Source organism: Homo sapiens, chromosome 17 (genome assembly GCF_000001405.40).
Source record: "Homo sapiens chromosome 17, GRCh38.p14 Primary Assembly".
In the NCBI taxonomy this organism is placed as follows: domain Eukaryota; kingdom Metazoa; phylum Chordata; class Mammalia; order Primates; family Hominidae; genus Homo; species Homo sapiens.
This window is the reverse complement of record NC_000017.11, coordinates 52,860,560-52,932,648: the sequence shown is the minus strand read 5'-3', so window position 1 is coordinate 52,932,648 and position 72,089 is coordinate 52,860,560. Positions and strand designations below refer to the sequence as shown.

The following is a 72,089-nucleotide window of genomic DNA, read 5'->3' as shown; positions in this document are numbered from 1 at the left end:
CAATTTGTAGAAATGTGTAACCCAGGACCCAGTTTCATTTCATATAATATTCAAAAAGCAGGATCCGGAACTATAGTGAGCTCTTTAAACATATGGCAATCAATAAGACTTGAATGATGGTATTATCTCAGTAGGAGACTCTAAGGCTCTAATGTAAAAAAAAAAAAAAAAATGCCACACTGTTATCAACCACACAATTAGCAAACCTTTACAAACCTGTCATCAGAACACTTGTCTTTTCCAGCTTTTTGAGCAAAAAACCGTTTAAAAGCAAACAAAGAAGAAAAATGTTATTAATGCCACACTCTAGGCAGTTTCAAATATATTCAATGTTCATTTCTCCTTATGTGAAACTGACAGCTGCTATGTTTAATCAGGCCAAGAACTTAACAAATGTCAGCCTAACTAAGTTTTTATCCAATACATTTGAAACATTCCTTTACCTCCTCAAATGAAAAATTAGTTATACATCTCTTCTAATATAATTATTGATTATTGAAAATAATATGACACTAGAAAAGTGCAACTAAAATGTAATTTGCTGACCTGTAATATTCCCATAAAATGAGATGAATATAGGTGCAATAAACTTAAATTTTAAAAAGTGCTTCATTTTCTGAGCACTCTTTAGGGACAGAAGCTAAATTAAATAAAAATATTAATGTTCTCAACCCAGAAAAACAGGATCATAAATTTCATTGCATAGCCTAGCCAAGTATTACAAGTGATATCCTGAAAGCCAACCTACTTAAACAAGACAGCAAGAATTAATCTATGGAATAATATGCACATTGGAAACATGCAATAGTGAAAATGTCAAATTAATTTGGAAATTAAAACCTTAGTAAATTTGAACATGGCTTAATGCACATTTAACTCAGGCTTTATCTAAGAATCAAGTAACACCATTTTCATTTTTTCTTATACGTTAAGTTAGAAGTGACAGACTAATAATGAGACTCAGTATTGATGATAGAGATATTTCAATTTCTGGAATCTCTAAAAAGTGTCCTTTTTCCTCGTACTCTTTTTTCTCTTTTCCTTTTCTTCCTTGTTTAATTGCTTAGTATGTTTTGTGCACCTTCTTTTCTCCTTGTACAGGTTGAAAAGCTATGAGATATAGCCTACTCTCAAGGAAATACCAAGGTATAGATATAGTTAATAAGTAAATAGGCATATTATAAAATATAAATGTAAGTATGAGAAGAAATCAGAGAAAATAAATCAAGTGAGGGTAGAATCAAGAGAATATTTAGCGGAGGAAGTGGATAGTTCAGGCCCTGTAGCCTAAATGAGTAACACAGAAGAACCAGAGGAGAAAACGTATCAGTTGGATTCTGAAGCAGTGGAGAGGGAGAATTAAGAGGCATTACTTAGAAAACAATCAAGCTCCATGCAAAGAGACTTCATGGAAGACATGAGACTTGAGTGGGACCTTAAATGACAGATATGCAATTAATTAGCAAAGAGAAAGCCATACTCAAATTTTACGGAATGTCCATTCAAAATGTTTGTTGCACTGAAATTTGATTGGATTAGGGAAAGAAGATATTGTAAGGATGAAAATATGAGCAACATTCCCAAAGACAGTGGGGTGAGAGGACTGAGAAACTCAGTCAGCCAGCCTGGGAAAGAATACAAGAAACTTGACAGTCACACCAAAATATGTGCAGTTGAGGTAGCTGATAATGAGGAGACATTATTGACATGCACAGGTATCAATATGATTTCTGTGTGATGGGTATTTCTTAATCTCAAAGACAGAAAAATGACAGAAAAAAAATGGTGATTCCTTAAATAGAGCTTCTCCCCAGAGCCACCTCACCCATTTGGATCATCATGTTGAGACATGTGTGAGGTATCAGGGAGCTGGCATCAGATCCTACAAGACGTGGTACAAGTATGCTCACTAGCGATGCCATTTCTCTTATCATGAAGTACAGAGAAGGTGTCAGCTAGGAATTAAATGATGTATTCCCAAAGGGAAACATTTTTTAAGAGCAACGTTGTTCATGGGTTAAATGCTAATGTCCTGTGAGATCTGACTGGTAATTAAAATGAAAGCTTTGTTACAATATGTCAACCTCTTGGCTATGCAAGAGTAGGAATCTTACAAGGAAGTTACCCAAGCTATTTTATTTGACAGTATCCCAAGTATGCCATCCTTTGAAATATCAACTGTCCTCTATTACTCAAAGTAGATGTATTTCTTAGCTTTTATATAGTAGCTAGATGCTTTCTCAGCACTGTTCTAGTTTGTAGGTGAAACATGAAGCTGTGACATACCATTTTAGCTTTGTCAGAACAGCTCAGGTGGCACTTAGCTGACATCTATTGGAACAGTCATGAAACTATTCATGCCTTTATGGCCTATGGAGCAGTTTGCTAAAGATTTGGCACCAATTCTATTCCATTTGTTTCCCCTAGCAGGACTTACTTTTTTTTTTCTTTAATAATCTTTCACAGTCCTATGTCTGTAAGCATTACGATGGGCCATGGATTTGTATTGGTTGGCCTATAATCAATAGGTTAACCTATGTTGAATTACACAGAGTAGCCAGGTGTGTTAGGGAAAAAAACACGTTTATGTAAGAGATAAACTTACTCTGGCAGGTAAATTTACCCCTTTGCACCTGCTGAGACTTTTAGTTACACTTTAAAAGTTCACCCTAAGGTATGAACATTTCAGGAGGATTTGGTCAGCATTTCTGTGGAGATAAGCAATCAAGGCTATCAAAACAATATAATTCATTCATTCATTCATTCATTCTATCATTTGCTTAATAAGCATGTAGATCAGAGTTCAAAAACTAGTGGCACTGAGATACGTTCAGGTCCCAAACATATTATTGTTTACCTATGTGAACCCTGAATATCTGGGACAGGTCACAGTCAATTTAGGAAGTTCATTTTTCCAAAGTTAAGGATGTGCACCTATGATACTGTCTGAGCAGGTCCTGACGACTTGTGCCCAAGGTGGTCGATGCAAAGCTTAGTTTTATACTTTTTTTTTTTTTTTTTTGAGACGGAGTCTCACTCTGTCACCTTGGCTGGAGTGCAGTGGTGTGATCTCGGCTCACTGCAACCTCCACCTTCTAGGTTCAAGTGATTCTCCTGCCACAGCCTCCCAAGTAGCTGAGACTACAGGCGCCCGCCGCCACACCTGGCTAATTTTTGTATTTTTAGTAGAGACGGGGTTTTCCCATGTTGGCCAGGCTGGTCTCAAACTTCTGACCTCAGGTGATCCACTCACCTTGGTCTCCCGAAGTGCTGGGATTACCGGCGTGAGCCACTGTGCACGTCCCAGTTTTATACATTTTAGGGAGACAAGAGACATCAATCAATATATGTAAGATGACAATTGGCTTGTTTCAGAAGGGGGCCTCCAGATTCTAGGTAGGTAAGAGACAAATGGTTGCATTCTTTTGAGTTTCTGATTAACCTTTCCAAAGGAGGCAATCAGATACGCATTTATCTCAGTGAGCAGAGGGATGACTTTGAATAGAATAGGAGGCAGGTTTGCCCCTAGGCAGTTCCCAGCTTGACTTTCATTTTAGCTTAGTGTTTGGGGGCTTTAATATTTATTTTCCTTTCACACCTAATAACTTTTATTTGAATGATTTCCTATCATTTTTAAATAGAAAAATTTAATGTAAGGATCTGAATCCAGGAGTCTCCAGAAAAATCGGAAGGTCTGGTGACACAGCTTGCATTCCTGGAGGGCAATAGTTGGCTAGAGCTCAGGACAGGCTATCTCCTACCTGCAGGCCCCTTTGAGCTCCCATGTATACACCATCCTCCTTCTCCTCCTAATTGCCCATATGATTGATATCAGGCATTCTTCAACTAGGTCCTCAACTACATTATGTGTCTGACCTTTGAGTGTGTAGGCTTCAGAGCTTTGCTGGAAAAGGATACATCTTTTAATACGGGAAAATTAATCCTCTTTGTTGTGGAAGGAGTAGTGTTTTACTCTATGTGCCCAGGGTGCGGGTGATAGTTAATGAGTACACTAGGTTTCTGCCAAAGGTTCCAATTTATTTTTGATGTGGAGGAGGGAAGCGTTTGCCCAGTTTCTGTTAAACACTTTTAATGGATTTCTGATTCACAGGGCTAGCTCCTGGTAGCCAGAATTATACTTTGTCACTCAGTTTTCATTGAATACCCAAGGAAACAGACACCAACTCAAGATAGGCCAACAATATTCTCTCTTCCAGACATTTGTACGTGGATTTTATAGCTCTTCAGTGTCTGCATGTTGACACGGACAGGAGAGAGGAAATACTGTGTAAAAGAGGGCAGTTCCTCAGAAAAGGCACCACCCTCAAGCCTGAAAACCCGTGGCCTGAAGTGAGAAGAGGCATTTCTGTTTTTGCATCCAAAAGTTGCCTTCTGACCCAACACACCCCCCTATCCTGTACCCATATAAACCCCAGACCCCAGGCTCCAGAAGCAGATGAGGAGATGAACAGAAAATCGAAGAATTGCAGAACAGCATGGCAGAGAAGGAAAGAAGAGAAGGAGTGGCTGAATACCAAGAGGAGTTTCGCTGGGGATGATCAGAGAGGAGATTGGCGGCTCCATGGCCAAACTCCAGGTGAAGATCATCTTTCCACTCCAACCCCCTTCCATCTCCCCATCCATCCTGCTGAGAGTCACCTCCAGCACTGAGTAAAACCACCACATTCATCCTTTAAGTCCATTTGTAACCCAATTCTTCTTGGATGCTGGACAAGGACCTGGGTACCAAGAAGGCACTGAGCTGTTTAACACTTAAGCTGTCCACAGAAAGTAAGGCTAAAAAAACACCCTGTAACACATGCCCACGTGGGCTTTGGGGGTCATGGGCTCCCACTCCTGGATGCTGCCACAGGGCTGGAACCCAGGAGCACTGGGGCACTTTCCCCAGCTCCTGCACCTTACCCATGTCTGTGCTCCCCTTCTTGTAAAGGGTTTGAGTGCACACGGAGGCTGAACAGGTGAACCATATCCCTGTCACATGTTCTGCAAGAGGGGTAGTCAGGAAAACCTCTCATCTCAATATGAAAAGAAGTATATTAGGAAGCCATATTTTTACAAAATAAATAGCAAGACAGTCAGTCTTCAGAGAACAGTGATGGCAATGACAGTGACAAATGACACAAATTCTCAGAGGAATATATAATTGAAGAATAAAATTCTGAAGACTTTTCAGTTGCTGTTTTCTTGTCTTCCCTTCTCTTTGGGGTTAATATTATATTCATGTATATTTAAAATAAATGCTCTCCTTTGGCTTACTTAGTTTAATCCCCATTACTTGAAACCAATGTGATCTAAATCAGCAGCCCCCAGACTTTTTGGCACCAGGGACTGGTTTCATGGAAGACAATTTTTCCACAGACTGGGCGCAGTGGGGGTAATGGTTTTGGGATAATTCGAGTGCATTATATTTATTGTGCACTTTATTTCTATTATTATTACATTGCAATATATAATGAAATAATTATACAACTCACCATAATGTAGAATCAGCAGGAGCCCTGAGCTTGTTTTCCTGCAACTGCACAGTTCCATCTGGAGATGATGGGAGACTGTGACAGATCATTAGGCATTAGATTCTCAAAAGGTGCATGCAACCCTTGCAAGTGCAGTTCACTATAGGGTTTACATTCCTATGAGAATCTAATGCAGCTGATGTGACAGAAGGTGGAGCTCAGGTGGTAACAAGAGCAATGCGGAGTGACTTTAAATAAAGTTGAAGCTTCCCTCACTCACCTGGCATTCACCTCCTACTGCAACTGAGTTCCTAACAGGCCACAAATCAGTACTGGTCCATGGCTGGGGGTTGTGGACCCCTGATCTAAACTGTTACAATGGAAAAATGAAAAAATCTGTTAAGCTGAGGCTCTAACAGATAACAGACAATAATGATATTCTTCACCACCCATCAAACTTAAAGAGTAAGGAGAATAATACAAATTCATCATCTCAGTTTAATTCTGTTGTCTAAAATCTCCTTGGTTTTCTAAAATCAAGCCACATCCTGTTCTATGCATATTTCCAATTTTAAGCATGTACAATTGTAAATCATTATATTTTTATTATCACTATGTTATTCTGTTTTATTGTTTGTTTCTCCTAGTTTGAATGCTATCTCTTCTAAATTTAAATGCAGCAAGTTGGTTCCATAAATTAATATTTATTTTATTGGAATTCTAGCAGTAAATACAATGACACTGAATATTTCCAAGTTGGTTTTTAAAACCTCCTTCTGAGCAAGTAGCTTGAGATAGTCTCTTTTCATAATAAAGAAGAAAAATAAAACACCTTCTCATTAATGAATTATTTTGCATATGAAATCCATACAGTCCTGGTATGGGAACCATAAAGATTATTGAGATAGGAATAATGCAGTAAGCCAAAGTGATATTCAGCTCCAGTGACTATTTATTTAAACAAACCTTGAAATGCTTTAGTATAATGTAACAAGTGGGACCATGCCTTAAACTTCATGCTGTCTTTTTTTTTATCTCAGACATATCTTACTTTTAGCAACTCATTGTATAAACAGAAAAAGTAGAGGATCAACTTAATACGACAGCAAATTCACATGTGTTTCAAAAATGCAATGTATGTACCATAGCAAAAGTATTTTATTTCACAATGTTTTACTGAAAGATGTTTTTATACCAGGCCAGTACTCACTATGCATAGAGACAGGTAACCTACCTACTTTGGACCACAGGCTGCTAGGTCATATTAAAATGAGGATAATAGTTGAATCATTGTTCTTTTTATGCAGGAACCACTAATGTTTTTAACCTGCTTTTTTTCATAGTGAGAAAAGGTATTATCTTTATCTCTGTTCAATCAGTATCTCTAAGGATGATAACAATTGCAGCTAATAATTAGTAAGTCCTTTTTTATGGCACTATATACTTTACATTTGTTGTTCCCTATTCCTCACAAGATCCTTATTAACTATATTTCACAAAAAGGGACTGTATCTTAGGGAAGTTAAGCAATTTATTTAAAGTCAGACAGCTAAGAAGTGATAGAGCAAAAATTCAGACTACCCTCCAGAATGTGGAGGTAGATGAATCTACCTCCACTGTGTCTGTAGATGAATCACTACACTACAGTTTGTACATGTTTAATGGTTTAAAATTGGTAAACTCCTTTGACCATCACAAAAACAAGATGATAAAAACAGATGTTATTATTAGAACAACTTCATAGTTGAGGATCTCAAGGAAGTTTATCTTATAGAAGCAATCAGTATTCCAGTCATAACCTGAATCAGACATTCCAATTCTGTGCTCATTGGGTTGGCACTATCTAAGTGAGAATTCTTGGCACAGAAATCCATTTCAAACTAGCTTAAGCACATAAAGGAAATTTATTTAAGTTATTCATGTGTTCTCATTGAACATAAGGGCAGATGTGTGTTCAGACTAATGAGCAAATGGGACCAAGTTTTCAATACCTGAGTAACTTTGTCTTCAAACTTTGTGCACATCAGTTGCATTCTTCTTGCTCTCTCCATAGCCAAGTTGTCCCATTTTCCTCACCTCTTTTTAAAATTGGATCTTTCTGCTTGCTTTACTCAGTCTAGTCCAGAGGTTGGCAAAGTGTTTCTGAGAGAGAGATAGTAATTATTCAGGGTTTTGCTAGCCAAGGGGTCTCTGTAGCAGCTACTCAACTCTGCCCTGCAATGTGGAAAAAGTTACAGACAATACTTAAGTAAATAAATTAGACAATGTTCCCAATAAGCTTGATTCACAATAACAGGCAGTGGGTTGGATTTTGCCCATGAGGAGAGCTATAGTGTGCAGACCCCTAATCTAGTCCATAAAAATTGATGACAATTCTAAAATCAGTCCAGGCACAGTGGCTCAAGCCTGTAATCCCAGCATTTTGGGATGCCGAGGCTGGTGGATCACCTGAGATAAGGAGTTCAAGACCAGCCTGATTAACATGGTGAAACCCCATCTCTACTAAAAATACAAAAATTAGCTGGGCGTGGTGGTGGGTGTGTACTTATATATGTGCTGTGTGTGATGCCTATAAAAAGAGCTCTAATTAATTGGCCTAAAGGAAGATAAGTGCTTGGATCAAATATTTTTTAAAGGGAAGATAAATGGTATGGTACCTTTCATATGACTTTAATCTTTGAGAAATAAAAACAGCCTAAAAATTATTGGTAAAAAGCAGATGTTGTCAATATAAATAGGTGGACTAAATTATGCAGGTCAGATGCTAGGTTTGCTAAATGTTTTAAGGTTATATATTGCTTTCTGGGTTTTGAGAACTATTTGACTTGCCTGCTCCACAATTGGTAAGGCTTGGGGACATATAGAACTAACCATGCCCCAATTTTGCTGAAAGGGGTCAAATCTTGGCTGCACCTAGCACATAATTAAAACAACTTACCAGGTTTTACATTAAAGTTAAAAATTGCTAGGCATTACCATTGTAACATGTAATTGAAACTACTAGAAACAGATTTACATGCAAGGTGTATAAGAATAATAAAATGTGTTTTTGGTAAAATATTACAAAAAGGTGTAAATTCTCATCTAGGGTTAAAATTTTTTTAAAAATTATATAAGATACAGCTAAAAGATCAAACAAGAGGTGGAAGGATTATAAAGATTAGTCTTGCAAAAATTCTGTGTGTGAACATACTGACTTCATTCAAAGGGTATTATATGGTTTTCCTGCAAAGTGAATATTAAAATAAAAGCACAACAAGGTACTCGTAAGGCACTAATATGCTCAGGATTATAAAGGGTTTTTTTGCATTTTAAATATCTGAGTCATCATTTTGGCAAAATAAACAACTTATGGTAATGTGGAATTCTGTTTCATAACATCAAGTGTTTTAAACCTCTAAAATATTTAAAAGGGTTCCCAAAATCAAACTTCAGTTTCAAAATTGTCTTTCCTGATACCTGGCTGTTGGATGCTTCAGAGGGCCCTTGGAGTTTCCAAAAGGGAAATAAACAGGATTATTAGACATCTTCAATTACATGAGATTGCCAAAATGGTGTTCAGTCTTCTTCAGGTTATATTTTGGTCAATAATATTTTGGTCAACTAATGTATGTTCCAAAATTGTATCGGATTTCTAAAATTCTAATGTCTGAGTATATGCTATCAATCATAATTAAGGATGTTAAGTTATTGTAAACCACACTGACAACCAAACTTCTTTGTCAATTGTGTTTCTAACTGTAACTACCCTGGACATTTTATTATTCACAGACAATTATTGTCTTGTTTTAATCATTTTCAAAAGATGGTTTATAATAAACTATAGAATTTTGACACAAGACATCCTTTTCTCTCCCTTGTTGGAGGAGGACTCAATTCTACAGCTTCATCTTAGCACCTGGCTTATGATAAGGAGTCTGTGCAACCCCGCAGACATTCTTTTTCCCAAACTCAATTCCAAGCTTCGGGTCAAAGCCCTAGGAAAATAAACTGTATTTGAGGGATCCAAAGGTAAATAATAATGGAAGTTAAAAGGCACAACGCAGGTGAGTATGACTGATTCCTGCCGATTAAGCCAAGCTTACCCCTTTCGAATGCATCCTGAATCCCTAGGACTCCTTTGTAAAAATGGCTTATTTTTTCTTTTTCTTCCTCTGTCCTTTCTTCACTGACAGGTAATTGTGTCTCTGTAATATGGGATGCTCCACTCACATGCATCCTCCAAACTGGGAAGAGTTAATTTACCAAACCTTAAACTGGCTGGCTTAGGACTTGGCTCAGGGGAAGGGAACCCAGAAGCCTAACATGCAGGCAAAAGGGTAAACATTTTTCTCCTAGTCAGGCTTTTGGCCCCCCTCTCCCTGTACTAAACTGGTAAAAGTTTTCAGGATTCTTGAGCTGTCCTCCTCCCACCTTGTGTTGTTTTGATACACGTTTTCTAATAACCTGGTTTGTTTCTTCTTACCTTCAGGCCATCAAACTCCAAACGGTCACAGCTGGAGCCTCATGATGGCTCCTTCAGCTGGGAAACCTTAAATAGGCCTCTGAGGGAGCTCTGACTACCATTTTCCCAAAAGAGCATCCCCTGTTAGCAATAAGCAGTTAACATCAGTCTTCAACCTGTGCTTATCCTTATTCTAACAGCAGTCAGATGTACTTCTTTAAAGGGGTGAATGGTAAAGACAGGAGGCAGTCAAGGGTGCCCCGACAAAACCCCACCTTCAGTCTTAAAACAGCCTGGGCCGGGCGCGGTGGCTCACGCCTGTAATCCCAGCACTTTGGGAGGCCAAGGCGGACGGATCATGAGGTCAGGAGATCGAGACCATCCTGGCTAACACGGGGAAACGCCGTCTCTACTAAAAAATTGAAAAAATTAGCCGGGCATGGTGGCGGGCGCCTGTAGTCCCAGCTACTCGGGAGGCTGAGGCAGGAGAATGGTGTGAATCTGGGAGGCAGAGCTTGCAGTGAGCTGAGATCGTGCCACTGCACTCCAGCCTGGGAGACAGAGCCAGACTCCATCTCAAAAAAACAGAACAAAAAAACAGCCTGGAGGCTGAAAAACCAGTCTGACAGTCCTGGATGAAGCCCACCCTTTCCCAACAGATTGTTTCTGAATAATGCCCACCTGTGCATTGGGGGGATGGGGTGAGGCCTCGGGAAGTTTGTGCCATCTGCAGGGGGTAGGAGCCTGGCCTCTCCTGTTCCTCGGTGGTGACCTGGGATTCAACCTGTGAGATGAGGGCCTGTTAACAGGAACCTCTCTTGCTTTACAGAGATTTTTTCCCCCTTTTTTTCCCAATAAATTCCATTCCCCCTCACCCTTCAATATATCTGTGTGCCTAACTTTTCCTGGTTGTGTGACAAGAACCTGCTTTTTCCTACAACAGTATCATGTCTTGAATTGACAAATTGTACGTTTTTGGTCTATCATTCATAGCACTCTGCTTTTGGTTACAATTTCCATTCTAGTTAGGCTGTTTTGGATCACAAAAGCCAAAAAGCTTAAATTAAAATTATATAGACACAGGAAGACATTGTAAAAATAGTAGTATGTTTTGTGGAATCTAAATGCACAGAAGCTTTTAGGTGAAAGGCATAACTGGAAACTGGCATTCCCATGATGTGAGGACTACCTCTTTTTCCTTTCTTTCATCTGCTTCATAGGCCTCTTTACAAAGATTCCTTCCCCAAATTTCTAGCTCACTTAGCATCAAATTTACCCTTTAATTGTTTTGGGGCTTTATATCCAGTCATCCAAAGGGGTCTAGGATTTTCTTTCTCAATTCCAGCTCTAAAATGCCTGAGGAAGAAACCTGACTGGGCTAGTTTGGAATAGAGGTTCACGCTCGAGTCACTCAGGTGTGCTCAGAGGATTGGGTTGGATCGGAAAATGACTGAGTCTGCTGTAAGATGTTGATGAGGAGGCAGAGGGTAATTCTAGAGAGCCAAGCTGAGCAAAAAAATATATATTATTTATATTATATTATATTATATATATTAATTATATATATTATATTATATTATATCATATATATTACATTATATATATTATATATATTATATTATATATATTATATTATATATATTATATATATTATATATATTATATATATATATATATCAATGTCTACAGTGGGTACACTCACGATTTAAATAATGAAACATAAATATCTCATATTTGACATGCCATAAATGCTAGAATGTTCTTATACAAACATTTTTAAATGCCCATACATATTTCTAATTTCATCTGTCAAAGGAAGAGTTACTGAGCTCTTAAAAAGCACTGGGTGAACCCCATAAATGAATCCCAGAAAACTCAGGCTAGACTATTTTATAATTTAAGGAACAAGTAAATATATGAGTGCAATTGACCCTTGAACACCGCAGGTTTAAACTGCATGGACCCACTTATATGCTGATTTTCTTTTGCCTCTGCCACCCTTGCAACAGTAAAACAAACACGTCCTCTTTCTCCTCCTTCTGAGCCAACTCAATGTAAAGATGACGAGGATGAAGACTTTTATGACGATTCATTTCAATTTAGGTATATTTATATATATTTTAAATATGTTATCTCATTATTTTCTTAATAACATTGTCTTTTCTCTGGTTTACTTCATTGTAAAAATACAGTACATGATACACATACAAAATGTGTGTTCATGGACTGTTTTAAGTTATTGATAAGGCTTCCAGTCAACAGCAGGCTATTCATAATTAAGTTTTGTGGAAGTCAAAAGTTATATGTGGATTTTTAACTGTGCTGTGGGTTTGAACCCCTCACTTTTGTGTTGCTCAAGGATCAACTATAAAAGTTATCCTCCACTGGGAAAAAAAACAAAGGCAACCCCACAGTATCTTAAAAATAGAAGAGAATTTTATTTATTTATTTTTATAAAAAGTTCCGAAGGTAAGCTGTTAGGGAGTCCAGAACAATTCCACAATGTCAACTGGGACCAAGGCTCCTCCTGTTTTACCTCTCAGTCATCCTTACTTAACATGTGCTTATCACGTCCTGGTCGCAAGTGAGATGACTCACATGAAGCACTGAATTGGTATTTCAGGAAGACAAAGAACGAAAGGCTCACACCAGCTGATACTACACGTGATCTTAGCCAAAACCCCGAGAAGCAATTGACCAACTGTAACAATTCACTTCTTAGGGTGCATTCCTAGAAGTCCCACCCAATAATGTCTACATAAATCTTATATGTCAGAAATTAGTTATATGGGAAGCAAAAAATATATTTTATGGAAGCATATTGTAGATTTTAATAAGGAAGAAGGAGAACAATGTAAATTAATTAAGCAATTAGCCATCTCTGCATTCTTAGATATTCACATAAATAAATATAATTTTAGAGAAACTTACAGATATTCAGAAGATACAGTATTTCTGTAGTGTATGATTATGGAACATTTTATTGTATCAGGATAGATTTTAAACTGTTAAAGGTATAATAGGAACATATGTTAATAGAGGGGAGGTGAAGAGAAATTGATGCTAGTTAATAGAAATAAGAGGAAAACTGTAGGGCAGGCACCAAGAAAACCAACTGTGTGGTTATGGCACAGAGACTATGAAAGGAGGAAGAGGATGCAATATTAGAAAATCTTGGCTGGGTGTGGTGGCTCATGCCTGTAAGCCCAGCACTTTGGGAGGCCGAGGCAGGTGGATCACCTGAGATTGGGAGTTTGAGACCAGCCTGACCAATATGATGAAATGCCACCTTCTACTAAACATACAAAATTAGCCAGATGTGGTGGTGCATGCCTGCAATCCCAGCTACCTGGGAGGTTGAAGCAGGAGAATCACTTGAACCCAGGAGGCGGAGGTTGCGGTGAGCTGAGATTGTGCCATTGCACTCTAGCCTGGGCAACAACAGTGAAGCTCCATCTCTACAAGAAAAAAAAAATCTCGAATCCTAGTTAGAGGAAAGATTTAGAAAGGCCATTTGAAAGCTAAAGAGTTAGTTCTAACTAAATATGAGACATTTTTCCTTGGAAGGATTTGAAGGAGGGAAATGTCTTGAATAAACCTCCATTTCAACATTGCTTCACTATGGGGCAATATACGTATGGCCCCAGGGGCAAATTATGAAATAATTGGCCACAGGCACATTTTTCTTCAAGGTGCATTCCACTATTTAAAAAAGTATAAAAATATTTTACAACTACATTGACTTAAAATAAATCAGCAGTATATGTGGAAATGCTTTCTCAGACTTAATCATTTTATAAATTCTAATTTCAAAGGAAATGAAAATATTTTCATGATGCCCTAAGAGGATCATGGGTCCTAAGCATGGTTACTATTTTGCTAAATAGATTAGTTGTCCCTGACTTGCCCATAGAGAAACTATATCATTTATAAGACTGTGTATTTAGTAGATAAAGATGAATGTTAATCCCCAAGACAATGGGGAAAATGTCTCCAGGGCATGTCAGAGGTCTTCAGGGTAGCCTCTCCCAAAACAGGCTTGGAGGCCTAGGAGGAAAAAGTGGTTTCTTGGACTGGATCCAGGGTCCCTGTGCTGTGTGCAGCCTAGGAATTTGGTGCCCTGCATCCCAGCCACTCCAGCCATGGCTGAAAGGGCCATGTGACAGAGGGCAATGAGGCAAAGGGAAGAGATTTAAAAGCCAATGTTCATTAGAAATTAACATTTTAAGGGGATTAGTTGGAAATAAAAGTGGAAGAGCCAGAGATAATGTTTTGGGTTTCCTCAACCAATCCTAAGGAGCACTGTTGAATAGATGAGGTTCCCTGTTCCTTTTGTTGTTCTTCCCTATGTCCTGGAAACAAACTTTCAATATCTAATGTTATTAGGCTGATCCTTCTGCTCTTCTCCCATATCATCATCTCTACTGAGCTATCATTATACTCGATATAGATTATTATTCTTTCTGCCTTGATATATCCTTTCCTTGGTGCATCCAGAGCAACCACTTGCCTGGCTTTTAACAGTATTTCTGGTAAATCCTCTGACTTTTATGCTGATTGTCCCTCATGTCCCTGACTTTTAATATTGAACCTCTTTTCTTTTCTACATGTATACTTGTTATCTGTGGTTATTTCTTTGTATACGATTCTATGCCATGGCTTTAAATTTTATACATGACATATTTATATATCCAGACTGGATTACTGCCTTGAACTTTACACCTATATACCCAGCTTCTCACTTGACATATGACATATGTATTTGGAAATCGAATAGGTGTCTCAAGCTTACCTTGTCCAGGACTTAACTCAGCATATTTGTATTAGTCCATTTTCATGCTGCTGATAAGGACATACCCAAGCCTAGGAAGAAAAACAGGTTTAATGGACTTACACTTCCACATGGCTGGGGTGGCCTCACAATCTAACAGAAGGCAAGGAAGAGCAAGTCACATCTTACATGGATGGTGGCTGGCAAAGAGAGAGAGCTTGTGCAGGAAAACTCTCCCTTTTAAAATCATCAGATCTCATGAGATTTATTTACTATCATGAGAACAGCATAAGAAAATCTTGTTCCCATGAATCACATCACTTCTCAAAACTTCTGCAACAGTCATGGATGACCAACATGGATGAAACTGGTGGTCATTATGTTAAGTGAAATATGCCAGGCACAGAAAAACAAACTTTACATGTTTTTTCTTATTTGTGGGCACTAAAAATTAAAACAATTTAAGCCATGGAAATAGAGAATAGGATGGTTACCAGAGGCTTGGAAGGTTAGTGGGCAGGTGGGTAGAAGTGGAGATGATTAATGGATACCAAAAAATAGTTAGAAAGAATAAATAAGACCTGGTATTTGACACCACAACAGGATTACTATAATCACTATTAATTTATTGTACATATTAAAATAACCAAGAGTCTAATTGAATTGTGTGTAAAGCAAAGGATAAATATTTGGGTTGATGTATACCCCATTTACTCTGATGTGATTATTATGCATTGTATGCCTGTTTCAAAATCTCTTATGTACCCCATAAATATATGCACCTCTTATGTACCCAGATTAAAAAAAAATAGAAAGGAAGGTCAATATTTGCTATGACTAAAACACTCACAAATAGAATCCTAACAATTCTTATAAATCAATCACACAAATGAGGAAGAGAAAGGAATCAAATGTCAACACAACAGAATTTTATCAAACCACAAAGAAAACAGAGAAAGGAACAAACAATATCTAAAACAACTTGAAAGCAATGACGTGACAGTAACAAAACTTCACACATCAATATTAACACTCAATGTAAATAGATTAAATGTTCCACCTAAAAGACTGAAGAATGGATAAAAAGACATAATCCAACTCTATACTACCTACAATAAATTCACCTTTCCTGTAGACACATATAGACTGTAAATCAAGAGGTGGAAAAAATATTCCATGCAAATGGAAACCAAAAATGGGCAGCAGTAGCTATACTTACATCAGATAAAATAGTATTGAAATCAAATAAAGTAAAAAAGACAGAAAAATGTCATTATATAATGATAAAAGGATCAAGCATAGTGGAGGACAATCTTAAAATTTCAGAATTGAAAAAAAATACTTAAAAACCTTATGGAGACAAAAATAGTTTGAATAGCCAAAGCAATCCTAGCAAAACGAACAAAGCAGTAGGCATCACGTTACCTGACTTCAAATACTACTACATGGCTATAGTCACCAAACAGCATTGTACTGGTACAAAAATAGGAACGTAGATTAATGGAATAGAATGGAGAACCCAGAAACAAATCCACATACCAAAAACCAACTTATCTTTGACAAAGTCAACAAAAATATACACCAGAGAAGACACCATTTTCAATACATGGTGCTGGGAATATTTGAGAGTCATATGTAGAAGAATGAAACTAGACCCATACATCTCACCATATACAAAAATTAACTCAAGGAATAAAGACCTATATGTAAGATATGAACCTATAAACATTCTATGAGAAAACCTAGGAATAATTATTCTGGACATCTAGGTAGAGAATTTACAACCAAGTCCTTAATTAATGGGTGCAGCACACCAACATGGCGCATGTATACATATGTAACAAACCTGCACATTGTGCACATGTACCCTAGAACTTAAAGTATAATAATAATTTTAAAAAAAGAAAAAAAAAGCTAATGCAACAGAAACAAAAATGAAAAAACACAGATGGACTTAAACTAAAAAGCTTCTGCACAGCCAAAGGAATAATCAAAAGAGGGAACAGACAACCTATACCCTGGGAGAAAATATTTACAAACTATACATCTGACAAAGGGCTAATATCCAGAATCTACAAGAAACTCAACTCAACAGGAGGAAAAACAAAGAAACCCATTAAAAAGTGGGCAAAGGACATAGACATTTTTCAAAAGAAGATATGCAAGCAGCCAACAAACATATAAACAAAATGCTAAATGTCATCAGAGAAGTGTGAATGGAAACCACAAAGAGATACCACCTTATAGCAGTCAGACTATTATTAAAAATTCAAAAAACAACAGATTTTGGCAAGGATGCAGAGAAAAGGGAATGCTGTTCCCTTTACAGATGGTTTCCCAATCCTGTTAGTGGGAATGTAAATTAGTACAACCACCATGCAAAAAAATACAGAGGTTTCTTAAAGAACTAAAAATAGAATACCATGCAATCTGACAATCCTACTACTTCTACCCAAAGGGAAATAAATAATTTTTATCAAAAAGATACCAGCACTCATATGTTTATTGCTGCACTAGTCATAATAATAAAGACACGGAATCAACTTACGTGTCCATCATGGGGCACTGATTAAAAAAACAGGATACACACACACATACACACACACACACACACACACACACACACACCTTGGAATATTACTCGGCTATAAAAATGATTTAAATTACGTATTTTGCAGCAATAAGGATGGAACTGGAGGCCATTAAGTGAAATAAATTAGAAATAGAAAGTAAAATATAGCACGTTTCTCATTATAAGAGGGAGCTAAACAGTGGGTACACATGGACATACAGAGTGAAATAGTAGACATTAGTGACTACAAAAGGTGGGAGGGTAGTGAGGGTTGGAAAATTACCTATTGGGTACAATGTTCACTGTTCAGGTGATGAAGCCCAAACTTCATACCTGTGCAATGTGTGCATGTAAGAAATATGCACTCATACCCCCTAAATACATAAAAACTACAAAAAATATTAAGAAAGTCTTTCTTTCTGTATTTTTGTATATTTTATGTGCAGTGTACAGTAAGTACAAGATTTTAGCATGACATTATCTCATTCACTTAATATTTACATTATATTTATAAAATATAATTGTCTAATATGTGCAAGGTTCTGCGCTAGACTCTGGTGATAAGGTGTTTTAAAAGTTAAAAACTGACACTTCCCTCATTGAGATAGAATCTAATGGAGAAGGCAGACATTGAATAGGTGATCACAAGCTGAAGGGTAACTCACAATATGGAGGCTTAATGCCTTTCATTGTACAGCCTAAATTCTTCATAGATACAAATTTCTTTCTACATCTCTTCTTAATTCATATGAGCCACGATAGATGATTTACCTTTCCCTGAAAACGCTTAATAATTTCTTTGCCTAAACTTTTACCATCATCAGAAATGCTGTTCCTCTATTTCATCCATTTCAGATCCCCTTATCTTTCAAGACCGAATTCAAAAGTCTTCCTTTATCCACTAAGTCAGAATTGATTGCTCCATCTTCTATACTCCTACAGCATATCGGATTTCAATTTGTATAGTGACTTACTTATCAGTCACTCCCACTAATGTATCCTATGGGAGAGCAGAAACTGTGCCTGCTATTACCAGCACAGCATCTTGTGCCAAGCATAAATTTAAATCATGTTTGTTGAGTAGATGAAAAACGTAATTTAAACTTATTTGTTTTGCCTTGCAGACAAAATAGCAGTTGGTAATTTTTGTTTTTTTGCTTATTAACCCATTGCTATTGTGGCTTACAAACAAAAGTGAATCTTCTTCCCAAATCAAAGTGAAAAGTAAAGTCTCAAAATATATTTTGTCTACATTCTACATTAATCAAAATTCATCAGAGTCACAAGTGATAGCTACCTCTGATTTTTGGGTAATTGTAGGTATGGCACTTCTTTAATGAATTTGAATTAAATTTAAATTTATCTATTAATAGATCATGTCTGTAACTGAACTGGGTTTTGTTATTCTGTAATACTTCAGTCACATAGGCTCAAACTTTCAGGATCTTAACTATCATTCTATCATTTTACAAGAAACCCAAGAGCTTTGTCAATCAAACTTCTGTACTTAAAAATCAATGGAAGGGAATTGCAAATTGCGAAGAAGAATGCTAATAGAAAAAGCCTTATGGTTTTACAATATGACAACAAATTACCTAAATCAGCAGCTTAATCTATTTTATTAAAGGAAATAGTGCAACTTGAAAATCCATTAATGTACAGAACATGTTAATTCTAGTTCCTGCCACAACCATAGTGGTTTCCAAGTAAAATGATCTTCTTCATAGCCCTTCATTAAGAAGCAGTGCTGGACATTTATGTTATGTATTTTTAACCCAATTTAATTGCAGCTGATTGGGGCAGAAAACATATCTACACACTACTGTGAAGCAAAATCATCTAAAAAAATAGGAAAAAACAGTTATTTACGGAACCAGTCAGGAGTCTGAAGTGTCAAAAGTTAACCTGAAAGTTATCTTCAAGACACAGAAAATAGTCGACAAAAAGGAAATCCTTGAGGCACATTAATAGTAAAACAGAAGAACAAAAATCAAAGAACTCCTGCTGCTGGATTTTTTTTTTTTTTTGTAGCACAGTCGACTTTGATTTAACAAAGTTAAAACACATAGTACAACAATTGTATATCAAATAGAATTCTTCACACCACATTTTATCACATTTTCCATTCTATTATACACTTGAAATCCTTCAAGTATTGCCTCTGTGTTTTCTCTTCCCTACCTCTCTTCTAAACTTCCAGACTTAAAGTTTCTAGTACTGGATAAATGTGTCCACAGAGATATTTCTCCAGCACCCCCAAACCCAAAGGTCCCAAAACAAGCAAATGCTTTCCCCATAAATTTATTTTTCTTCCCATATTTAGCAGCTGCTGGATTTTTTTAAGATTTTTTTTTTAATTAAAAACTGTCAAGTCTAATGTGCAATTTACTTTTCATTTTCTATTTTTAAACGTTTTTTGTCTCAACATTTTTTTTTTTTTGAGACACAGTCTCGCTCTGTCACCCAGGCTGGAGTGCTGTGGCACGATCTCAGCTAACAAGCAGCTCTGCCTCCCAGGTTCAAGCCATTCTCCTGCCTCAGCCTCCTGAGTAGCTGGGACCACAGGCACCTGCCATCACGCCTGGCTAATGTTTTGTATTTTTTATTTTTATTTTTTTTTAGTAGAGGCGGGGTTTCACCATGTTAGCCAGGATGGCCTCAATCTCCCGACCTCGTGATCCGCCCGCCTCGGCCTCCCAAAGTACTGGGATTACAGGCGTGAGCCAACGTGTCCAGCCTCAACATTTTTTTAACTTTTATTTTAGGCTGGGGAGTACATGAAAAAGTTTGTTACATAGGTAAACACATGTCACAGGGGTTTGTTGTGCATATTATTTCATCACCCGGGTATCAAGTCCAGTACCCAATAGTTATCTTTTCTGCTCCTCTCCCTCTTCCCACCCTCCCAACTCAAGTAGACCCCAGTGCCTATTGTTTCCTTCTTTGTGTTGACAAGTTCTTACCATTTAGCTCCCACTAAGAAGTTAGAACATGCAGCATTTGGTTGTTTTAAAAAACAAGCCTGTTGAGGTATAACTTATATGTGGTAAAATTCATTCTTCTTATGTGTACAGCTCTAAGAGTTTTGACAGATGTATATTATAGCATTTCCACCATCACAATTGGGGCATAGAATATTTCCATCACCACCAGAATTTTCCTTGTTCAGTTCCTAGCTCTATTATCTTCCTGAGAATCCTTGATTCCCATGAAGTCTGGATGAAATGAGTCAGTCAGAACCAAAAGAGTACTGATACTGTCTTTGTGTCCCCACCCAAATCTCACCTTGAATTGTAATAATTTCCATGTGTTAAGGGCAGGCCAGGTGGAAATAATTGAATCAAGGGGCTGTTTCCACCATACTGTTCTCGTAATAGGAGAGTGAGTACTCAACAGGTCCTTCTCAAGAGATAAGGGGTTTCCCTCTTCGCTTGGCTCTCATTCTGTCTTGCCTGCTGCCATGTAGGACATGCCTTTGCTCCTCTTTGTCTTCCACCATAATTGTGAGGCTTCCCCAGTCATGTGGAACTGTGAGTTCATTAAACTTGTTTTTCTTTATAAATCACCTAGTTTCGTGTATGTCTTTATTAGTGGCGTGAAAATGAACCAATACAAGTACCCATTGTATGATCTAATTTATCAACATTTAATCTACCATTTATTACATTTATCTTTATTCATCAATTCATCTATGACGTTAGAAAGCAGGATAGTTTTTACTCCTGGGGGCATGGTATACAGGTAATGACTGGAATCAAACCTGAGTGGAGCTTATGGGATGTTGATAATATTCTGTTTCTATATGGGTATGAGTTACACAGGAATATTTAGTATAGGAATATTGATTAATTTCTATGATTATAACTTGTGCAATTTTCTGTTTGTGTTATACATTAATAAAAACAATTACCCCTTTCCCAGAAAAAGTTAAAAAATGTTACAATGGCCATGAGCAAAAGCCAAAATCCTTACCACAATTTAAAAGATTGTACATAATTTTTCCCCCTTTTCTTCTTTTCCCCTTTTTTTTTCCAGCAATATTGCTGCTCCAAGCACACAACAAATACGCTTCTCCTTCAGGCCTTTGCCATAGTTGTGGTATTGTTTGAAACACTTTTTTTGCTGTAAGTATAATGAAGTCCCTCACATTCTTCAAATCTTTGCTCAAATGTAGTACCAATAAATTCTATCCTGACCACCCTATTTTATACATAAAGTGCTCATCACTGCACTACTGAAATAAAAGAAGCCACAGGTTGAGCAGAACTCATACTTTGCATTTTTAACATAATTTTATTTTTTTGTTAGTCATCAAGTAGAGACTTTGAGTAATCAGTTGTGTTTGCAAATCTGGAGTTCAAGGGACAATCATCAGAATGCACAAATTTGGGAGTTGTGGGCCTAGAGAAATATTTGAAATATTGGGTTCATGAAGTCACCAAAAAGTAGTGTATACATAGGAAGAGAAATATCCAAGAACTGAACACTGAGGCAACCCAACTTCAAGAGGCTAAGGAGAAAAGGGAAATCAATAAAAGAGAATGAAAAGGATAAATCAGTGAAGTCGGATAATATATGGAGAAGGGAGTTATAAGCTATGTCAGGTCCTAATTAAAGTTAGCAGACTATATAACTTGTTATCCAAACACTTTTTAAAGTTAAAACAATCCCCATCTTAGACAACAGTTTTAAAACAGAACTGTCTTGGGAAACCATGATCTATATGAATTAAATTAGGTGAGGACTTAAAATTGACCATTAAATTTAGCAATGTGAAAGTTACTATGCAAATGCAAACAAGTACAACTAGGAGAGCTGGGGAAGTCTAGAGGGTTGGAGAGTATCCACCTCCATATTCATGTCTAATTCATTTAGAAATGGGTCTTTGAAAATATGATCAGTCAAGAATCAAGATAAAATTATACTGGATTAGAGTGAGCTTTAAGTTCTAAGACAGTGTCATTATAGGAAGAGAAGAGAACACAGACATACACAAAAAATAAAGCCATGTTTATTAGTCTGTTCTCACACTGCTAATAAAGACATATCTGAGACTGGGTAATTTATAAATGAAGGAGGTTTAATTGACTCACAGTTCCACATGGCCAGGGAGGTCTCACAATCATGGTGGAAGGAGGAGGAGGAGGAAAGTCACGTCTTACATGGTGGCAGGCAAGAGAGCGAGCCTGTGCAGGGGAACTGCCCTTTATAAAACCGTAAGATCTCATTAGACTTATTCACTATCATGAGAACAGCATAGGAAAAACCTGCTCCCATTATTCAATTACCTCTCACCAGGTCCCTCCCACAACACATAGGTATTATTACAATTCAAGGTGAAATGTGGGTGGAGACACAGAGCCAAACCGTATCATTCTGCCCCTGGCCCCTCCCAAATCTCATGTTCTCACATTTTAAAACCAATCATGACTTCCCAACAGTCCCCAAAGCCTTAACTCATTTCAGCATTAACTCAAAAGTCCACATTCCAAAGTCTCGTTTGAGACAACACAAGTGCCTTCCATCTATGGACCTATAAAATCTGAAGCAAGTTGGTTACTCCCTAGATACAATAAGGGGTAGAGGCATTGGGTAAATACACTCATTCCAAATGGGAGAAATTGCCCAAAACAAAGAGGCTACAGGCCCCATGCAAGTCCAAAATCCAGCAGGGCAGTCAAATCTTAAAGCTCCAAAATGATCTCCTTTGACTCTGTGTCTCACATTCAGGTCAAGCTGCAAGAGATGGGCTTCAGTGGCTTCAGGCAGCTCTTCCCCTGTGGCTTTGCTGGGTACAGCCCTCTTCCCAGCTGCTTTCATGGACCAGGGTTCAGTTTTTGCAGCTTTTCTAGGTGCATGATGCAAGTTGTCAGTGGATCTACCATTCTGAAGTCTGGAGGATGGTGGCCCTCTTCTCAGCTCCACTAGGCAATGCCCCAGTGGGGACTCTGTGTGGGGGCTCCAACCCTGCATTTCCCTTCTGCACTGCCCTCCAGATGTTCTCTACACAGGCCTTGTGCTTACAGAAAACTTCTGCCTGGACATCCAGGAGTTTCCATACATTCTCTGACATCTAGGTGGAGGTTTCCAAACCTCAGTTTTTTACTTCTGTGCACCCACAGGCTCAACACCATGTGGAAGCTGTCAAGGCTTGGGACTTGCACCCCCTGAAGCCATGGCCCAAGTTGTACCATGGCCCCTTTTAGTCACAGCTGGGGCTCAGGGCACCAAGACCTGAGACTGCACAAAGCAGTAAGGCCTTGGGCCCAGTCCAGGAAACCATGTTTTCCTCCTAGACTTCTGGCCCTGTGATGGGAGGGGCTACCACAAAGACCTCTGACATGCCCTGGAGACATTTTCCCCGTTGTTCTGATGATTAACTTTTAGCTCCTCATTACTTATGCAAACTTTAGCAGCTGGCTTGAAAACGGGTTATTTTCTACTGCATTGTCAAGCTGCAAATTTTCTGAACTTTTATGCTCTGCTTCTCTTTTAAACATAAGTTCCAATTCCAAACCATATCTTCATGAATGAATAAAACTGAAGGCTTTTAACAGTACCCAAGTTACCTCTTGAATGCTTTGCTGCTTAGAAATTTCTTCCACCAGAGATTTCTAAATCATCTCTCTCAAGTTCAAAGTTCCACAGATCTCTAGAGCAGGGGAACAATGTGTTCAGTCTCTTTGCTAAAATGTAGCAGGAGTCATTTTTATTCCAGTTCCCAACAAGTTCCTCATCTCCATCTGAGATGAGCAGCATTTAGTCAAAGCCATTCGAGTCTCTAGGAAGTTCCAAACTTTTCCACACTTTCTTGTCTTCTTCTGAGCCCTCCAAACTGTTTCAGACTCTGCCTGTTACCTACCCAGTTCCAAAGTTGTTTCCACATTTTTGGGTATCTAGATAGCAGTGCCCCACTACCAGTACCAATTTCCTGTATTAGTCCATTCTCATGCTGCTAATAAAGACATACCCAAGAGTGGGTAATTTATAAAGTGTGGAAGTTTTTTAGTTTGTTTGTTTTGAGACAGAGTCTTTCTCTGTTGCCCAGGCTGGAGTGCAGTGGCGTGATCTCAGCTCACTGTGACCTCTGCCTCCCTGGTTCAAGTGATTCTCCTGCCTCAGCCTCCTGAGTAGCTGGGATTACAGGTGTATGCCACTGTATCTGGCTAATGTTTGTATTTTTAATAGAGACAGGGTTTCACCATGTTGGTCAGGCTGGTCTCAAACTCCTGACCTTGTGATCCACCCACCTCAGCCTCCCAAAGTGCTGAGATTACAGGCGTGAACCACTGCACCCGGCCTAAAGTACAGAGGTTTAATTGACTCACAGTTCCACAAGGCTGGCAAGGCCTCACAATCATGGTAGAAGGCGAAGAAGAAGCAAAGTCATGTCTTACATAGTGGCAGGCAAGAGAGAGAGCATGTGCAGGAAAACTGCCCTTTATGAAATCATCAGATTTCATGAGACTTATTCACTATCATGAGATCAACACAGGAAAAACCCACCCTCATGATTCCATTACTTCCCACTGGGTCTCTCCCATGACATGTGAATATTATTACTATTCAAGGTGAGAATTGGGTGGTGACACAGAGCCAAACCATATCACCATGTAATGATGAAGGCAGAGATTGGAGTTATGATGCTAAAAGTCCAGTAAAAGCTGGGGTCACCAAAAACCTGGAAAAAGGAAGGAAGGATTCTCTCCTGTAGCCTTCAAACGAAGCATGGCCCCAGTAATGCTTTAATTTCAGACCTCCAGGCTCAAGAACTGTGAAAGAATGCATTTCTGTTGTTTTAAGCTACTCAGCATTTTAATACTTTGTTATAGCAGCCCTAGGAAGCTAATACAAAAAGCACACTAGAAAAAGGCTTAATAGAGAGTAAGAGGAGACAAATTGAAGTTGGATAGTATAAAAGAATGCTACTCAAATTGCACTACAAAGAAAGCTTGAGGACAAGCTTTTTAATTTTCTGATCTGTTGCAGAACAATGTTTCTGTAAAATACAATAAAAAATGAATTACTATGAAACAAATGAAAGAAAAAACAAATATATAGAAAATACAAGCCACATTTTTACTTGATTCAACTGAAATATAAAATTATCCAACAAATAGTTATAATTATTTTAAATGCTTACTCTCAATTGTCGTTCTCTTCATAGAATGGTGCTCGCAGTTCAACAACTGGAACTGGTTCATAGGCCACACACTGAGAGTATGGCTGGTCCAGACAACGCTTTTAAGGGGATCTTAGAGAAAATCGAGTTCAATTATTCAATTTAATAGATGAGAATTACTTTATTGGAATGTTTAATTTATATGTGTTCCTAGAAATTTGGGGGATAATTATATAAGATGTAAATATGTATGACTAGGGTGGGAAGAGTTTGTCTTTGATAAAAAATAGGGTCACCCTCAGCAAATGTGTAGTGGGTAATGTTGGTCCTCTGCTCAGTTGCTCTTGGATCTTTCTTGCTATTTCTTTGAGCCTTGCCTTCAGCTTCAATGTAAATTTGCTTCTAAAGGCCTATAATACAACCCTTCTTTATGATACTGTCCTTTGATTACTGGAACTTTTTTTTTTTTTTCCAAAAAGGGCTTGGAAATTTACTTTATCTTAGTTCACAGGCACAAAAGTATGAAAGCTTAGCTAAATTGCTTCCAGTAGGACTAGTCTGTGGGACAATTTACACTCCAAACTGCTCCCTGGGAAGAGACTGAGACTGGGAGTTCGAAACCTGACGCTGATTTGGCTTTTTTGCTCTTCTTGCAGTGCTTTATCTTTTTACTTTGTGGTTTGTCATGGAAGTGTTTCTACAGTAAGCACTTGCATATGAGTCCTCATGTCTGTGTCTGCTTTTAAGGAATCTGATTTAAGGCAAAATATAACCACTCGCAACTAAAAAAATGATGCACAAAGTAGTTTTCTATTACTAATGTGTGGTGGTATTTATTTATTAGAATAAGTAAGTTACTATGACTTGATTGCTGGGTTAATAGAGAAAACGGTTCACCAAACCTGGAATCTTTTCTGTAAAATTTGATAGATGCAAGAGAAGTTTTATTTATTAATATACTTTGGGAGTGTTATATAAGGTAAAATTTCTCTCAGGAGTAATAGTCTTAGTTTTAGAAGTATAATGTGGTATATAATGAATATATTTCCATTTTTTTTGCTGTGCTGTGGATATTTTAATTGGCATTTCACTGTTTTATATGCTAGCTAGCATTCTTATATACAAATATTTGCATTTCATAATATGCATATATAAATCATTTGTATACCATAAATTTAGTAAAGTGTATGTATTATATACAATCAAATATAGCTTAAATATATGTTGGGGGTGAAGGGGTAATAATAAAATACTCTTTCTCTTGGAATTTTACAAAGTAGATTCTAGCAGAGTATTGAGAAAAATTGAGTATAATTTACTTGATCTGCAATCAGTTTGCGTTTTATATAATAAGCTTAAGGCTCAAACTGTGAATGTCTTATTCTTTTCATGTAATGTAGCCTTAATAATATGAATTACTTCTGTCTCATTCTTAAATATGCTTATTTAGAAGCAAAAAGGTTATACACTGCTGCACTGATGGCTAATCTAAGGCTCTAGACTATTGTAAAACATTTGGATAGGAACTCAAATTATCAGAACCTGTTATGTTGATGTTGTATTTCATTATAAATAAAAGCTTTGTACAAATGTACCGGACATTAAAGATGTTCTTAGATGCGTCTCTTATTTAAGAAAAAATTGCAGTTATTGAAAGATCTTTAAGGTTATAATACATTATTAAATCTACCTCCACTACCTCCTAGTAAATGTCCTGTCAGTCTCCCCTACTCTGGCACCTGTCATATGCCTTTTGAAGAAACCTCTATCAACTAGGTCCAAAGGTGAGATGCAGACTGTTTCTTGCATACTGTGGCAGCTTTTCAGGGAATATTTTCATCTTTACCTACTGCAAAAGAAAGTTTGAATGACATACAGGCATGCGTACTGAAAAAAAGAGAAAATAGCCTTGATAAAAATGGTATAATGTATGTAAAACCATTTTTTCACTGCTTTGTGGAATTTTTATGGGAAATTCTCATGATTGTGCGTAGTTGATGATAGAATGCTAGGGCTGGGTGGAACCCAAAAAAAGCAATTTAAACAGATCCCTTTGTTTAGGTCATGCAGATTCTAAGACAGATCACTGCCATATTCTTTGCAGGCTATGGAAAGTCATAGAATAAAAAATACTTCATATGAATTAAATTTGACTTTGACAGGTAGGTTATAAAATGTGCAAGCATTTCATCAATAATGTTATAGCCAAGACCTGGAGAAAAAAATACCCTAATTTTTATGAACTTATCAGCATTTGCTTCCCAACCTTAACTTGACACAAGAGAAAGGAACAGTTAATGGGAATATCAATGTTAACAATCTAGAAATCTGGCATTTAGACATTCTGAAATAATCAGGTTGATTTGCAGAGAGTTACAAATACTGTTAAGTAGAAATTAATCATACAATTTGTGTAAACATCTTAACAGGAAGGTTATAAGTGCATCTGGGCTCTCAAAATGGCAATGATTGTCAGACAAATGTCACAATTATATTGAAAGACATGAGTGATAGTTCTGTTGTTACTGCTGGAATTTTTTGCCTCTGCCTTTGTTTTATACTGAAATGATCAAATAAAAGAAAATACTCAAACTGTTAGTAGTCATCTTAGCTCCCTGATCTCTGCAGACCCTCATCAGTGTAAGGAACAAGAATGGCATTCTGCCAAGCCTGAGGAGCATTTATTTGGCCATTTTCATTGAGTTGCTATAGACTTTTGGTTTCTCTAACTGTTCTTGATAACTCTTGTAACTTGTCCTGTGAGAAATCACTGCTAGGCTAGGTAAGTCAATGCCCAGACATCCCCAGGTATTTTACCAGAATTAGCCTTGAGGCTGCTCTGGGATTCTGTGTATCCCTTTATTCATGGGAATTTGATAATAAATTTGGTCTAAGGACCAACATTACAATTTTCTTTTTTCTTCCCCAAAACTGTAAAGTTACACCTATTTATTAAGAATCTAACTCTAGGTGAGGAAGACATAGTTCTTTCTACCCCAGCCAGGAAGCATAGTGTCTGTCTGACATGTCCTAAGGTAAGTGTGGCAATTTTCCTGAAAGAAGGTGAAATTCTTTTAAAGTTGAGAAAATTTATCAAGCAATTTTTTTAAAGACTGAGTCTTACGTGTACAAATAATTCAAAATAAAAATGCCAAAACTAAGCACCACATCTACCCTGATAATAAATCTTATTTTATTTTATTATTATTTTTTTTCAGATGGAGTCTCACTCTGACACCCAGCCTGGAGTGCAACAGCACTATCTAAGCTCACTGCAACATCCACCTCCCAGGTTCAAGTGAATCTCGTGCCTCAGCCTCCCGAGTGGCTGGGATTACAGGCATGCACCACCATACCCAACTAATTTTTGTACTTTTGGTAGGGACAGGGTTTCACCATGTTGGCCAGGCTGGTCTCAAACCTCCTGACCTCAGGTGATCTACCCACTTCAGCCTCCCAAAGTGCTGGGATTACAGGCATGAGCCACCTCCCCAAGCCTAAATCTCTTTTTAAAAATGGTGGTAGTGATGGAGAGGAATGATTGATTAGAGAATTTCCCACACAGCAATGGGGCAAGTCATATGATGAAAAATATTAATCTACATTACTACAAAGATAGTAATCTACCTCAGTGCCACAGAGCAGTGAGTAACTCAGGAGTCTGCATGTTCTTTACAAAAATGGCACTAGCCCTGGCTACTTGTGGGGAGAGAGACTCTTCCCAAGTTGTTTTAGTTTTCCAAGCAAGCGTATGCCTTTCCCTTATAGATTTAACCTACTGCCTATGATGTTTTTATTTTTATGTTAATAGAAAAGAGGTGCAGCCCATTAACAGATCCAATGTATGTTTTAAAGTGTGGGATGAAAACATAAGGTAAAAAGACCCTAATTCAGTGTCTCAGCTGCATTAGTTTGGGTTTTGAATGTGGATTTCTATATTTATTACACTGTTAATCTTTGATATGTGCTGCATTTGTTTTTCATAATTTTCATAATTTGTTTTAATACACTCATTGTATTAGGGTTCTCTGGGGGGCAGAACTAATGGATTATATATACATATATATTATATATATTTATATATATAAATGGAGTGGATATATATCATATAAATTTTTATGAACTTATCATCATTTGCTTCCCAACCTTAACTTGACACAAGAGAAATGAACAGTTAATGGGACCATCAATGTTAAAATCTAGAAATCTGGCATTTAGATATTCTGAAATAATCAGGTTGATTTTTATATGCATAGAATGTGTAGAGAGTTGGAAATACTGATATATATGATATATATGGGAGTTTATCAAGTATTAACTCACACGATCACAAGGTCCCACAAGAGGCCATCTGCAGGCTGAAGGAAAAGGAGAGAGAGTCTGAGTTCCAAAACTGAAGAACTTGGAGTCGAACTTGGAGTCTGATGTTCCAGGACAGGAAGCATCCAGCATGGGAGAAAGATGTAGGCTGGGAGGCTAGGCCAGTCTCTCTTTTCACATTTTCCTCCTGCTTCTATTCTAGCCGAGCTGGCAGCTGATTTTATTGTGGCCACCCAGATTAAGGGTGGGTCTGCCTTTCCCAGCCCACTGGTTCAAATGTTAATCTCCTTTGGCACCACACTCACAGACACACCCAGGATCAATACTTTGCATCTTTCAATCCAATCAAGTTGTCACTCAGTATTAATCATCATGCTCATTTTCTCTCTTTTTCTAGGCTTTGTGATTTCAACTTGGTGAAATACAGAAACTGCAGTATTGCAATATTAAAGTTATTTTTTACATATGCACCTTGTAGAAGTAAGGTGTGGGCCGGTGCTGTGGTTAGTGAGAGCCTACCTTTATCTCTAAGAATATTTTACTGGGACTTTTACTTTACTCTATGTAATGATAGATTTTGGTGTATGCAGCACTCCGTGGTATTTTCAACAAAGCTATTTTAACATTCGTACATCTGTAAGATGAACATTTAGAAGGTCACATCAAGGTAAACCAAAAGATATGCAACACTTTTAGTGGGACTGACTAGTAAGGAAATGGGAAAGATCCAGAACTGAGGCTAGAGAAAATCAGCTATATAGGCCTTGGTGCTGAAGAAAAAAATTCAATAACACAAATTAAGACGAGATCAGGCACTTCCAGGGTGGTATGGCCACAGACCAATAACACAAATTAAAATATCCAGAGGGAAAACTTAAGTTCTACTGGAACCAGTACTGGTATTTAATATTGTTGGCTGGATGAAGTTGTAGCTTCCAGAGAGATGGACCCTGAAGTAAAAACAATGGCAATATCTTTGTTCACTTGGCTCCTCCTCTTCGGCTCTGGTTAGTAGCCTGGCAAACAAGTTACTATTGAGATGAGGCTTGTTACAAGTGTTGCACAAGTATTGACAAGACCTAGGCAGCTTTTAGTTTCCAAATTTTATTTAAGTATTAGTTTGGTGCACAAATAATTGTGGTTTTTGTCATTAAAAGTAATGGCAAAACCACAATTAGTTTTGCACAAATCTAATAGGTTAAGAATCAAGTCAGGGATTCTTATGTCTCTATTGCACCTACAAGACAAACAGTGAGAGTGTGGCATTTAAGTTCTTTGGAAGAGACAGCTTTCTCAGGCTCAGGAGGACTATTTACATAAAGCTGTTAATAGTAATTATAAAATAAGGGATAAGTTTTGAGTCAAAATTGATAGGCAAAGCTAAGAGAAGAAATGGGAGAAGAGTATCATGGGATAAAACCAAGGTACAAACTTCTGGTAAACTGACAAATCAAGTGGTAAGAGTACTTTGAGTAGACTGAAAAATCAGGTGTAGAGGGGTCTAAAACAAAATAGCTCAAGATATACAGCACCGCCAAATGGGAAACATTGTTTGAGACAGACTGCTTTAAAGACTCATTCCTGGGCTGAAGATGAACCTGGGTGGTGATGGAGAAAAAATTTGACTGCTATGCTATGAGCAAAAATGAAATCTAGTACTACAGTCTACATACTACTACTACTGCTATTCTATGAGTGAAAATGAAATCCAGTACTGTAATCTACTGTTAGAAGTTAAGGGAAAATGATTTTTGGTGAACAGGTAGAAGCCAGAATTTACACAAGGAGCAATGGGTGGAGTCTGTCCAAGGTTATTTCCAGCCCCATCCAGCTTGGAGGTGAGCGGAGATTGAAACAAGGCTAAAGCCAGAGGTGAGAGGGGTTTATATCATCAACTGATAAGACTGAGAATTAGATAAATGACCTAATATTAGCCAGCTACTTTCCCACATAGATCTTGCAGTTTAAAATATACAGTAAGCCATTTATGTAGTTACTGAAACCATCTTTCCTGCTTCACCCATATCAAATTCACAAGCTGTTCCAATCAATTTGTCTCCTGAAATATGACAGAAACCTGCCCACTTTCTTTAGCTATACCCCTACCATACTAGAACATTCTGCCCTTGACTTTGATAGTTGTTTCCTAAACAGTTTGTTGCTTTCATTCTTGTCAAGAACCTCACCCACATCAAACCATTTTCCTCATGAGACAGAAAGATTTTAATGTATGTCAATCCAGCTATATCACTTTCTTGTATAAAATCTTCCTATTGGTTTCTTCTGTACTCAGCAAAAAAAAAAAAAAAAAAAAACAACTGAGGGCCTTATTCTGGCACATGATGCCTTACCCGTTCTACCGTCTGTCCCCCTCCCCGATTCTATTCCCACCACTCTCTTTCTGGATTACCGTCCTTTAGCCAAATAATACTTCCTATTTCTACAAAAGGCCAAAGGTCCATCTATATGGAGTTCTCTGCCTCCAGCTCTTAGCATGGCTCACCCATTTACCTTTAGGTTTCAGCTCAAATGCAAATTCCTATGGAACACGCTTAACCTTCTTCCAGTTTAGTTATTCTCTATCATATCAACCTAGTTTCATCCATATATCACAATCAAATGCATTTATTTATCCATTTGCTCTGTTTTCTATCACTACACTATAATATCAATATGATCTCTCATCTAACTACCCTATATTTTCCAGAGTAAAAAAAGGAATGAATAAAATGAATGAATGAAAAGATTACCAATCTCACTTTGTTTAAATGAAGTGATTTATCTTGATACTTGTTCATTCTTGAGTTTCCACTATTTTATGCAAGCAGCTAATCTAGTTTGACATCTTCATCTTGGATCCAAATGTAGTATAAATGAATGCCTACCAAATGGTAATAATAGATATCATATCTATAGCAAATGCTATATGACAGGCACTGCGTGTTCACTTTATACATACTAATTATTTAATTGTCATTGTAACCTTTTAAGTTTGGTGCTACTACTATACCAATATTGCAGATGAGATAATTGAAACATACCTGGGTTAATGTAGATGGTGTCACCACAGGTATTCACAGCTAGGAAATTTTACTTCAAAGTACGTATAATTTTTGGATTGAATGCCTCTTTTTCACCAGAAAATTCATAGCAATTGTATTTACTAAACCATTTACATATAAATTATTTAAGAAAATCCAGATTGTATGGAAGAAGTAACAAATAGAATCTGGGGTATATATATATGAGATGCAGTGAATTTTTTTTAGTATTCATGAAAGGCACACTCAGATCTCACTTTGTGATTAGATATCTAGAGTCACTTGACAGATGTAATAAAAATATGGTTTCATGTCAGGCAATGAATGGAATGTAGTTTATTTTCTTCTTCTGAAATTACAATACTATAGATAGAGTAAAATAAAAATTGGTGGGAAAAGGCAAGATTCTCCAGAGGACCATAAATACAAATATATGTCATGGTTGTAGAAGGGACCAGGCTTCTTTTCATGTCCAGTGATATTACAGATTCTCATGGGGTCACTGATATCCAAGTTGTTTGCAGGAGTTTGAGGTCATCAGTTCAGCAATAATTCACATCATTACAATGAAAAGCTGAAAAGAACAAAGAGATAGATAGGAGCACATAGACCCATTTCTGGTCTTTATTTTACTATTTTTAGACTTTTTGTCCGAAACATTCTAAAAAGCAGTTTGAAATGAAGTCTTGGATTCAACCATGAACTACACAGTCATTGAAGCCTGAGGAATATAAAGGAGCTAAAGAAAGACACAGAATCTGTCAGTGATTTTTTTAAACCCTGAAAGTGTAATTGACTCCTATATGCTTCATTTTCCCCTTAGGAAGAGAAAATAAGGTTGATGTGGTAGGGTACCAGTTAAATTGCCAGGAAGGGTAGTGGGTTCCAAGTGGCAAGAAGTCCTAATCTAAGAGCTGAAGGAAGAATCCAAGTTGATTTGTGTAGAAGAAAGATGAGGTCTACATCAGGGAGTTTATGTATGCATAAGGTTCAAGTGATACAGTAGGGGTATCTACAGTCAATACTACAAGGAGGTTTACCAGCTATCCAGCTTTACAAGCAGGAATATAAAGTCACTGGATGTTTCTAACAGGTTCTGGTCTACAGTATACTTCTATCCCCTTTATTTTAGGTACCTTATAATTTCTGTTTTCTTAGCCAAGAACAGAGACATTTAATTATAAGGTACAGTGCGCTTTTCTTAGAAGGCTTTCAATGATAAATATAGATAGATGATGATAGATAGATAAAATAGATAGTAGAAAGATAATAGATAACAGATGATAGATAGTAGGTAGAAAGATGATAGATAGATAATAGTTTATTCAACTGTCTTCTATTTATTGCATAACTGTTAATCTTTGACATCGGGTAAGGGACTATGGACCCAAGTAGTACCTGTGATCCTCAGCTGCAGGGAGTCTCAGAATGGTTTCCAGTGGGCACTGACAAATGTTGAGTATTAGACCACCTCAGGTTTCCAAAACAAGAAAATATATAAAATTATTAAATTTACACTCATTACAAAATAAAAAAAGAAAATGTGGGCAAACTTCACATTTCCATCTTTCATTTCTGGTAATGCCACTATAAAAGACTTCATGGTATGAGCTGTTACCGTGATGGTCAATGGCAATAGAATAAAGAAGCCTTTGGGGGAATGCTGCAATGAAGAAATTGTAGCTCATGTAATTCACCACTGAAACATACTTCTTCACTGTGTCATTATCCTGGCTCCAGCTTCATTATACTAACCTACTGCTAACCTAGCAAGCTGGTAGCATACACCATGCTAAGAAGTGGCAGAGGTGAGAATTGCAATTTTGATAATACAATCATGAGTTTTCAGAAAAACATCACTGGGTTTAAAATGAAAGAAGACAACCACCCAGATGTTTAATTTTTTAAACACCAAGAAATTTGCAAATATCTGGATAAAAGAGCAGATATTTTTTAATGTCAAGAAATCATTGATTTTGAATAGGGTTAATGGGAAGTGAGCTATGTAATAAGAAAAAGGAAGTCTTGGCCTCTGAAAGTTCTGCCTGGTGAACTGGAATAATGGGAATGCCCAATACTCTACGAATGTGATAAAATAATTTAATTGACTTAATTTACCAGAGCTGCTCAAGTTTCTTTACTGAATTTGGTATATTCCATTTGCAATGATTTAACAAGGGGAATAGGACCTTCAGGAGAAGGCCCTGACCTATTTTCAAAAACAACATTGGTTCACCCTAACAACATGGTAAAATGAAGATGATAGCAGTGCATGAACAATGGGGAGACTAACAGTGAAAATTCCATTAGGTTGTTAAGTAGGCTAAATTTGTTACTGCATATAAAACATTTAGAACAGATCCTGGTCTATAGTAAGTGCTATATATGCATTCACTATCAATATTATTTTATTGTAGCATCTCAAATATTTATACAAAAAATAGGCCTAAAATCCTTATTAGCAACTTATTATATTTCTGCCAAGACTGTGTGTGTTTGGACAAGGGGAAAGGCAAGCAATCCAAGAAACTTCATTATTTACATAATGGCAACACGTAACACAGATGAAAGTAGGTTGATTAGAAATCTTGCATAGTATACAATCTATGGGACATGCCAAGATTTATTTATTTTCAAAAATTTCTGAAACCCAGACAATGGATAATTATGCAAAGGCAGGATGAAAAACTCAGAACATTTTAATTTATAGCATCTTTCTCAAGGAGATTTCTCAATTTGTCCCCACTGTTGCAAACTCGTCTTGATAACAGCTCAGGGAAAAATAAGTTCATAATATTTTGAATTGATTGATCAAAGATATGCAGAAGCTAGACAGAGACTGTAGAGTTTTATCTTCCAAATGTTTTACAACTGAAGAACAATGTTTTATCCTCCAAACGTCTCCTTCTAAGCCCAGGAGCACTGAGAAAGTAGTAGTAAGATGCAGGCCAATGCCACCGCCAACATTTGCTATTTTTTTTTTTCACCTAGAAAAAGGAAACTTTAATTCAAAGGCACCCCAAGCCACTTTAACAATATCTTGCAAATAGTTTTGAAAACAATGAGATTTGCACTAAAAAGTTATGACCTCAAATTTTACCTCTAGAACTTTACTAAAATATGTAAAAATTATGTCCTATCCATACATTGTATTACAATAAAGAGAGGCACCAGGTCATCTAGTAATTGTTCAAATGTGATCCCTGAATTGTCACTGACCCACAAATGTTACAGAGCTGGGACTAGATAATTACATAAATTAAGAGAGCATATAGAAACCTGTATAGCAATCTGACACTATCATCACTTCTAAGGGTGTAATCATTTTCCTTCTCATTTCTTTTTATTTCATTTTGTCATAGTATCGGTTAATAATTGATTTGAAAATTTAAAAAATGTTTCATTAGTGGAAATATAATAAAAGGAGACTGGAAATTGTAAGTGAAGAGCACAGAAGGGTCTCAGCTAAGTCTCTGGGTGCTAACTAGGATCCATAATTCATCTTTAGGAGAAGACATGGGAATGACCATGAGCAAGTGGGGTTCCTAAACATCCAGACATGGTGTACTCAAAGCTGTTCCTTGCTGTAAAATTTATACAGAATTATGGAAATATTGGCACTATTATGGACCCTTTAAATTCTCCCTCCATCCTAAGCATTAATAATTTTATATTTGACACTGTCTGGTGCTGGAAATTTTAAGAGCACCGTAGCCTCCTTTGCTAATGACACCAGAGCCCTTGTTTTCCTGGTTTCCTACCACCCTTTTGTCTGTTTACTCTGTGAACTCAAGCGGCTGTCAGAGTAACTCAGCAAAGTGACATCTAGCATTGACTACTTAGATGGACCACTCTGTCAATGTCCTGCATTTTTTTTTTGCATTTCTTTATTTTTTTTGGAGACCTTTAGCTCTATTTTCCACATTTTTCTAGCTTTCACCTGTTACTTTCAGTAACCTGACTTTATTTTTTCTTCTTCTTCAGTTTTTCAAAAGCAGAGGCCAGTGATTTTCTTTGATTTTATTTCCACATACTCATACGTGGACCCTAGTGAAGTGTAACTCCACCTCTATTCTCCAATTAAGCAACATCAAGGCTTCCAAGTCTCAATCCCTACAATTCTGCAGAGTTGCCCAATTTTCTGATGCAGATTGTCCTGCAAAGGAGATGTGTAACGAGATTAATGTGGTTTTCATGCCTGTTAACACATCCATTCTGCATCCCATGGATCAAAAACAAATTGTGACTTTCAAGTCTTATTATTTAATAAGTATATATTATAAAGCTATAGCAGCCATAGACAGTTAATCCTGTGATGGATTCAGGCAAAGTAAACTGAAAACCTTCTGAAAGAAAATTGCCATTCTAGATGCCATTAAGAACATTCTTGCTTCATGGAAGGATGTCAAAATATCAACATTAACAGACGTTTGGAAGAAGTTGATTGCAATCATCATGGATGAAAGGTTTCCATCCATGAGGACTGGAATCAATTTTGAAAGGTTTGAAACATTTCAAGACTTCAGTGAAGGAAGTAACTGCAGATGTGGCGGAAATTGCAAGAGTAGTACCACTACTCCTAGTGAAGATGCTGTGAACAGTGTTGAAATAAAAACAAATGATTCCAAATATTTCATAACTTTACTTGATAAAGCCGAGGCAGGGCTTGTGAGGATTAATTAATTTTGCAAGAAGAAATACTGTGGGTAAAATGCAATCAAACAACATCAGATGCTACAGAGAAATCTTCTGTGAAAGAAAGAATCATTCTGTGCATCAAACTTCACTGTTATCTTATTTTACGAAATTGCCGGCCTGGTGCAGTGGCTCACACCTGTAAATCCCAGCACTTTGGAAGGCCGAGGCGGGCGGATCCCGAGGTCTGGAGTTCGAGACCATCCTGGCCAACATGGTCAAACCCCGTCTCTACTAAAAATACAAAAAATGAGCCAGGCATGGTGTCACGTGCCTGTGGTCCCAGCTACTCGGGAGGCTGAGGCAGGAGAATTGCTTGAACCGGGAGGCGGAGGTTGCAGTGAGCCCAGATTGTGCCACTGCCCTCCAGCTTGGCGACAGAGTGAGACTCCATCAAAAAAAGAAAAAAAATTGCCACAGCTACTACAGTCTTCAGCAACCACCACCCTTATCAGCACACACCTATCAACAATGAGGCAAGATCCTCCACTACAAAAGATGACAACTTGCTGAAGGTTCAGGTGATTGTTAACATTTATCAGCAATAAAGTATTTTTAAATTAAGGTACATACATTGCTTTAAGATGTAATGTGATTGTACATTTAGCACACTACAGTATAGTGTCAACATAACATTTAGATGAAGTAGGAAACCAAAAAGTTCATGTGATTCACTTTATTGTGATATTTACTATACTGTGGTTGTCCAGAACAGAACTCATAATATCTCTAAGGTATGCCTCTACATATTTCCCAAGATCATCTTGAGGCTCAACTGGGATAAAGTTATGTAATAATTTGTCTTATGAATATTAGTTGATTTTTTTTCAAGACAGGGTCCACCTCTGTCATCCAGGCTGGAGTGCAGTGGTACAGTCTCAGCTCACTGCAACCTCTGGGTTAAAATGATCCTCCTGCCTCAGCCTCCTGAGTAGCTGAGACTACAGTATGTGCCACCACCCCTGCTAATTTTTGTAATTAGTTGATATTTTTATCCACAAGTAATACCCAAAGCATGGAATTAATCTTTACTGAAATACATATTAGCCACTATAAACTGAAATATAACTTACTGAATAAATATAAATGGCTCCTAAATGTATGACTGAATAACACTTCAGCAATGAATACTAATAGTTGAGACAAAGAAAGAGAAGTTTGTATATGAAGGCAGGAGTTCAGAGATAAATGTTTATTCTCAAGGACACATAGGAATAACATATTTATAGAGACAAAATGGTCCAAAGGAAAGTAAAAGTGACGATAAAAATTTTATTTCTGGTTAATTACCAAGTGCCCTCAAGAAGAACACTGTTAGTAAGATAGCTTCCTCAACAATCTATTCCCTTGTTACTATTAACTTTAATTTGTAAACAGCATCATAATGATTTTACTCCAGAATTCATTAAAAATCTCTCTAAATCTTCATCATAAAATGCTGCACAAAATCCTGTATCTTGTCGACCTGATTACTGAGATAGGATCCTATGATTTTTAGTCTTGGATCTTTCATAGGATAAGTCAACTGAAACTGACAAAGTAAAATAGCATTTGTAGTAAAGCCTCCTATTTCCAGTGTTTGCTACTGTGAAACAACTAGTGAAAAAGTATCACATATTTACAAGAAAGATTAGTGGGTCCATCCAAACATTTGTATTGAAAACACATTTTTGTGCCAATTGTTTCTTGGTTAAAAATGACTAGGTGGTGTAAAATAAGCGTATCCACTTTTTCACAGTTCCAACTGTAACTTTTTTCGTGAAATGCACGACTACACATTATTAACTGTCCCTTTATTTTATTGTCTTGAGCCATGAGAGTAGATAATCAGTTTTCCCTGTAATGAGAAAAGGTTCTAATCAATAATTAGCTACCTGCATACAAAGCTAGCAATCTTCAAAATTATTTCCATGTACTTGAACATTGAGACCCAGAGGCAAATATTGCATTGTGTCTATTGTTGAAAGATGCTCATAAAAACAGAAAGGTGAGAAAAATTTTCATTTTATTGTTCTTTAGTTATTATATTTAATATGTCTACCAGTTTCCAAGTTCATTGAATTATTTTAGAGTATGTACAGTATATAAATTTGGAGATAGAAAATCTATTTTAGTAAAATCTATTTTCCTGTAAATAACTGCCCTTGGTGATGACACTCTTCGTTTATGTGTTATGATAACTCAGATATAAATAGTTTTCATAAAGTCGATCAAACCTCTTCTCCCTTAGACTAAACGGGAGAAATTTTTACAATTCAAGTATATCTATAAAATTTAAAGAAAGAGACTAAAGTAGATTATTAATTGAGAGTCACACGCAGCTTTTTACAAACTTTGTTCTTTTCCATCTTGTCATCTTAAGCATTTTGATGTCACTAAACAGATATGTAAATACAGAAATTGAAGAATAAATTTCAAGGAAATATTAAACAGTTATGTCATATCAGAAATATTTTCTTAATTTCCTTGCAAATTTTAGTTTATGGATGTTCAAACCTACTGAAAAGCTAAAATAATTGTAAAATGAAGACTTGTAACATGGGCATTTCACCTATATTCACTAATAATTAATGTTTTATTACATTCGTATTCTCTCTCTCCCTCCACACACACACACAGATTTAGATATAAATATATGATTTATATACAGTTTACATAGTTTTGCTTTTGCTGAGTCATTTAAAAGTAAATTTTAGATAGTTTGACACTTCATCCTTGGATAATTCAGCATCACATTCTAAAGCCAAAGTCATTCTCCTGTAGAACCAGAATACCATTATCACAGTAAGAAAATGAATTTAACATATCACCATGTACCATAGAGTACATATTAAATATCCTGGACTGTCCCCAAAATGACTTTTAAAATTGTTGTGTGTGTGTATGTGTGTGTGTGTGAATTTATTTGCTTGCTTTGTTATGCTTTATAATCGGGATTCAAGTAACATTTCCCTATTAACAGGAGAGTTCCTGATTCTGCATTGAACATAATGCAATACCCTCTGTACTTTGATAGCCTGTGTTTTCAAACACAGTATCATATTTATGACCAAAACAAATGGCTAAGAGTAACACAAAGTTAATTCATTCATCTATTTAGCAAATATTTATTGAGGGATTATTATGTGCCATGTAGGGTTCTAGGCTTGAGGATACAGTGGTGAGCAATATAGAAAATCCATTGTCTTCATGGACCTTGGGTTTGAGTGAAGATAGCTATGTAGAGATATAGCTACCTAAATACATAAAAAATATATTCAGATAATAAGGACTGTAAATGAATAAAGCTGGATGATATAATAAAACATAGTTTTGGTCTCTGCTTCTAGTTAACCGGTTGAGAGTTACTTTGAGAAAGTGTTACTGATGCGAGACTGTCAGCCACTTGAAGTGCTGGGAGAAGAGTCTTTTAAACAGAGAGAACAGTCAGTACCAAAGCCCTAAGGCATAAATGTTCTTAACAGACGTATTAACAAAGGTATTATGTTTATATGACATAATCTTTTGGGCAGGCCTGTTAGAGATGTTTCATTATCTTAAGTTTATATCATGATGTGGCTTCCTCCAGAGTTCCAAAAATTTTTCTGAACAAGTTTATTACTTCAAGGCTTAATAACCAATACACTTGAGTTTTACTTTTGTCTGCATTACTTATTAACTGTGGAATATTTGCCAGGTGGCATGACTGCATAGACTTAATTCCTTATACATAATTATGAATCTAGATAATTATTAAAAGAACTGTTAAAATAATAAAAGAGACCTCCATAGATCTTTTAAGAGAATAATATATGACAGCGCTTATAAAGTGCTTAGCAACGTGCCTGACTGGGGTTGTCATGTGAGCCTCATACATACCTGTATATTGCATTTCCCCTTCTTTTAAACAAATGTTCAATTCAACGCAGGCATTTTTTTTTAAATTTGACTTTAAGTTCTGGGATACATGTGCAGAACGTGCAGGTTTGTTACGTAGGTATACATGCGCCATGACGTTTTGCTCCACCTATCAACCCGTCATCTAGATTTTAAGCTCTGCATGCATTAGGTATTTATCCTAATGCTCTCATTTTAGAGAATTGCAATGTTATGGCAATATTGAAAGTATAATCCTCATTATTTCACTTGAAACTATCTTTTGAATAGAAAAAAAGTCATGATTTATTTTGTAGAAACATGGAATTTCTAAATTTATAAAGAAAGATATTGACATTAAAGTCATAAATTCTTGTAATATTTTAAGTGGAAATTCTAGGGTAAAACAATCAAACCTGGAAAAACTAGCAGTTATTTCTAGAATACTCCTTTACACTAATATTAGAAAGAAACATCTTCCAGTTAAAGAGCCTTTGGAGTGATCTGGGATGGAATTATCTAAATGAAATTGTTCAAATATAAAATTATTAATAGTAATAGTGTGTGGGAGTAAAAAGAGGCCTGGCTTTTAGTCCTAATTCCACCATATTCCTCACTGGCTGACCCTGGGGTTCAACTGATATCCAATGTGATATTGACAAGTCACCTACCTCTCTTAATGTGTTTTGTCATTGGTCAAACATCAAGGTTAATCTAGCAAAGATCACAGGTGAATGGTCCAAGCACCAAATCCAGTTGGGATATATGTTTGTTATGTCTATCTGTTTTTAAAGTTTTAAAAGCAAGCAACTTAAAATTGGCACATTTCACATGAAAATGTGAATATCTGCCTGGTCTTGAAAAAATGGAATGAACTAACAAATTCAGGTCTGCATTTCTATTAACCAACAATTTGTTGGAACTAAGTAGCTGCTCCCTTTTCTAAGATAGGGAGTCTGCACTCCAGTTTCCATCACTCACAAAACATATGCAATGCACTTTCTACTCCCACCCAACTTAAGCCAATTATGCTATCTGCCTGACCCTACCAGAATTTGAAATTGGACCCTAACCTAAAGGATTTCTCAGGTTTCATTTCAATTATGATACACAGATTGTGTGAATGTGAATGGAAAGAGTACTAACCTTTGTGTCGTTGAAAGATCAGCCTATCAAGCCATGAGAAAGAGGATTCTCATTTTGGATCTGTGATTTTGATAAGAGCCAACAACATGTATTGAGTATATTGTCTAGAGCTAGAAACCTTAAGTGTTTTACATGCAACATCTCATCTGGTTTACAAATCAACATCCCTCTGCTTTTGACCTGAAGAATCAGGCTTTGAGAGGTAAATAACTTGCCAAGGTCACACCACCTAGTAACAGTGCAGTTAGCACTAGGATTCTAGTGTTTCTCAGTCTACTATAGAAATTGGGCTTATCACCACTATGATATAGTGTTGACCATTTGCTACACGTGAAACCTTGGGAAACTTTATTACACTCTCTATAATTCTATTTTTCACTTTTAGTTGGGTTTAACATCACACAGGTTGTTTGTGATGATTAAATGAAAATACATGGAAATATCTAGATATAGAAATTGATATATAGTAGGGACTCAACAAATATCTGTACTAGCCTAGGCTAGAGACATACATAGTATTCACGTTATATAGAACTTCTTTGGATTGCAAAGCAGCTAATTACTACATAAAAATTGCTTTACGTTTCCACTGCCATTATACCAAAGAATCATTTATAGACATTAGAAAGATAGCGTCAAGGGATCTGTCCAGAAGAGAATGAATATAGACATTGCTATCAAGTGTTCACTGTGAGGAAGTAGTGGTTTTGAATAAGGACCAGGTGGGCAAACAGCATGTGTAAATCTGCCATTGAACCTCAGACTTTATCAACTCAGAAATAGAGTCTGGAAAGACGGACGATACACTATGATTCAGCCAGTGTGTGACAAGGTATAAACTCTATGGCACCAGACAAAGCAAACAAGTCCGTGAATATTGCAAATGAGATACTGAGATTCATCCTGTGTTCAGCTCATGCAAATGGTTAAAGCCACAGTTCATTCCTAACTCTTCTACAAAGAAACATGTACAGAAATATCTGCTGCTTAAACAGGTTCTGTAAACCAAGTGTGAGATGCAGGTGCTTAAAGGAACATTTTCTAATTTAATACAAAGGTTATATTAAACCTTTATATTATTATTAATATAAATATATAAACTGTATATGTTAATATGTATGTAATTTTTGAAAGACTTTTTCCCCATTGCAAATAGTCTATAATTATAATTTAATATGCTTTGTTTTTGTTTTGTCTTAAGACACACAATATCATATTTCTACTTTAAGAATAAATAATATTAATTACTCAATAGGCACAACTAATACAACGTACACTTTAGTTCAGGGTGGGCAAATTATTCCCTACTGGTCAAATCCTTCCTGATGCCTTGTTTTATAAATATATTGGGACACACACAGCTCATTTTTTTTTAATTGTCTACAGCTTCTTTCATTCTATAATGCAGTTGAGTAGCTGCAACAGACACCATATGCCTACCTAGCCTAAAATATTTTTTCTCTGACCCTTTACATGAAATGTTTATATAGCCTTTCATTTGGTTCAGTAACAGTCTTTTCTTTTTAATATCACTTCCTCACCTTCTTATTGGAAAGAGAGAGAATTCTAGAAGTTACTTGAAGAGAAAACCTTCATGATCAATAGAGAAAGGAGAGAGATTCACGGACAAAGAGGGAGAAAAATAAATGATCTAGACACCAGCTGCTTCTCAGAATTGTATGGCCTTTAAAATCATTTGCAGGAAACCTACTGTTTAAAATCAACCTGGAGATGAATTTAGTCTTAGAAACCTACTGTTTCTTAGAAACCTACTCTTTCTTAGAAACCTTAGAAACCTACTGTTTGCAATCAATCTGGAGATGAAATTAGTAGAAATAATGAAAAGAGGACATCTCTGAAGAGGATATTGGGACTGGAGTCATTCTGTTTAACTTTCAGACACAAACATGGTTCAATTGGTTCAACTGACCAACAGGCAGAAATACAGGCTGAAAAATAACAGTGTTATAATGCTAGCATAGATTAGACAAAATTAAGGCAAAGGCTTATCCAGGCTTCCAAGATCAAACATCCCTGCCTCAACTCTACTGTTATGTATGATTTTAACAAGGATAAGTTGTTGTTTATTTGCTTTTAATGCAAGCAATACTCAAGAGTTATTTTAAACCTACTCACAAAAAGATAATTTTATTGAACCTTATTAATTCCTCTCTACCAAAATTCCATGAAGGGAATTGCTAAATCTGAAGACTGAAAATAATCTAGAGAATAAGCCACTATAAGCCCTTGCCTTCAGCCAACAAACGATTATCCATGTTCTTGCATTATGCCATGACATTTTGCTTTGTCCAGAGTATTTGACAATGCCACCACTCCTTTTTTTTCTTTATTTTTTTCTTTTTTCTGACAGAGTTTTGCTCTTGTTGCTCAGGCTGGAGTGCAATGAAGCTATCTCGGCTCACTGCAACCTCCGCCTCCCAGGTTCAAGTGATTCTCTCCTGCCTCAGCCTCCCGAGTAGCTGGGATTACAGATGCCTGCCACCACACTCAGCTAATTTTTTTGTATTTTTAGTAGAGACAGAGTTTCGCCATGTTGGCCAGGCTGGTCTTGAACTCCTGACCTCAGGTGATCTGACCACCTTGGCCTCCCGAAGTGCTGGGATTACAGGCATGAGCCACCGAGCCCAGCCTCCTTCTTGTTTTCAATATTGAACATCTAAAACTGGACCTAATCTATTTTTGTTTACAAAAATTTTAAAAGTTTATATCAAGAAACTGAAGTTTAATCTTAAAATGAGGGTTCTTGAAAAAAAAAAAAGAAGAAGAAAAGCTTAGATCGAGGGTCAGTAGATGGGGGCCCACTGGCTAAATTTTACTCATTACCTCGTTCTGTAAGTCTTATAAACCATAAACGACTTCTAAATAATTCAGAAAAAATTAAGAAACACAATCATATTTCATGACACATTAACATTTTATATATTCCAATTTCAGAATCCATAAATAAAATTGTATTGGAACAGAGTTATCCCCATTTATTTAGGTATCTGTGGCTGTTTTTGAGCTACCATACTAGAGTTGAGTAGATGTGGCAGAACTGTATGGACCACAAATCTGAAAACATTTATTATCTGGTCTTTTATAGAAAAAAGACGCTAGCCTTTGGCATACAGCTTTATCTTATTTATGGTAAACCTCTGAGGTCTAGCATCTAATACAACTTCAACGGTTATTTTACGTTTTTATTTTTGCTCAATAAGTGTCATTTACTTCTTAGGGAGCATGCACTAGAGCACATAATTTTTTCAGGAACTAGATTTAAAAATCTATTTTCAATTATTTAGCAAACACATTCATTCATTCAGAAAACTTTTGTGGAATACTTAAACTAAACTACTTATACTAGCAATAAAATCCAGTGACCCAGAGTTACTAAAGCCACACAATTGTGTATGTTTGTATATATTTTTCTTTACCTGTGCTGCCAAACATGGTGCCTGGCAAATATTAAATGCTGAATAAATGTTTATGTGACTAAACAACCATGTGGCTTCTGTCCCAGAAAAACACATAGTCCAGTAAAAGAGACAAACAGGTAAAAAACAGACTTGCCCTGTGGACTATGAAAAAGATGAAAATAACTCCTTTATGATAACAGAGGTGGGAGATTTCACAAATATGGCAGATGAGAGGAATCTTACAGAGCAATTTATATATATGGACCCTCTACTTAATTCTTAGCACTATGTGGGAGATGATATAATAACTGGCTTGGTATTAGTCAAAGTGCTGGGATGTCGAAACTAGAAAGACTCAATAGGAAAGAAGACTGGCAACCAGATACGGGAGCAAAGAAATTAGCTGTCAGTAATAGGTTATTTGTGTTGGTGAGGAGATTGTGGCAAGCAAAGACTCATCAGGCCTAACTGGACTTGGGATGTTCCAAATAACCAAGAAATCTAGCAGCAGCAAAGCCAGTGACAGAGTATCAGCAAAGGAGCCTGAATTCCTAAGACAGGTCTCCCCCATCCAGCCAATGAACCAAAACTTGGCGTCTGGCAATGACGATGATAAGTGAGAGACGGCAGTGTAACCAGGCAGGAGATATATGGGAAGGTCAGGGGGCATAATCAGCAAGTGCAGGGAGCATGATAATGAGGACTTCTAGGATAGATAAGCCTGGAATCAGGGAGACAGGCAGCTGGAAGGTAGAAAGGCTCAGAAAAGTTAATCCACAGGAAATGAGGCTCTTGTCATCGGATTGTGACTCAGGCAGTATTTTAGCCCCCAAAAGACTCAGGAGATTAAGACATCATATCCAACTAAGAGGAATGTGTCACTTATTATAAGTAGATTACCAAGGTAAGGAATTATACTAATTATACTCTCTCTCTCACACACACACACGCACACACATATATATATACACAGATACACAACTTAGATATTGGAACTAAACCGGTTGGCAAGGCAAATGCATGATTAGAGACATATTATAAGCCATTATTATATATCTGAGGGGCAAAAGTCGTCAGAGTGCCACAGGAGAAAATCTGATGTGACACTAATTCATGAGTTATTGCCCAGTCTTTGAATGTGCTTGATCATGAATAGTGTAGATTCCTATCATCGGATTTAGACCACATTTAAAATTCAAGTGCTTTGACTGAGAAGACTCGCAGAGAATTGACAGAAAAAAAGCCAAGGCAGATTTCATAACATACAAACCAAAAGAAGAAAACAACGTTCAGTAAATATTGACAAACACTGAATCACAGCAAAAGCCCGTATCAGATCACAAAGTAGAATCTGTGCAGTGTGGTGCACTGATCAACCAACACCACTATGAGCTGGTTTACCAAATGAAGCTTTGCCATAATTACTTATTTCTCTTTCAAATTATTTAGTAAATTGACAAATACTAGTAAAAGAGACACAGCATCTTTGAAATTTGAAAAGAAATCCTTGTAATAAATAATGAAAGGGTGGCTAATGGTTCAGTTAGGTGTTTTTGTGCCCAGTGAAAATAATTTACTGAAAGTTAAAAGGCAAAAGGAAATTGATACTCAAAACAGTGTTTCAGAGGTTTTCCCTTGATCCTCTCAAATTCCAACAAGTTTACCAATAACCTGGATAAACAACTAGAACATATGGATATTTAAGATTTTAATATACTCAAAAGCTGAATGAGAATGTTGACATGAAAAAAGAAAGGGTTACGATAAAAATAATAATATATGGTATTGAATAATGGGCTCTAATCAAGCTCAAAAGAAAATGATACTCAACATTAGTGTATGTGGAAAAGATTCAGGACTTTTAGGCAACCATAAGTTTAATACAAGTTGATAATATGATGTGGCACCTCAAAAATTTAACACAATTTTAGCCTGTAGAAATAAGAATGTGGGGTCTTTATTATTGAAAGCAATAAGCTCATTGTAGTTCTAGGCATCTTTGTCTAAGAAGAAAAGAGTCAAAACTAGAGGTCTGTATAACAGAGCTATAAGAGGAGGGAATAGTTTTAAAACATGCATATGGAATATAAGTTGTTTATATACCTGGTGTTCTGCTCTTCATGGAAGATCTCATTCCCTATATCCTTTCATGATGAATTTTGAGAAAACAAGGTAGGAATAAGAAGGGGTATGGAAAAGAAGCTCACTTGCCTTGAACTAGCTTGAACCGGCACAAGTTCAGCACTTTTTTTTCCTTAATTGAAAGCGAGAAGTGACAGCTTGCTGGCAGCCCTCACAGCCCTTGCTCGCTCTCGGCGCCTCTTCTGCCTGGGCTCCCACTTTGGCGGCCCTTGAGGAGCCCTTCAGCCCGCCGCTGCACTGTGGGAGCGCCTTCCTGGGCTGGCCAAGGCTGGAGCCGGCTCCCTCAGCTTGCGGGGAGGTGTGGAAGGAGAGGCGCGGGCGGGAACCAGTGCTGCCTGCGGTGGTTGTGGGCCAGCACGAGTTCCAGGTGGGTGTGGGCTCGGCGGGCCCTGCACTCGGAGCGGCCCCCGACATTGAGGGGCTAAGCACCCAGGCCAGCGGCTGCGGAGGGTGTGCTGGGTCCCCCAGCGGTGCCGGCCCACCAGCGCTGCGCTCGATTTCTCGCAGGGCCTTAGCTGCCTCTCGGCGGGGCAAGGCTTGGGACCTGCAGCCCGCCATGCCTGAGCCTTCCCCCGACCCCCGTGGGCTCCTGTGCGCCGGAGCCTCCCTGACAAGCGCCGCCCCCTGCTCCACAGCGCCCAGTCCCATCGACCACCCAAGGGCTGAGGAGTGCAGCCGCACAGCGCGGGACTGGCAGGCAGCTCCACCTGCGGCCCTGGTGCGGCATCCACTGGGTGAAGCCAGCTGGGCTCCTGAATGGTGAGGACTTGGAGAACCTTTATGTCTAGCTAAGGGGTTGTAAATACACCAATTGGCACTCTGTATCTAGCTCAAGGTTTGTAAACACACCAATCAGCACCGTGTCTAGCTCAGGGTTTGTGAATGCACCAATCAACACTCTGTATCCAGCTAATCTAGCGGGGACATGGAGAACCTTTGTGTCTAGGTCAGGGATCGTAAATGCACAAATCTGCACCCTGTCAAAACAGACCACTTGGCTCTCTGTAAAATGGGCCAATCAGCAGGATGTGAGTGGGGCCAGATAAGAGAATAAAAGCAGGCTGCCCCAGCCAGCAGTGGCAACCCGCTGGGGTCCCCTTCCACACTGTGGAAGCTTTGTTCTTTTGCTCGTTGCAATGACTCTTGCTGCTGCTCACTCTTTGGGTCCACACTGCCTGTATGAACTGTTAACACTCACTGGGGAAGGTCTGCAGCTTCACTCCTGAAGCCAGCGAGACCATGAACCCACCAGGAGGAACGAACAACTCCAGATGTGCCGCCTTAAGAGCTGAAACACTCACCGCGAAGGTCCGCAGCTTCACTCCTGAGCCAGCGAGACCACGAACTCCACCAGAAGGAAGAAACTCCGGACACATCCGATCATCAGAAGGAACAAACTCTCGACACGCCACCTTTAAGAATTGTAACGCTCACCGCGAGGGTCCGTGGCTTCATTCTTGAAGTCAGTGAGACCAAGAACCCACCAATTCTGGACACAAAAGGACTTACTTGATATTGATGGTGATATCAAAAAAAGAGGTTATTTATCTTTGCATAATTGATACAAATCTTGATCTTTTCATTTTTTTCAGGGTCCACTTCATGATGTTTTACTAGGATAGGAATACCTAATTGTTTCCAATTCTGAGAGGTAATATCCTCCAATTGGTAACGGTTGGATGATCTTTATTCTTAAGCTATTTAAAATGGGTTAATATAGCTGGCATTTTAAAATGTCCTGGCTCATATACGTAATAGATCGTATGAGAATCCATGCAAAAAGTGATAAGAGATTCACAAAGAGGAAACAATTATTTTATACATATGTGTGAAGGGTTGAGGTCTTGATGAGACAATGGATTTGTACTGTGCAGCTACTGATGGCAAGATAAGAGCCAGAGGATTCCAGTTTCTCTTAGAGGATTTCAACAAAACATATAAAACTTCCAACAAGTAAACCTAAACTTGAATTATTCATAATAATGATAATTATAGCAGTTTGGATACGTGCTATAACATAAATTATTTGTCTACTAGATGACTCTAAGCTTCTAAAGTCTTTAAGAAAATAGAAGGTTGAAACAGGCAAGTGAAACATGAGAAATTTGGAAGCATTCGCTTGGGCAGGACATTGTAATCTATGAAACTTACACAAAAGGGAACTTTGGTTCTGGTTTTATTTCTTCCATTTCTTCAAAGGGTAACTTTGATTTGAGCAAGACATTGAACACTTACAAGGCTTATATGTCTCATGTTTAATGTCTATCTAAATTTTAATTCTAACTTTTAATTATTCCTCTATGCTTATCAACAATGAACAAAATTTGGTTAGGTAGAGGAGAGTAGATGGTAGTAGAAGAGATACAAGCAACACGAAAGATGACGGAGAGTTAGAAGCAACCATGCAGTATGAGGAAGTAAACTGCAACTAGGTTTCTGACTGGAGAGAAAATTTTGCAGCAAGTTGAACAATATCATGTGGCTAGAATTCTAAAGATATGCCAAGTCAAGCAGACAAATTGATTCTCAGGGTGGCTGGTAATAGGAATCCAGTAAGTATTTTTGAACAAATGAGTGACAATATGAAAGTTAAGTTTAAACAAAGGTAGGTTCAGAGAATCCAAGTAGGAAACTATGCCAGCAGTTTCACTGAGGTAATAAGGCATTTTCCCACAGTAGTGGAAATATAAAAGATGAATGGGAATTTTTTTAAGTTAACAGAATGTGGTGGCTACATATATAGATAATAATAATTACCATGTTACCTGGGAAAAACGGTATCATTAACAGAAATAGTAAAGTTGGAAGGGGAGGCTACTTTCACCCTGTTAATGCTAAGCATGGATATTAACATGTACAATATGATATAATTAAAGAACATCCAAATAGAAATGTCCAGGAGTGAGTTAGAGATGAAATACTAGATGCAGCACAATTTTAACAGAGAAAGCCTGGAAGTCTTGAGAATAAAAATAATAGAAATGTTTGCACTCTGTGGAAGTGAAGAATTGAACAGAGGAAAAGAAACAATCCAGGCATCTCTGTTAGATTCTTGAAATCAAATTTTCTCAATATAGGGGAGAAGCAGCAAGAAAAAAATGTAGCGGGGAAAGGAGCATTTGCTGAGCCATGTTTCCCGTTTATTTCCAAACTATATACTAGTCAAATGGCTTAATCAAAAACCATTACCATGAAAGCTGTAAGATCCTAAAACATCTTGAGAAACTCTAAACTGCCTGAGGAAGGCAAGCTATGATTCTCATAGGAGAAAGTATAGTTTCAGAGGCAGAAATAGAGAAGTGTCAAACTTCAAGAACATAAAGAAAAATTGAGAACGAGTTTCTTCTGTTACTTTGTGATTTAAGAAAATAATTTAGTGAAAGCTAGAATGATCCAGCCCTGCTATCTTTTAAATGTACCAAATGTAGAGCACTGGTGCTGGCTTTAACTGAGAAGCTTCTCTGAGATGCAATTATTTCCCTTTCATTCTGCTTCTTAAAAAAAAAAAATAGTCCCTCCACTACCAGCCTGAATCCTGCTCACAACATTGCTATCAAAATTCACCTAAACTAGAGACATGCAAATGAGAAGACAAGGCAGGTGAAAATTTTATCTGAGACTGGGCAACATTTATGTAAGATACAATAACCAATACTTATCTTTCATCTTTTGGATAATAGCCAATCTAACAAGTGTAAGGTGATATCTCATTGTGATTTTAATTTGCATTTCTCTAATTATTAGAGATGTTGAGCATTTTTTTCATATATCTATTGGTCATATGTGTTCTTCTGAGAAATGTCTATTCAAGTACTTTGTCCATTTTTTAAATAGGATTACTTGTTTTCTTCTTATTGAGTAGTATGTGACTCTTGTATATTTTAGATATTAGCTCCTTTTCTGGTGTATGTTTTGCAAATATTTTCTCCAATCTATATGTTGCCTCTTCACACTATTATTTCCTTTACGGTACAAAAGCTTTCTAGTTTGATATAATTCATTGTCTAATTTTGCTTTTGTTGCCTGTGCTTTTGGAGTCATAACATTACCAATTTCTGGAATATAGCAAGCCCTTTTCTTATTGGCAATTATTCAAAGCCCATTTGCTTCCAAACAACAAAGTGCTGAATCCATAAGGGGAAAGAAAGCATGGCTATTAATTCAAATCAAGTGAAACATTTTTAGAAAATATAAAAAACTCCTAAATACTCCAAGTGTTATAAACACTTGTGTTTAAACAAGTCTTACAAACTAACCTACATAATATTAGGTGGAAACTAACAGAAGGGGTGATATCAACTCATGACTGGAAACAAGTGGTGTTTCTAAATTGGAGGGACTAACTCAAATATTAGTCGATACTCTATAGTTTACAGTTTTAGTGTTAGGAGTATTGACTTAAATTTGTTTTTTAAACCTTAAACCAAAGCAACTCCTTAGAGTTCTAATGAAAATTAGTTACATCATACTAAAATGTGAAATGCATGAAGTCAGAAATTTCTATTTTTATTGACTAGATTTACTAATAGTAAATACAACTTTACTATTTTTTTTTAATTTTTTGTTTCCTTTATGTTCCTTCCTTAGAACAGTGCCTGGCACCTGGTAAAAATATTTATAGAATAAATGAATGCATGAATTAAAAACTGAATAATAAAGAGAACGAAATTCTGTGGTAGCTATAACTAGCCTCAAATTTAGGAATATCATATACTGCATTTGCTAATTAATTAGCTAGCTAAAGTAGACTATAAAAATTCTGATTATTGACTTCACACTTTATTTCAAATAATTTAAAGATAACATCAACAAATAAAGTGTCTGTACATTTATTCTGGAGAATTAGCTGAGCAAATTTCAGTATTAGTTTTGTGAAACTCACTTACCAGAAGAATAAAAACTTGAAAATAAAAACTTTGCTTTATTTTATCTTCATACTATTAAGAAACTTGAATATGTTAACAATATTTTTTCTTTTTTTAACTAGGTAATAAAATTAAACATATAGTCATATTGTTAGCTGTCAAATGCGTGATATTTTTAAAAATCAGCAGTCTCTCTCTAAATTAAAATTAAATGTTTATTCTTTCTCTTATTATTTTTTCACCATCTCTGTAGTCTTCTCTCTTTTGTTTTTCCTTTGTTCTCTTGAATTTCCCCCATTTCTTTTTTCTCTAACTCTCCTGTATAAAATTCTAAAATAGATTCTCTTTGCAATTTCCAGTTTTCTTTATCAAAGTTACAAGGTAGGAATATAAGCTCATGTCCAGAATTTTTCACCAGCTTCCCCAAAGAAAATGTATTATTTGTGAGTGAGTGTACTATGTACAGTAGCAAAATGACTTTTCTTCAAGTTTTCTCTTTAGAAGCCTCTAGAAGAATCAACTTATCCATAAACATTTTAGAAAACAAGGATTAGATTTGTTACCTGTATATTATTCCCCTTAGAGCTCAGCTGAATCTCAGCTGAATAACGGCTGATTGTCATTTAACAGCTTCCCTGACCAGTTGGTTCAGCTGCCTTACTATTTGTGTAGCAATAATTTTTCCCTTAGATTTATCTTCCACTTCTGTTTTACATGAAACCCAGAATAGCCTGGTCTTCTAAGGCAGGCACATATTCTGAAGTTCAAAGTAAGACTCCTGAACATTAACTTTTTCAGACTTAATTTTATGAATTTAGATGCATCAGTTGCTCCAACTTCCAACGGTTAGGGTCTTCCCAGCATCAACCTCTAGACACATGAGTAAAAAATCGTTCAGATGACTCCAGCTCCCAGCTTTTCAGTTCTTCCAACAACTGCCAGTTGGGAAGAAAACAACTTTCCCACCATCTTTGGTCCGAATTCCTTACACACAGAATCAGTAACTAAATTAATGGTAATTTCACCATTGTAAATTTTGAGGCAAGTTCTACACAGCATAGTAAATGAACCACTAAATTTTTATCAATTTTACTGATCCTTCCTATGGACAAATGTATGAATTTCAAAAAATGTGATTATGTGCTATTTTTATATTATTGATTTCTTCTATTAGTTTTTCCTGTCCTCTACTTACTTAGGATTTTTCTCTTTTTTTTCTGGTTTTTTAAAATGTAAAAATATATATTTTTTTTCTTTTCTAACATAGGTACTTAAAGCAATAAATTTCTCTCAAGGCACCACTTTAACTGTACTTCACACTTTCTAGCATGCTGTGCTTTAACATCCATTTAGTTCAAAATATTTTCTGGTTTTAGTGTAAAGTGTTTAGGAAAATGCTTAATAGATTACTTTGCCAGTGATGTTCAAGTCACATGGACCTTTTTCTCTACATGCTTTAGCAACTATTGAGTGATATTTTTTAATGTTCGAACAGATTCGCCTTTTTTTTTGTTCAGAGAAAAAAATGCATTAGAAGCCTTTTAGGTGCATACACACTTCAGATTATTATTTCTTCTTAATAGACCATTTACCATTTGGAAAATGCCTTCTTTCTGTTTAGTAATATACTCATCTTGAATACTTTTCTGATGTTAATATAGTCTTTCTGACTCTATTATGACTACATTCATTCTTCAATTATAGAACACGATCTAGTAATGTTTGCTTTATTACTTATGCTGTATTTTCTTTTTTAGTGGGGTAATTTCTATTACACACATGTTGAAAAATATTATTCCTTCCTCCATGATTGTATTCATGCTTAGTTTCTCTATGCTAAATATTGAACAATCCCTTTTTATATCTTTCAAACCACTGATTTTCTTAATACCTAACTGCTTGTTTATACTCTTCTAATTTTTATTTAAATGTATTTAAGTGACTATATATACATACTGACATTTCTTTTTCTAAATAAGCCTATTTTTGTTCATAGTCTTGGGTCTTGATGTTTTGCAGTTTATCTGTTTACTTATTTTATTAGTGATTTCTTTTATATGTATTATCTATCTCAACTGCTTGGGAACAATAATACTCTTCATTGTGTCATCTGTTGAGTCTGTCTCTTGAAGTATTTCCACAGTGTATCATGATTTTTCATGTGGAATATGTTTCAGTAGATTTTTTTCCACACTTTAAAATTCCAAATTCCAGTGCTGTTTAAGTGATTTTTTTCGGAACTATGGTGTGTTTACTTCCAATAAGACCCCAGCTACAACACCAAACAATAAGCAATATTTACAATACTTACTATCGGAATACTCACACTATGTACAAGGTATATTTTCTAGATCAGTCTCATTGAGGTGTAAGTTGTATGTAATAAACTAAAACTATTTTAATGTATTTTAATGGTATGGTTAAATGAGTTTTGCAAATGTATTTAACCATGCAACCAACACCAGAATCAAGATATAGGGTATTCCGTAATCCAACAAGTTTTCTTCTTCCATTTTGTATTCAGTTCCCCCAGACTATTCAATACCAATGTATGTTTTTATAATTATAATTTAAATTCGCCTTACCTAGAGTTTCAAATAAATAGAGATACAATTTCAAATAAAAAGTGCACAACACTTTGGTGGCTAACTTATTTTGCTCAGTATAATGTTTTGAGAGTCATCCATGCGGTCGTTATCAGTAGTTTTTAGTTTATATTCCTCATCAGTATTGCATTTAATAACTGTATTTCAATTTGATTATCCATTCACCCATTGATAGGCATTTGCATTGTTTCCACTTTGGGGCTATAATAAAGCTTCTATGAAGCTTGTTATTCAAGTCTTATATATATATATACATATGCTTTCATTTATCTTGGATAAAAATACCTAGGATTGAAAATTCTGGGCTATATGGTAACCATCTTTAACTTTTTTTTTTTTTTTTTTTGAGACAGAGTCTTGCTCTGTCGTCGCCAGGATGGAGTGCAGTGGCACAATCTCAGCTCACTGCAACCTCTGCCTCCTGGGTTCAAGTGATTCTTCTGCCTCAGCCTCCCAAGTAGCTGGGACTATAGGCATGCGACACCTTGCCCAGCTAATTTTTGTATTTTCAGTAGAGAGGATTTCAGCATGCTGGCCAGGATGGTCTCGATCTCTATTGACCTCGTGATCCGCCCACCTCAGCCCCACAAAGTGCTGGGATTACCAGCCTAAGCCACAGCGCCCAGCCTTTTTTATGAGAAACTGCTGAACTGTTTTTCCAATATAGTTGTGTCATTTTACTTTACCAATAAAAATGTCTAAGACTTCTACTTGTTCCACATGTTCAGTAACACTTAGCACTGGTGTTCATTTTAATTTCAGCCATCTCAGTGGCTGTGCAGCAGTATTGTGTTACGAAAAATTTTTAAATGAAGGTAACATTTATGTACAGTAGAGTCCACTCTTTTAGTGTTCAGTTCTGTGAGTTTTGATAAACACATATAGTCCTTTCACCAGTACAGTCAAGATACAGAGTAGTATTACTCCCCACAAAATTTACCTGTGACCTTTGTAAGATCATACTCTTGCTCCCACCTCCTGCCCCTGCAACAACTGATCTATTTTCTGCCTCTATAGTTTTGTCATTTCCAAAACATGATATAAATAGGGTCATATATTAGATTGCATTTTGAGTTTGGCTTTTTTGTAGCATAATACACTTGAGATTTAGCGATAGTATTGCACTTGTATTGCACATATGTGTTTTTGGTAATTATGAATGAATTTCATGCTTATTTATTATCCATTGAATTCTCAGGCTCACCAACTCACTCATGTTAAAGTTACACCGTTGATCAGGAAGGAGGGAGACCTTGAAACTTGAAATAGAGTCGTCTGGTTGGACGCAGGCAAAGCAGAGATTCTCAACCCATTGAGCCCCCCTTGTCAATGGAAACAGCTTTCTCCACTATGTGTGAGGGGACTTACAAATCTGTTCCTAAGTAGCACACTAGCAATGTCTTTAAATTACATTATATAGATATTGTTTTTCAAATTAACAAAACAAGAGGGTATACAAAGATTCTTCATGGTTGGCCATGGTCTCTTGTTAAATCTTAATTCTAGATTTGAAAATCCAAAATAGAAAGGCGTTAAGACCACTGTAGAGTTGGAAATACTCTGTGTCACATTTGAGAAGTTTAAGCATTATTCTCTACCTTGGTTTTGTATAGATTACTGGCATAGCATTTGGGGAAGGAATCATAGCTTTTAGGTAGTAAAAGGGTCATGACAGCTAAAATTCCTCTTATTACTGTCTCATCACATACTCCAACCACATCATTTTCTTGACTAGTTGTTCTGTTTTGTGCTAAATCACTAAATCTAGGGCACTGTTGTCTCAGGTGTGCAGCTGCAGTTCATTTATCTGGGTCTGCTGCAGTAGAATACGTAATAATATTCCTTTCTGTTCTCTTCTTGCCCCTTCTTCAATGAAGACCCTAAAGAGAATCTCTAGATTTCCGGAACAAAGTTTCTTTTTATTTAATATTCTTTAGGTAACTGGGGAAAATGCAAAGAGAATAGGAATCAAGCTCGAGAGATCAGTATTTAAAATTTAGCTTTACCCCCACTTGGGCAACAAACAAAGTTTCAACAAAGTTTTTAAATAAATATTATACTACCTGGCATACACTGTTATTTTATATAGTAAATTAGATACCATGTATACCAATATCTAGCCCAAACTCTGACACTTAGTAAATGCTGATGGATGACTTATTATTAAAACTATGCTCACTGAGAAAAAATGAAATATAAATCTAGGTTTGCCTATGTATATTTTGTTCTTTGACATAATCATTCATATTTGAAATTATCATTTATTTTTATGATAAAAATTAGCACTTATTATTTATCAGACTGTGTATGGGTTTACCACTGTGGACAAAATACTGTGACTATCCCTGAGATGTTCATTCTAAAATAAACTAGTGGAGAATCTACAGAGCAGTATGTTCTTAACACTGTAGGGCAGCTTAACATTTGTTATAACAATTAACATTTATTCAGTGCACTTTCTTGCCTGACATACTTAATTTGAAGAAGAGTATGCGAATAGGGGCAGAAGTATGTTAGCAGAGGTGATTCTGACCTGTGATTTCAAGCATCTTGCAGTCCTTCATCTTTAGTGTGGGTGTGCCTTTTCATTTCAGATATAGGCTTTGCCAAAGAAGGTAAAGCAACTAAATCATGTGTAATACATATTAGGATTTCAAAATATATTCTACCAAAGAATTAATGACTCTAGAGAAATAAAATATATTTTCTTTAGTTTGAAGTCAGCTCAGAAAAAAACCCACCTTTTATCAAAATGCAACAGAGGGGAGAAGATAAAGCAATCTTTGAAATTATATAGGGGGTGGTTGTTCAGGGAGATTTAGTGCATTAGCAAGAAAATTGAGCATTCTTAAGTGAAAGAAGGTAAAGGCCTAATACACTGAGAAATTAGGTAAAAAGACCAACCTCAGAGTATTCAAGTTAAAATGCCCAAGACCCACTGGGAGCCTAAGAACCATGTCTGCCATAGTCTACCAGCTGGAAGATAAATTAATTAAAAATGAATTAAAGGTTAGTATATGCAAGGATTTCTTTACAGAAATACTAAATGAATTTCATATTTGAGAAAGCCTACACAGCAACAGTAGATATTAATATCAAATTTGTAAGTTAATAAATTTTAGCAAATATTCTTAAGATATCATATTCTAAAAAAGAGTTTTTTAAAAACCACATGATATTACTATGCCAGTAAAATCTTCATGTTCCTCCAAAACAATGTGTAGGCTTATTGTTCCAAGTGGTCAGTACTCTGGGAAAACTAAGAGGAAAATTTAATTTTGAGGAATTTCTTGTAGATATCTTTTCCAGTATTTTGTCTTCCCTCCTTACCTGTGAACCCATGTTGGAGCAAACATTTCTTTACATCTTTCTGTAGTTACATATATCTCTATAGTTGTATTGGGAAAATAAAATTCTTTTTCTGAATCTGGGAATCTATATGTAAGGTCACCAAACATGAGGAATTGAAGACAAGCATCATGATTGTCTATGGTGGACTTCCTTGAAAATTTATACTTCTTGAAATATAAGAAAATTACTACAATTAAATGTATTTCTTGGAAACACATTTCTAGATTTATTGGGAAAAGAACTTATTAATAAAATATTGATAAAATGGTAGGCAAAAGACTAAGGTTAGAATGGATCAGCTCAATTTATAAACTTATTAGTGGTGGAACCATGGGGAACTTGCTTCAGCTCTCTGGGTCTCAGTTTTCTCATTTGTAAAATGAGAGTGATAATAGTACTTACATCATAGAATTGTTATCAGAAATAAATGAGTTAATAACTATAAAGCACTTAAAAGAGTGCTTCCCACATAGTGAACTTTGCATTTGTGTTAAATAAAAACATAAAGACTCCAATATTAGAAAATTAAAAATAGGATGGAGATAATCTTAGTATGTTTAGAGATTATGATGCCACAGAGCACTGGCTCAACAATACATGATCTATGATGAAATATCATTATGGAATCTCTCAATATTAATAGCCAGATGAGCCTTCTAATGACCCCCAGCTAATTAAACTGATGAGAGAAAATAAGAAAAGAAGTGACTCAACAAAGTGAGATACAAGGACTAAATTGCCCAAGACTGATCCCTGTAGCTTGGACTCCCGGGAAGCAAGTTTGTATCCTGCAGAGGAGAATATTTTAGAAAACGAGACCTGCTCAATGGAAAGCAGATACATCAAAGCGCATAAGGCAGTCAATTCTGGTAGGATGCTGAGGTTGTGGGGCTAGAAGCCAAATCATGTAGCCACTTTGCATGTCCTAGACCTTTGATGGTGCCAGGGAAAGGATTGGTGCTCCGAGTGAGGGCAAGAGGATGCAGCTGTGCTACATCCCACTGCTGCAACACGAGACTTGTGGTCAAGCTACTGATTATGCTGAATAGGGTGTGGCTTGTGTTTTCCTAATCAAGCATATTAAATGCTTCACAATTCAAGAGCCAATGGTCCTGTCCCAAACTCTGACATTTCTTCTTGCTAAATTCCTCTGTGCTGTCTGAGAACAAAAGAGGCTGTGGAGGAATCATGCGTCAGCTATAGCTCTAGTGACTGAATTTTCACCTCCTGTGGTTGCTGTCTGATGATTTGCCCGCATTTGCTTGACAGAGGTTTTAAGCAAAACTTAAGCTTGGTCCGCCATCTTCTTTCACAGTTTCAAAAGTATTGATGAAACGTGGGATACAATCTTTCTCACAGTGGTGAGGTAGCAGCATTTTAGGCTACAACCCATGTTCATGCTACACTAACAGCTCAGAGTGCCACTGTGCTACATAGAGAGAAACGACATTCCTGAGAAGGTGGACTTAGTGAGCTGGACCACAGAATCTCAACAGTTTTAAAGTCCATAGTGAATGATTAGAATGGAAGGGGAAAAAAGGTCGAAAAGTACAATCGAAAGAGAAGAAGGGAGGAGGAAAATAAGGAAGAAAAATGAAGGAACCCAATTGGTGCCCTGAGCATAGGAGAGATGTTTGATTAAAACGAGACTGTTAGGCCAGGCGCAGTGGTCCAAACCTGTAATCCTAGCACTTAGGGAGGCCAAAGCAGGTGGATCACTTGAGCTCAGGGAGTTCAAGACCAGTGTGAGAATATGACAAAACCCCATCTCCACAAAAAAATACAAAAATTAGCCCGGCATGGTGCCACATGCCTACAGTCCCAGCTACTCAGGAGGCAGAGGTGAGACAATCACCTGAGCCTGGGTAGGTTGAAGCTGCAGTGAGCCATGATCGTGCCATTGCACTGCAGCTGGGCGACTGAAAGAGAGACCCTGTCTCATAAAAATAAATAGATAAAAAATAATTGCTAATGAAATTATATCCCTGGTACCCTTGCAACTTTGGTCTTTGCCATAACTGGTATAAATGTAAGGCACTGCAGTACAAAAGACTGCAGAAATTTCTTGAGAATGAAGTTGTGATCCATCTACTACTCTGTAAGAGTTTATCTAATCATTTATTCATTCAAGAAATATATACATATATTTTTTGAGATGGAGTCTCGCCTTGTCACCCAGGTTGGAGTGCAGTGGTGCGATCTCAGCTCACGGTAAGCTCCACCTCCCGGGTTCCCGCCATTCTCCTGCCTGAGCTTCCCGAGGAGCTGGGACTACAGGCACCCACCACCACGCCCAGCTAATTTTTTGTATTTTTAGTAGAGACGGGGTTTCACCGTGTTAGCCAGGATGGTCTCCATCTCCTGAACTCGTGATCCACCTGCCTCAGCCTCCCAAAGTGCTGGGATTACAGGAGTGAGCCACTGCGCCAGGCCTCAAGAAATAATTTTTAAACACTTATAATGTTCTTGATGCTCTTCTATGTACTGGTGAACGAAACAAAATTAAAAAGTCCTCCCTTATATAATCTTCATTTTACTGAGAATATGCAAATAATGTTTATGTTTATATGTGTATGTATATGTATATATATGTGGTGTACTCACTTATCAACTGTGAGATATCAGATGATAATAAAGAGAATCAAAAGAAAGTTGGATAAGGGATAGTGTCATATTTTAACTTCAGATAATGTTATCTGAGGAGTCTCCTCTGAAAAATGTGAATGTTGAGTAAAGATCTGTAAGAGTGGGAATTAATTATTTGCTATAAGGGGGAAAGTGACCTAGGTAGGGAAAACAGCTACAAACACCCTGACACGAAAGTCAAAGCTGCACTGAATGCAAAACAAGAAAGCGAAGTAAGGGCAGGAGAATGTTGGGAGGTGGGGAATTTAGCCAGAAGCTCAGTAATGGAGGACCCTATTGCCATGCAGAGGGATTTTAAGCAGAGAATTCATGTGACTGTAATCTTTTTTTAAAAAAATAATTTCAACTTTTATTTCAGATTCACGGGTACATGTGCAGGTCTGTTACATGGTGTATTGCCTGATGCTGAGGTTTGGGGTACCTACCCATGATCCCATCACCCAGGTAGTGAGCATACTACCCAATAGGTAGTTTTTTAGTCCACGCCTTCCTCTCTTCTTTCCCCCTCTAGTAATCCCCAGTGTCTGTTGTTTACATCTTATGTGTATGTGTACTCAACGTTTTCCTCCCACTTATAGGTAGAAACACATGGTATTTGGTTTTCTGTTCCTGACTGTGATCTTAATAAACTGCTTTTTCTTTTGAGACGGAGTCTTGCTCTGTTGCCCAGGCTTGAGTGCAGTGGTGCAATCTTGGCTCACTGCAACCTCTGCCTCCCGGGTTCAAGCAATTCTCCTGCCTCAGCCTCCTGAGTAGCTGGGATTACAGGCTCCCCCCATCGCGCCCGGATAATTTTTGTATTTTTAGTAGAGATGGGGTTTCACCATCTTGGCCAGGATGGTCTCAAACTCCTGACCTCATGATCCACTTGCCTCGGTCTCCCAAAGTGCTGGGATTACAGGTGTAAACCACCGCGCGTGGCCTGAACTGCATTTTTAAAGGAGCACTAAGACTGTAGAAAGAACAGGCGGAATGAGACTTGAAATAGTCCTGATGTTGTTGGCCTCAACCACAAGGAGCACTGAAGACTGTGAGCAGTAGTTGATTCTCATTATGTTTCTAAGGCACAGCTAACAGGATTTGTTGCTAGAGAGGTCATGTGAAAATGTTCGTAAATACTGAGAGTTTAGGATACTTTCCTGTTGCATTTTCATAAATGAGATTGGCATTTAATCTTCAAAGTGAAGATACAAATTATGTTTAATATGATATTCTATACAAGATCATCTGTGACAAGAGTGCTTAGTCCAAATTCTAGAAATTCCCTAGAATGTTAAAATAGTACAATACAAAAATGCATATAACTTGAAAGGAGGAATAAAAAAAGGAAAAACATGATGTATTCCTTCCCACCTCTCAACATGCTAAAATATCGCTTTTCAAAGAAATGTACAAAAGGAAATAGATTTGAAAATAATAAGTCTTAGGAAAAATTGGATTTTTAATAACATTATTGTTTTGATGATAAATAGGTAAACCAATTCAAGGAGGATGGTTCCTTATGATTTGGAATGAGCAACCACCTTAGAAAAACCTTTTAAGTGTGGATTTTTATAGTGAATAGCTGTGCCTCGGAAACTGAAGAAACTGGCTTTCCTATCCTTTAATGACAGACCACTGCAATAGGCTGGGCTGATTTGTCACTTTTCAGCAAATGTCTGTCAGGTACATAAAAGTGAGTAGGAGCTGAGTTCCCCCTTCTTTTGTGGGAAGACTGAGCTAAATGTGGTCAGCTCTGAAAATTCATAGATTGATAACCTTACAGTCAATCAAGCAGGATATGATCAAAAAATGATCCAATAATGAAATGCTAATGTTCACCCACAGATATTACTTTCTGAAGGACTCATCTAGAAGTAGATGGGGACCTGTTCTCTGAGAGAGGATGTTTTCTCTTACCCGGGCAAAACATATTCTTTTAAATGTGTCTATATGGTATCAGTGGCCGACATACAGAGCTGACTAAGATAAAATGTCCACACAGGAGGAGTAAATAATTCATTACAATTCAACATGAGAAATGTATAGACTGTAGGAGTCTTTAGGGCTGTTTACATATTTCACACAAAGCTGTTCTCACCATTTAGTCATCTCGTAGGGCTTGCATTTTTCCATTTCCTTTGAAGTTAGCAGAGGTCATTTGAGTTGCTTCATTCAAAAAAAATGTGAATGAAAATGATTTTGGTCACTTCTGCATAGGGGCCCTAAGAAACAGATCATGATCCACCATTCTTTCCTGCCGCAGTGATTGGGTAAGCACAGTTCCTGTTGTAGCCTCCATCACCTGGGATCCTGAGTGGCTAATGAGAAGCAGAGCCCCCTTGCCAACCTCCACTGGCTATGTCGTGTGAGCAGAGTTCACAGCTATTGTTTCAGGGCTGACACAAATGTAGAAATGGTGCCATAAGATATTAGAATAGTCAAATTAAAGATTTCAAATAAGGGTCCTGGAGTCTTGAGAGCTCGGAGCTGAGCCTCGACAAGTTAGTAGGAGTAAGGTGAATGGAAAGTTCTTATAGTGTAAAACCGGCCATACAGAAAAGAGAATGACATGTTAGGAAAACTGCAGCATGGTTCATCATGACTGGAGATCAATAAAGTGTCCATAATATTGGAAAAGTATGTAAAGATTAATAGTGGACCTTTTTGACAGACTTATTTATAGTTATTTACTTTTGTAGAGATGATTTAAGTTTTTATTAAGTGCTTGAAGCATACAAAAACATCTAAAGCATATGATAAACACTATGTAACCGACAAACAGCTTAAAAATAAATTAAAAATATACTTAAAGCTCCCTGTATGTAAAATTATTCATTCACCTTCTTTTCATCACCACACGTAATCATTATCCCAAATATTACTCTATGAGCAGTGTAATCCTAAACAATATACATTATTTTATTTATTTGTAGAAGATATATAATATCATATTGTATTTTTTTTAATTATTCTATTTTTAAAATTAGTCTGTATTCTGGCATAAGCATAAGACACTCATTTAAAATGCTGTATAAAAAGGTGGTATACATACACTATGGAATACTATTCAGCCTTACAAAAGATGGAAACACTGTCACTTGCAACTACATGGATGAACCTTGAAGACATTATGCTAAGTGACAAATACTACATGATATTACTTATATGTGGAATCTAAAAAAGTCAAGTCATTGATGCAGACTCTGGAATGGTGATTACCAGAGGCTGGGGAGGTGGAGGGGATTGGGGTGAAGTTGGTCTAAGGATACAAAATTTCACTCAGCCAGGCAGAAATAAGTTCAAGAGATGTATCGTACAACATAGTGAATATAGTAACAATGTATTGTACACTTGAAAATTGCTACCAGAGTAGATTTTAAGTGTACTCACCACAAATGTATGAGATAATGCATGTTAATTAGCTTGGTATAGACATTCTGCAATGTATACATATTTTAAAACAACATGTTGTACACCATAAATATATATAATTTTCATTTGTCAACTAAGAAATAAAAATGAAATACTGTATAGTATTCCGTTATTTGAATATAATAATTTTTCTCTTTATTGTCCTACAATATGGCATTTAGATCATACACTATTACAAACAATGGCACACCATTTTGCAAATATCTCCTACACATGTGCAAGAGATTATCTAGAATGTATACCTGAGTGTGAAATCACTGATTCTAAGAGTATGCAAATCTTGAATTTAACTAGATACTGCTAAATGAAGAGAAGAATTTAGACTTATCCCAGAAGCCAAAGGAAACTCTTGAAGGATATTTAAGCAAGGCCATCAACATGATCAGATTTTTTTTAGAAATTTGTAGCAGAATATGTAGACTTTATCAGGCTTGAGCAAAAATTTATGAAGATGTGAACTAAGGCAGGGCTCAAAGCAGTAGAAAAAAAATAGGAAAATCACAAGACATTAGGTAGCTAAATGAGGAAGAGAGAAATAGTACATTCGGTTTCTATATTTATTAGCAGGCCTGTACTCTGTTCCTGCTTCTATTTCTGAGTTTCTTCATGCACTTAGGTAAATTATTATTTATCTTTCTTCACATATTTTTCTTAGTTGAAGGCAGAGAGCTATTTTGTATTGCTAACCCACTGCACGTAAGACATCTTTTTAGGGTATTTGTGAAAGCATATTATAATGTTGGAGTTACTCTTTTAGAGTCAGATTCTTCTTCTTCTTCTTACTATTACTATTATTAGTGAGATAGGGTCTCATTCTGTCACCCAGGCTGGAGTGTAGCAGCACAATCTTGGCTCACTGCAATCTCCACCTTCCCAGGCTCAAGTGATCCTCCCACCTCAGCCTCCCAGGTAGCTGGAACTACAGGTACACACCACCACACCTGGCTATTTTTTTTTTTTTTTTTAATTTTTAGTAGAGACGAGGGTTCACCATGTTGCCCAGGCTGGTCTCCAATTTCTAAGTTCAACAGATTCGCCTGCTCTGAGATTACAGGCATGAGCCCTAAATTTAAATCTATGTGTGAACTCTCCTTCTTCTGTTTCTTATTCTGTTCAACAGAGATGATAATAATATTCACTTCACTGGATTGTCATTAATATTAATAAAATATTTAAAGAACATATAGAAGTTACTGTGGCATATAGAAGTTACTAACAAAGCTATTGTTATTTTAATTATAGAATCAAATCTGAAAGTAGGTGATAGCATCCCCTAGTAAAGAATACTCACATCTAGAAAATTTGATTAAACTATCCAGAAGTTTGACTAGAAATCAGGAGATTTAGGATTTGAAAATGATATTGTTTCCACTAAGGCACATTCCCCATAGTTTCTTCCCTATTTATCGGGTCCCCATTCCCTTTTTTTTTTTTTTAAGTTTAATGGACCGTTCTTATTTTCCTCTTCACTCCACTATTACTCTATAATATAATTTATATTTTTTTCACTTTTGAAAAAGGGAATTTAGATTTTATAGCTTTTATATGAAGTTCTTAGGATAAAGTCTGGACTTGCATGGATTTTCAAACTTTAACCCTTACCTCCTGCCAGATGAAGGGAAAACAAGTTATTATTTAACACTGTGTAAATGGGAGAGTTAGAGGGCATAGAAGTTGTACACTAATATGAATTTATATTCTGTAACAATCAATTTGAATATGAAAATATAGAATGTGCTTAGTTAGCAAAAGATTTACAAAGAAAAATATACGTGTTTTTGGTTACGCTAAGATAGTAAATTGTGCCAGTGACTCAGAAAAATGGGTAGAAATAAGGATTAATTGAATACTTTTACTGATGAGCCAAAATATATACCCATATGTTTATGATTTTTTCTGTCTAGCGTACTTTAGGGGATCTCCAATAATTTTATTTGCAACTGCTTACTTTAAAAATTTAAAAATTTGTGGTAAAACACACGGTGGGTTACTTCATGTGTGCAGCTTTCAAGTTAAACGATGTCTTTACATTAGCTAATATTGGCGGCGATACTGGGCAATATCTGGAGACATTTTGATTGTCACAATTATAAGAGAGTGCTACAGGCATCCACTGGGTAGAAGCCAAAGATGCTACTAAACATCCTAGAATGGACACGAAACTCCTCCCAGAAAGGAATTATCCATGCCAATGTTTCAATGATGTGGAGATTAAGAAAACCTGTCCTGTATTTATGGCAGGTTGAAGTTTCATATCACCCTAACTTTTGATCACAAAGCTGTTTATCGTGGAATTATCTTGAATTTTTGGCCTTTCAATTTCAGCCTGATCCCAAAGCAGAACACATTAACCGGACAATTGTAGGGTGCCGGGTGTTAAAATCAACTGTTTAAAAATAACAATAAACAGCGGTACACCGCTACTCAGCTACAATTAGAACATTGATAAATACTCATTGCTCATAATGTCCTATTGGCATTAAAGCATGATATGATAAATGATCACATAGTTAATTGTTTCACTACAGCTTCAACATTTAAATATATAGTTTTGGAAGCAATTAATTCAAAGTGGATTCGTGTTTAGGCAGGATTGTGATAAATAAAATGTCAACAGTGGCATAGAAATCTAGCTGCTCTCAGCATAAGCAGTTTATCCTACACACAAATATACTGTGTTCTTTACATTTCTCATTTTTGTCATTGTCACCAACATTATAAAGAACAATGAGCATTGTTTAGACAAAAAATAAATGGACCTTATTTTCCCTAACCCACCTAACTGAAATTGATTTATATATCCAAAGTAATGTTTGTATGACTCCATATGAAAGAGGCTAATAGCTGGATCATGATATGTATGTCTACATCACACGTATCATGAAGTACATCTCATTTATACCTGACCATTCCTCACTGCGTTATTGCATTTGATCTGTCCTCCCTCCAACACATTGTGGTCCACATCATCAGTTATCATAAATACAAACACACAGCTCTCAGCATGTTAGTCACATATTTTAAAACTACAAATTTCATCCCCTTGCCAATAGAATAAATGCCTAGTGAAGCACACAAAATTATTTTCTTTTGGGTAACAACCTAAGTATCCAGCTTTATCCCTAGTTTCCTTCCCTCTCCTTTACCTTTTAAATGGATTTAAGAGTTTTCATTCTTGGTCAAATCAGCCTATTATTTTTTCATATACATACTATTTTCTCTTACTCGATGGCTTTTTTGCACTCATCCATTAAGTAATTTACTTTTCAAGGCCCAGCTCAAATAACATCCTCTTTGGACACCCTGCCTCTACTTCACACTGTGGCTACATCATGTTCCCTTTTGTTTCACAAGTTCATAGCCATTTTGTTGCTTATACTTAAGACTTCTTTATGGTTTTCTATGTTTGGGGATAACTTAATACATACTTCTAAGCAGTTTATTTCATCTTTTTCCATGATTAACTTTCATCAAAGCATCTACCATTTGGGGAAAAAACAATGTCACGCTATTTGTTGTTGTGACAGTGGTGCGTTCACCAAAAGATAAAGGATTCAAGTAACAGCGCAAATTGTACTCCTACTGGTCCCTGGCTCACCAACTTGGTATTAGAGGATAGAAATAATATCCAATCCTAAAGTCACAATTTTAATTTGTGGAGCACACCGTCACATTATTTCTTCTCAGTATACGTTGTACAATAATGTTGATGAATTAACATATTGCATTTGATGAATTTTCAGCTAATGGTAAGGGGTATTATAAATGATTTTGAATGGAAGGTGGTTATTATTACTCCGAAAGTGTTTTAGAAAGCATTAACATTAAGTGCATATTGATAGAAAGGGCACACGCATTTTAGCCATTTAATACATTTCTAATACCAACTAGAAGTGGCATAAAATAAGCTATCAATATTGAATAAATGTTCTAGCAACATAAATTATAAATTTTAAGTGACTGGCATAAAATATGCATAAAACATGGTGCTTATTAGTAGTCTTACACAGTTTCCTTTCTAAAAAGCCATTAATATTGTGATGACCTTAGGTAAACAGTAACAAGCTTTAGAGAGAGCCATCCATTAAGCCATTCTAAATTTAACATAGAGTAAATTCCATAATTAGAGATGTTCCTGCACACACAAACATGGCCTGAAGAAAATTTTAGGCGAAAAAATATTCTGTGAAACTGAGGGGAACCTCAAAGTGATGTAAAAGAAAAGGCTTTATGCTCTGTCTCCTGATTTATCACTATCATTTGCTCAATCTAAAATTAATGAAATAATCTATACAACAAACCCCCAAGTCACAGGTTTACCTACATAACAAATCTACACACATAGTCCTGAACTTACAATGAAAGTTAAAATAAAATAAATAAATAAATATTTCTACTTTTTCTTTTCCTTTTTTCCTATTCTGGTCTATACAAAATGATTTTTTTCACTGATGTCACAGAGGAAATTCTCTGAGAATTACAGTTAATCAGACGTAAGTTTAGAATTCCAGCTGCCCCAAATCTTGCTAGGTGTGTGATCTCAGCAAATTACAAAACCTTATTAAAACCCAGTTTCCCTAGCTATAAAATGGGAACACAGCAGTAACTGCACCATGGGATTGCCATAAGCATGGAATGGAATGTGCCTAGAACTCCATTATAGTCATGGTTCAGTAAATAAATGTTACTGTCTTGTTTTCTCTTCCTTCTTGTTTTTTGTAGCCTAAGTCGAACCTCAAAGAAAGTAGTATTTTCAAACTAAGCAAAATTTTATGGTTGATGTTTTCTGTTACGACAAGTTGGGATGAATTTATAATTCTAGTATTTTGTTTATTTATATGTAAGATACAAATTGTTTAAGCAATATTACTTAATAACTACTCTTTAGTTATTAACTACTCTAGCACTGTCTAATACATTAGCTACTAGGCACAGGTGGTAACTGAGCATGCAAAATGCAGGTAGTCTAAATTGAGACGTGCTGTGAGTGAACAAGACGCACCGCATTTTAAAGACCTATGAAAAACATAGAATATCTCATTTCTTATATTAATTACACGATAAAACAATATTTTGTATATAATGAGTTAAAATGTGTTATTAAAATTAATTTAGTCAGCATCACTTACCCGTTTAAGTCGTGTTTTATAGAAAACAAAAACTGCGTATGTGTCTTGCATTACATTTCTTTTGGACTGCTTTTTAACTGGCCGACCAGTGCCTGGTATTTAGCCCCCAAATTCTAAGGAAAATTATGACACAATAGCAAGCCAAAGAGGTCCGATGGTACTCACCGCTTGGTGATAGTCGATTTTCCCTTTGTGGTCGCCAAAATGTGTCCGGAATTGGTTCCTTCTGGTGGGTTCTTCGTCTCATTGCTTCAAGAATGAAGCCACAGACCCTTGCGGTGAGTGTCACAGTTCTTAAAGATGGTGTGTCCGGAATTTTTTCCTTCAGATGTTCAGATGTGTCCAGAGTTTGTTTCTTCCTTCTGGTGGGTTCATGGTCTTGCTGACTTCAGAAATGAAGCCGCAGACCTGCACAGTCAGTCTTACAGCTCATAAAGGTAGTGCAGACCCAAGGACTGAGCACCAGCAAAATTTACTGCGAAGAGCAAAAGAACAAACAACCCACACACCGGAAGGAGACCTGAGCGCAGTTGCCTCTACCAGTTTGGGTGGCCAGCTTTTATTTCCTTATTTGGCCCCACCCTCATACTGCTGATTGGTCCATTTTACAGAGTGCTGATTGGTCCATTTTACAGAGTGCCAATTGGTCCATTTTACAGAGTGCTGATTGGTCCGTTTTTACAGAGTGCTGATTGGTGCGTTTACAAATCTTTAGCTAGACACAGAGTGCTGATTGGTGCATTTACAATCCTTTAGCTAGACAGAAAAGTTCTCCAAGTCCTCACCCAACCCAGGAAGTCCAGCTGGCTTCACCTCTCACCTTTGGTGACTTTGGGGCCACTGTTGACTACCAGGTTAGCAATTAGAAAGGTGAGCTGAATACAAAACAGAGGAGAAGCAGGACATGCATGGTTTTCCAGGCATCATGCATCTGTCACCCTGTCTAACCACAAAACCTCTCTGAAATTAGTAGTTTTTGTGTCACATTGCCTTTTTAATTTTGCACAAATACTCAACTCCAGCATCGTCCCATACAAAGGAGGGAATTCTAGCAAGCAAAGTTTTAGCCTTAGCCATGTTGACATAACACAACCTAGTACATCATCTATTGATTGTATTTAGTTAAGGACTGTAAAATTGTGATCTTTTAATTCTGTAATTCTATATTTCAATTCTGTATTCCCTTGTGGATTTATTATCTAAAATACTCTGCTTTTAATAGAATAACTTTCTGCATTTGCTAGACCTATTTGGTTATCCAGAGATACTTGTCTAATTCCCATTAGTTATAAATTTTCAGGGTAATAAATGGTTGTCTTAACAACATTCAGTGGTGTCTGATGAGTGATGCTTTGTTCCTCTCATTTTTATCTCCTCTCTCGCCTCCTTTTTCTCCTTGTCGGAGAATGTAGGCTACCATTTGAGCTCCTGGATATTTTTATATTTCCTTTTTAAATGAATTACAATCTTTTTGAAAATAATGTCTAGATTGTTCCATATTTGTCCAGTAATTCACCTTCGCTATTTTATACTTCACCTGCAACTTGTGCTTTCTGCTAGTTGTTGTCAAGTTTGTCCTCTTGGATTACCACTCTGCATGTGTTTTTTTTTCCCATAGGGGTGAGTGGTTGTTGGCTTATAATGCCATTCCTTTCTTACTTCCTTTACTTTGACCCTGCTATTACATAGTTGCTGGTATTGTGCAGAGCCTGTTGCTATTTTTGGCCTATCTACCTTTTTCTGAGATTCCTGGTAAATTTTTTTTTATCAGATTTTGTTCAAAATATCACTCATGTTTATTTTTAAATATTTCATTTGTTCTATTTGTTTTATAAGGAAATTTTATAAAAGTCTACACTGCCATCATGTTCCTTCTGTTGGAATTTCCACAATTTTTGAAAAGCTTTAACTATAAGGAATTTCTTTATTAAATTTACCATAAATCTATGCCTTTGAAGCTTTTACTGAAGATGATCAGCCTTGATTCTCTACTTCTGTACCCTTACTAAAACAATGTTTAATTCCTTTTGTGGAAGACACATCTTAAAAGTCCACCCCCAAGAATAACCGTATCCCT

General features: G+C 36.7%; 2 long non-coding RNA genes across 3 annotated transcripts; both read right to left on the bottom strand.

The window, feature by feature from the left end:
• Nucleotides 1-3,004: 3,004 nt before the first annotated feature.
• On the bottom strand, nucleotides 3,005-14,782 carry LOC107984983 (uncharacterized). Of its 2 annotated transcripts, none has more exons than XR_001753058.2 (3): nucleotides 14,711-14,782; nucleotides 7,466-7,616; nucleotides 3,005-5,844 (listed from the first exon to the last, which is right to left on the bottom strand). It is a non-coding gene; the product is annotated as an uncharacterized LOC107984983 (long non-coding RNA). The 2 variants fall into 2 exon arrangements; XR_001753059.2 differs by lacking the exon at nucleotides 14,711-14,782 and adding an exon at nucleotides 10,600-10,685.
• An 18,278-nt stretch (nucleotides 14,783-33,060) lies between these two features.
• On the bottom strand, nucleotides 33,061-70,528 carry LINC02089 (long intergenic non-protein coding RNA 2089). Its single transcript, NR_146899.1, has 3 exons — nucleotides 70,178-70,528; nucleotides 34,143-34,215; nucleotides 33,061-33,318 (listed from the first exon to the last, which is right to left on the bottom strand). It is a non-coding gene; the product is annotated as a long intergenic non-protein coding RNA 2089 (long non-coding RNA).
• Between the last annotated feature and the right edge of the window lie 1,561 nt (nucleotides 70,529-72,089).